Raw genomic sequence first — 72,089 nt, 5'->3', positions numbered from 1 at the left:
TGGATAGCTCTGACTGGACAACATCTCATGAAAGACCAATATCAGCTCAGTGCCAAATCGATATGTCAGTCTAATTTTGTATGCCAAAACATGAATATTTGAATGTCTTGCAAGCAAACACTTCCAGTCCATATTTGCAGCTCCCACATGTCTTACTATGTGTCAGAGATAGGGAAGATTGTTCACTAAGGTCAGGAGTCACTCCACTCTTTAATTTGGCAAATACGGCGGATACATTTTAATTTGTTGCTTTAATCAGTTGAATCAACTGGAATGACCCTAAGACTGATTGCCAGCACCTTTCTGCAGACTTCAGTTTTTTTCTTGGCATATTGTTCAGGCCATGACTTTATGGAAATCGCAACCAAGTGGCAACACTTAATATTCAGGCATGGATTTCCAGTGTTTTAAGTTCTACTGGGGTGAATTAGCTGCTAAAATCCTGGAAAAGTTTTTATTTATTTGATATTTTATGTGGATTTGGAAGGATGTTATGATAACAAACCATTAAGTTTTTAATTTCATACACTACATGTAGCCTAGATTCTACATTTCTTTAAAAAAAACAAAGCCACCACAGAAGAACCCATAAATAGTTATGAATAATAATGAGTTTAGGTGTTTTGCATCCAGCAAATATTTTTTGAAATACTCACTTTATTTTGTGCCTGCTTTAAAAATTGAAAAGTGCTGTTAAAGAGCATGTCTGTGCATATTGCTAAGGGAGTTTTCAAATAGCATTAACACACTTAGCATTCACAGCTACACAAGTATACCACAAACTGTCCTTATGAAGCTGGTTAGATACGTACAGTCCATATTAACCAACCTCTCTGTGGCACAGACATACTCTGGGGTGAAACTACTCTGTGTCCTCTCCAAGGGGGAAGGTTTAAAAAACATTTAATTAGGCCTTTGGCATGGCTTCACGTTTAGCCTGGAGGTGTTGGAGGAGGTTTTACAGACTTCATCCCTTTTAGAGCCTCACAGATTAAACATTCATGAGAGCAATCAGCAGACCCTATGTGTCCTTTCCTGCTGTACAACTTCATCTGTAGTTTGTATAGCGTCATGTTCGTGTAGGTTTATGTTTATGTTGTTGAACGGTGCAATTATGTGGTATGCACACTTTATTTTTACTGCCACTCTCCTGTACTGATGCAATAGTGAACTGTTTGTGAAACATAGTATATTGAAGTGTCATTTAAGTATGCATCATTTCATTCAAAGTGTGTATGTGAGTAATACCCTTCTGTTTGGTGGTGCCGGCCTAGAGAGGTATAGGATGGAAGGATGGTGCAGGAAGGCGGAGGAGGTTTGGGGAAGAAGGGTGGAATGGTGTGTGCGTGTGTTTGTGTGTGTGTGTGTGTGGGGGGGGCAACAGATGGTGCACGCGCTCGCGAGGGACATCGGCTGCCACGGGTGGGGAGGTGGAGTGGGGGCAGATAAATGGGGGTGGGAGGGGGTACTTTTCCCCAAAGTGCCAGCAGGGATGACGAGGAGGGGGACAAACTGCATGAGTGTGTGTTTGCGTGTTTGTATGAGCGTGCCTGCGTCTCCATGTGTCAAGGAAGAGCCATATTCAGACTTGAGTTTCTCATCGAGTGAGGTGAGAAGCCTTTGCCCCAGTGCTTCAAGCCCACTCAGTGTGTCTGTAGACTCCCAGCATCGCAGAACAGACTGATGACTCCCCACGCACCAGTACACAGCTAGTTCACAGGCATTAAGACTGTACGAGGATGATGCTGAAATTACTCGTAACCCAGTTGTTGTGGTGAACTACCCCCCCTCCCTCCCCACACACTCTTGTCTCCTCTCTTCTGCAACACCTATACATGCATAGACAGCGCACATGCTCACACACATGCACATAAATGCACACACCAACCCCCAATTAAAGTGGCTGCCTGTAAACACACCAGCTTCAGTGGTATATATAGTGCTGCCTATTGAACAGATGTTGTGGAATTTAAGATGCAAAAGCACCCCTCCACCACCCCCTATCCAACACACACACACCCACACACACTCACACACACACACACACACATATATGCACACGCACACACAAACCCTCACTCTCTCCCTTCCCCCCCAGCTGGCCCTGCCATGAACGTGCCATGTGGCGCTCCATTCCCCCTGGCACTTTGACTCTGGCTGTGCCAACTCTGCCGCGTCTGGCCGCCGCCAACTGGAAAGACCAAGAACACAGCAGACTCAAAGTGGACTGTTTCTTTGTGTGTCTGGAAGTGTAAGTGTGTGTACCTGAAGATCACAACACTGACAAACTTGAGCCGTCAGTCTTTGTAACTGTTATTTATGTAGAAGAGAAGAGAGGATAACATTTTATTTTCCAGCGTGAAAAAGGACTAAAATGTCCAGTATGGTAAAGCAGAAGATGGGAATATGTGTGCGTGTACCTTCTGTATACTGTATAAGTGTACAGTGTATGCAGTATGACTGTCAGTCCGTACATGCCGTGTGAATCCACTTGGGAATGGCGGTGGAATTCCTGTTACCATGGAGATGTCCAAGCTCATCTGTAATAAAAATTTCAACTTGAGAGAGATTAATTCAGGGGAAAGTGTTGATTTATTCATCCTGGTGGATACTGATGCACTCCCTCATTTGCTCTGATGTTCGACTGTGATGGCTACCCATTCAATGCTGGTTTTCCTTTTTCAACCCATGTCACTGTTGAAATGTGGCTGCCGGGGCTACCGCTGTGCTTTTCTGTCATCCTCACAGGATAAATTAAAAGGATAGGTCTAGTGATATTTTCTGTTTTTCTTATAGTCAACAAATCCCACGAAAAGAATAAACCCAACAATCAATTGATCCAACTAACAAGTACTGTCTGTGTATCCAATGCCTGATACAGCTTGTTCTTCTGGGCCATAGAGCAACATTGTTGTCCAAAAAAAACACATCACTGAACCACACATTGCACTGGATGACATGTTCCTTCAGAAAATGGGCACTGTAATTCATTTTGAGTCAATCCTACATGCACCATCCTGCTGCCATAACAACAAGTCCTCCAAATTAAAACAAAAAAACTACGTCATTTATCCATGCCCTCTAGAACGACAAATAGAAGTGTTTTCTGATCTGACACTTCTACCGACAGGACAGCAACATTTGTTTGGTGCATACCAAAACTGTTACAAATCACTGTTGATGACTAAATCTTTTTAATGATGTGACAATGCTATTGATTAGGTTTGTTTAGATTTAGGGAAATATGGTTTGGGTTGAAATAAGTATTTTGTTAAATATATTAAATGATATGTTACTGGTTGTATAAGGAAAATTAAATTGTATTAAGAAAATGAATATCAGTCCATGTATCATTATGAGATTTCTTTTAGAACTCGCAAATATCAATATCAGTATCAGCCTTTAAAGTACTGTATGGGTCAGACCATAAACACCCACCCCGAACCCCTCACTACACAGCCTTTATCACTCTGTAACAACGTCACCTGACTCCTTTGCTCCCGTCACAATTACAACGGCTGCTAGAGGGCACTGTCACTGTAACGTAAACTCTGTTGTTCTGGGGCACATGCTGAAACAACTGCTGCAGTTCTTCTTCTTTTGCAATAATTACTCCACAGGTGAAAATAGTCTGCTAAAAATACACAATTTACTCCAGTTTATGTAAAGTTTGCTAAAAACTATTATGCCTAGCTGTTTTAAGCAATTACTGTGACTTTAAAAAAAAATTGAAGAATATATTTGTGACCCATTTTTAAAGCTGTAGGCTATGTCTCCAGTGGGAATGAATGTGGCTTATGACATGTGACACTCACATCAATTCACCTTGATACATCAGTCACAACTAAGGTGGTCCTGTGCTAGTATTTATGTTCTCATACACATCGTTGCATTCATGTGTGCATATGCATGAGCATGTGTTCCATCTCTATGCAACCCTCAAGTCTCTCTTCAATTCAATGGATGACCCCCCCCCCCTCTCTCCTTCCCTCCATGTGGTGATGGGAAGTGAGAGCGCCTCTCTTCATTCCTCTTCTCATAATCTCTTTTAATCTGAGAAAGCAGGCGTATGTCAATACCTCGTCTCAAGGCTGCCACCGGGACACACACTCCATCATGTTTACTCTTCTCAGCATCCAAAGAGGGATCGAGGGAGACGGATTGGCAAGGCAAAAAGAGGAAGAGAGAGAGAGAGAGAGGCCGGGCATAAGGTGGAGAGAGAAAAGAGGAGAGAGTGGAGGAAGTGGACACTAACCCATGGGAAAGGCAGTGACATACAGTATAGGTTTGACTTGTAATAAACAGCATGAGAGAATTATGTAAATAACAATACCATCTAATTACCAGAACATGATTGCCAGTTGATAGTCAGTTGCTAATTTACATAATACCGTACAGCTTGAATTATCAAGCTTTGGCAAACTTACATAATCAGGACAAACGTAATTATTAACAGCCAACACCTCAGAATGCCCTATATATACACACACACAGGATTATGTAATCAAAACCATTATAGAGAAAAGTATCAGTTGTTTCATGCTAAGGCAAAACATACAACACTTCTCTATCTGTTTCTGAGAAGGAGCAGAACATAAGATATACAAAGGTGACATGGTAGCACAGTAAAACCCCATAAATATAGATTTGAATAAAAAGATGTGCTTTTTTTCTTTAACAATGTAAAAGGATGTAGTCATTGTGCTATAACAGACAGAGCTCTTCAGGTTTTACAGACAAGTTTAGAATAGATACCACAATATCTAAGGGTCTGATGTCTTTAAAGTCAGTGCCGCACAAGGACATACAGCAAATCATTTACGTTTAAGTTGGGAAATGAGCCTTGCCGTTTTCTGTGCACAATTTTGTTGACACAAATATTTTACAAAAGTCAATTGCTTTCTTGGTTTTAATGGCTTTTAGTGGTGAATTTAGTGATGATTTTATGATGTGATGCTGTTGCGCTCTCATAACAATTAGCTCAAACAGTTGACTAAAGCTTTTAGAAATCGGCTAAATAAATCAAGTTGTAACATGACTTTGTCACAACAAGAAATACCAAAACTGATGTTACTGTAATGGAAAAAACATTGTACATCTAATGAAAATATAGCTGAAATATACATTACTGTATATGTGCTGCAAAATGTAAATCTGTAAAGAAGACAGATATGTGTACGTGATTTATCTCCAAATATAATGCTCGTGATATGTACAGTTAAATAAATACAGGACCAGATCTAAAACCATATAAAAACACTTTTTGAATTGCTACCATTCTCTGCCACTTTGGTATCAAATACTTCACATGTGTTACAGTAAATATGCACAAATACACACATGGTCAAATGCACACTTAGAGGTCAGACCCACACAAAGTCGAAACCTGTGGGTGGCTGCTAAGTCAAGGCCAGCGACTAAAGAGATGCATGTGTGTATGTGTGTGTGTGTGTGTGTGTGTGTGTGTGTGTGTGTGTGTGTGTGTGTGTGTGTGTGTGTGTGTTGTGAGCATCTGCATGTGTGAGGGACACTGTGGTAGTCTCTGTATGTGTGCGTGAGAGTGTTTAAATTCAGTGACAGCTGTTCATTAGTCCATTACAACCCCACACTGCTGATTCCTCTAAGCAGCAGACACCAGCAGAAAGAGATGATGGTACGAACTCTACGGGAAGGACAAGACACATTTCATAGCTGCAGAAAAACAGTCAAGTTATTTTTTGTTCATCTTTATTCTACAGATTTTAATTTTTTCTTCAGATATTTATAAAAAAAGTGAAAATGTTTCATTATATGCAATCTAGTGGCAATTAAAATAATTGAAAGCTATTACTGACATTATTATCCTTCTTCTATTCTTCTCACTATTACTTATTGTTTGCTGTGCAGTATGCACATCTGTCGGCTGTCGGTTGTATGTGAGTGGGACATTATGGAAATGTAGCCAGCATCTATTTCACTGAATTTTAAATGAAATCTTTACACCTGGTAGATACTTGTCTTACTGTACTTACAGTACAGGCCTGAGTTTTTTTTTTGATAGTTGCACTTCAATGTTTTCATATATGGGAATGTTTTACCTACATCAAGGAAAACAGTTGAAATAATTTTTTTTGGTGACCAAGCAGCAAGAGAATATTAGTGTTGATGTGACACAGAAATGAATAAGAGAAATACTATTTAGAAAGACAGCTTTTATCCTGTCTTTATTTTTTATTTTTTTACTTTTACCTCCATCAAATTCCTATGAGAAAACTATTCAGGGAGTCAGCGCAATGCCAGTGAACATAGTACTTCTACTGGATGTTAAAGACATCTTACTCCTTACGTGTAAATAACAGCGACTGTGAGACATTTATTGATTGATTGATTGATTTTATTTGCCCATTTCATTATAAAATACGATACAACTATGCACCATACATTAAAAACAAAACAAAGTCAGGATAACACAATAAAGCCCTGAGGCTTATTTCCATTGTGGTCCCTTGCACATATATATTATTATATTATATATTATTCTTGTTTAACAGCCAGTAATATGTTTAATTAATTTTGTAAGTCACATTGTTAAAATTGTGGCTATTTAACTTTAAATAAAATGCTTCATGTAGCTCCAGACTATTACAGTAAGCTATTCTGATATTAATAGTTATGTTATTTACAATATGACCTCTTGGACATCACTCCGTTATGCGTGAGATGCAGGAGCAGCTCGGGAAGTCAGGGCACTTTGCTGCTGTTAGATGGATTCAGAGAAAATTATATTCATTTACTTTCCCAGATTTTCTCAGCTGGGAGGCGATTTAAACCCACAATCACCAGATTGCCTCTCTAATCTTAACAGCTATCACCTCTGTGCTTCACCTTTGAGAATGAACCCGCCCATACGAGTATCCATATGTCCTGATAACACCACACTTGGCAGTGAGCCTAGAAATGCATAGGCTACATAATACACCTAACAAAAACAGTATTTGGGCGACTACTTCACACTGTTTCATCAGCAGAAAGGTTGACGACAGCATCACAGAGCCATCCATGCTCAAAAATCATGTCCACGTTTTGTTCTCAGTTAACATCAGTCCCAGTTAAAAATACCTAATAAAAAAAAAAATCAAACGAGCCATCTAGATGTTTTTCCTGACCTCTAACTTGACCTGCATTCGCATCTGGCAAGAAGTCTCTACCACATAATGCTGTAAAAAATAAAATAAAACATATTCAACAATCTGGACTGCAGTGTATCTTCAATCAAGACTTACTCGAAGATGGCAGACAGAGAGACACACAATTGCAGAGGTGGGAACTGTTCTGTGTCTCGGGAGAACCAAATTGCATGGGCTCTGTGTGTGTGTGTGTGTGTGTGTGTGTGTGTGTGTGTGTGTGTGTGTGTGTGTGTGTGTGTGTGTGTGTGTGTGTGTGTGTGTGTGTGTGTGTGTGTGTGTGTGTGTGTGGGTGACCAGCGATGAAGGAGCCAGGCGAGGGTGTGATGTACTTTAAGAAGTTGAACGTGTTATATAGAAGTGACCATGTGCCATGAGTGAGAAAAACTGGAGAGAAGAAAATAAAGAGAACAGAAAGGTGAGGGAAAAAAGTGATATGCTGGGATTGTGAAAGTGCTGTGTGAGGAAATAAATAACTGATCAGTGTGTGATGAAAGAAAAGAGGGAGTTAATGTAAGTTTTAGTGTGGGATGAAGCTGGGATGGGGAAAGGGGAGAAGAAGGGGGAACAAAAAGAAGCAAACATGCCATGCAGAGAAGGAGAGGAGACAGAGGGAAAGAGGGGAAAAAGGAGCAGAGGAGCGAGGGCAATGAGCTGGATTGAATACCATCTGACAGGTCCAGCTGGGAGTTTGCCCACCCCGCAGCACCGCAAAACCCCTCAATATGGAGGCCAATTACTGCTGCCCGCGTGACCATGGCATGGCAGCATCAGAGACGAAACCCTCCTCCTCGCCTCTCCTTTCCCTTTTCCTCTGCCTCCCCCCTCTTCCTCCCCTCCTCATTTCCTCACACTCCCCAAAAAAATAAATAAAAAACACTCCCACCATCTGTGCAGAGTGACAACAACCTCTATACCCTACCATGCACAACACAGACTGTACACTCCACACACACACCTGGGGCGAACCCACACATCAAACATGACAAATCCTCACTCATGGGCTCTGTGCTTTACTCGACAGCAAGTCTGTGGGTAGTTTGGTTTAGATGTGTGTGTGTGTGTGTGTGTGTGTGTGTGTGTGTGTGTGTGTGTGTGTGTGTGTGTGTGTGTGTGTGTGTGTGTGTGTGTGTGTGTGTGTGTGTGTGTGTGTGTGTGTGTGTGTGTGTCCAAAATAAACAGTCAGGTCTGACTTTCATACCTTCTGCATGTTTTTTTTCTCCCTTGTAACACACAAAGACAGTTAGCCACAAGCAGGGATGGACATTCAGTGCACACTGTACACACACACAACCATTGTTCCACAGATGCAGTGGAATTTCATCCTATGCCAGCCTCATCGCTCTACACAGAGCTGGGGCGTGGCGCTCAGGCTGGCAGGGTGGTAATGATGGTGGGAGGGTACAGGGTGGGTGAGCATGATGCAGTGGCACCCGATGCCCATTGCGGTGGAGGTGACTCCCAAATTTAGCCCTGTGTGCACTCAGACATGCTCGTCTAAGTGGTGGTTTTTGTTTTTGTTGCCCTCTCTTCAACTGGTGTGTGGAATAAAAGGGGAGTGGATGACACATAAAACATGTTGCATATAGATCATAGAGCTTTCTCCTGTCACACACACACACACAAACACATACACACACACACACACACACACACACTGCACGGACTGTGTCACTCATCTTTTAATATTAAAATTGTTGTTTTGAGGTTTATTTCCGGTTCCCACCTCTGCCACTGCCCTCTCCAGCACAACAGGACGCTCTATGTTATGATTATGACACTGCTTAGACCTGTAAAATATTTTTCGAGATTAATCCCAAAATAATTAATCCTGTAAATGTTAACCTAATCTGATAAATGGGAGTAAAACTCTCCAGATGGAGATTTATGAGTAGGCCTGGGCCTACTTTGTGTTGTGTTTCCAGTGCTGCGATTTTAGCGGATCATTTGATCATTTTTAAAGCAGTTAAATGGAGCTCTGTACGGGATTATTTAATTACAGTAATTGCATGGTATTTTATAAACATTCATTCGAACAATTACGTTTGAATAGGATCCCGATTAATTGATTTTATGGACTTTAGTTACGTCAGTTAAGCCCAATTTGTCATAGATAGTATAACCATTACATTATGATGATATCCGCCCACTTGGCAGTTGTGCATCTACTATTAAGCTCGGAGAAATATGAATAAACATAGGATACACCATAATAAGGAATTAATGAAATAATCCGTTTAGCCTGAGATCCATACAGATATTCAGTGGTTAACAAGGGTTAATTCACGCCAATTCAAGTCGTTTCGTAGTCGTTTCTGTAATAATAATAATAATAATAATAATAATAAATAGCTACCATAATAACAATAGTGGAAATAGGCCTAATAACCATATGCGTTTTTTATTGAATTAATCCCACTTAAAGTTTTGGGTAAAATTGAATTGTCTAAATGAGGCTGGACCCACAGGTGAGTTTTACGGGTTAAAAGTCATACGCAGTTTAAAAGTCCGTTGCAGAAGCGACTGTCAGGATTTTTAAAACACATTAGAGATATCCGATTAGTTTCTTAGTTTTTGCGTGACCGGTAAAAAAAAAAAAGGTCTCTTTTTGTCCGGGGCGGCGCGTGGACAAGTCAGCCTCCTTTAACGGCGAGAATAATGAACAGATGCTGAGTGAATTAGGAAAGAAATACTGGGTCCCTCCCACAAGGGCCACTTTGGCAGGGGCCGCCTGGCTGCCACGTGGCGCAGCTGGCACCGAGGTTGGTGATGGTGGGCTTTACTGGTCTCTGGCTTTACTGGTGCTCAGACATTTAGCGACTTGGCACCGCGATCCGCCATCAAATCCTCTGCCAGCCGCCGCCCCTCCTCACTAAAAAAAACTATCTGAGAGGTTAGAGCAGAAAGTAAAATCAGAAAGCTGTCTCTCACCTTGTCCTCCGAGGCCTGCCCTTCACACGGGGCAGGAAACTAAAGTGGACTAATCATGAAACAGAGGGATGCTGAGAAGAAACTACGGTAGTTTCAGTATTAAAAGTATTATATGGTGATATGGTTCTATCCGATACAAAACATGATTACATATTCAAATGTCTGCACTCACTCGTAGAAGTGTCTGAGGATTTGTCGTTTTGTATTTATTGAGTGATTTATGATTTCATAACATGCCCATCTAAGAAAGGAAATCTAAACAGTTCATTTTCAAGACTTGAATTTTACCATACCAAAGTGTCTACATACTGTATGATACCTGCGGCCTCCATGACCAAAATGATAAATGTCAACTACCTTTAAAAGAAATGGATAACGGATAAGAATGGCATAACCCTAGTAAATACATTCTTAATCTTAAGTCTCTAAAGTATTAATGTTCCTCAAATTGGACAACAGTAGGCTATATTCAATACACTAGTTTTTGTAATGGAAAACTCCCTGATTTCATTTTCTCTTTTTATTTTCCCATGTATAAACTCGGCTAATTTCTATAAACAAAATCAAACTGTTAATGGATATCCTGTTAATGTTAGAGAAAAGCAAACCTGTTATATTTGAGAACAGAAAAACGTAAGCTGCAATATATATACAATCTCTTAAAAATATAAAAAAGCATCCTTTTGCTTGTTGGTCCTTGATCAGATTTGCAGCCTTTCCAATTATTACATCAGGCTTTCAAATTAGTTTATTTATTTTGTCTATTTATTTATTATTGGTGGTGGCAGTAACCATTTTGACTGTGTATATAATCTGTGGTGTGTGTGTGTGTGTGTGTGTGTGTGTGTCCATTATGCCCTCACTGGGCTTCTTCATTTCAAACCAACGGGCCATTGATTCACCTGATTTTGCACCTGCCCAAGTCTTTCCTTGATCTGGTGAGTCAGATGGGCCATTTAGACAACAAGGAAATCAAATTAAAAATGATTATAATAAATGGATATTTTGAGTATAACTCATTGCCGTGTAGAATCTGCTTACATATCTTCTGTTCCTTTTTTTTGGCCTGGGTCAGTGCTGGATGGGACAGTCTCCACCCTGCGGAGCCCGGTGCTGATTTCCCCTGGACGTCCGCAACAACATATGGGACCCAGGGCAGCGGTCCAAAGATGGAGCCTGCTCCCACTGCTGATTTGAGAAATCACCAATGATGTGACCTAGCCTACATACAACTCAAAGTGTCAACTATTTAAACATTGTTTAAAATACCAGCAATGTGCATCTATTGCAATTGTAAACAGCCTGTATTTAATATTTTCAGAACGGCCAGTGAAAATATAAGCTTTTGCAGTAAGGCTTTTTTTTTTATTTTGATTGGACAAAAAATGAAAGGTTTATCAAGCAGTTCATTATTTATTCATTTTTGGTTAGTGCTGATATTTTATTGAATTACTTGGAAATATGTGAGTTGTTAACAAGGTAATTTCCCTATTTACACTCACCTGGGGAGTCTGACAGGTGCTTGGTTTGAATCAAGCCATGCTGATGTGACCAGGCCCGCATGTGCTGAGCACTTACATCTTAAAATGCACTTTGTATGTGCATTATGTCAAGTGTTGGTACATTTTCTCTATTCCTCTGAGCGGCCGAGGCCTTTTGCTCACTTCCTAACTCATATATTATATTCCTGAATGTACTGAAGGCTTTGAGTCAAAGAACACACAAAATGGTAAAAAAAAGAAGAAATTCTATTTGCTTTTAATCGGGGTTCTAAGTCTCTGTTGGCTTCAAAGAGCTTATTGTAGTTTAAAATCATCTGATGTGTGGGTCAGTTGCTGTTTTGTTGAGTGTATCAGTGACTTGAAATGTTTTCTGTTAAAACAAGAAAAAGAAACTGCTTTGTGGCATCTCACTCATGGGTCTGGATTTTTTAAAATAACTTTACATGAACATAGTTTGTAGGTTGTTTTAATTATTTCCAAACTTCCCTGTTGCTAACCAACAGTTTTGCAGATCAGGTCTGATCTGAATAAGCACAGCATCTCAATCTCACTAATTCAATAATTATTAGCCCATGCTGATCTCTACAGAAATGTACCTTTAGCACATTTGAAAGGATAAGGTCCTTATGAATTGTAAGTCCAATTAAGGACACTTCCAAGTTCAAAGCTGCAGAATGTCCAAGCTGGAGTGTGAGAATAAAACAAAAAGTGGTCTAAAAAAATATGGTCTATTTCTTTGTCTCAGGCTTTTCAGAGTTATTACAATTTGTAGTGTGTATTCTGCTAATTCTATCAATTTCTTGTTTGATTTCTGTATAATAACTGTCAATCCAGTGTTCTCTTGGATGATTTCTGTACAGGCATTTTGTCAAATTTAACTTCAATTATTAGTCAATACACCATTTCAGATTCTTTTGGCTGTCAGTGTTCTCTGGCCCTGTTCTTCAGATATTTTAGATGCTACAGGCCAAGGCATTTATTTTTACCCAAATCAATAATTGTGTCTCCAATATTGTCATTCATGACAATATTTTGTATTTAACCCAGCCTATACATTCTTAATTTGTAAAGTTAAAATTAAGTTAAATCTCAGGATTTCACCTTTATGCACAGTAGACAGGGTATTATTTTGTATTGAATTCAAATAACTTTACCAGAAAACCAAGCTAAGCAAGATCACTTTTATCATATTAATGGCATCTATTAATGATATAGACTGCACAATCTTGACAGCTAAACCCTTCCAAAGGCGATTTAAATGTTTGATTTAAATAAACAAAAAGATAAGTAACTCAAATATTTTTTGACATTGCTGTTGAAACCAGTATCCATTTGGTTTTTGTCACTGATTTGCAGCTAAAGACTCTCAATAACATTATTTCGGACGAGTTTTTTATTTGTGTGGAAGCTTTTTTTGAACCTAAATTGTATTTTTAAACTAAGATTATTTCATGATTTCCAGAGCCACTTTCTGCCTACGTGTAAATAACCACACAGCCCGAGAGTTAAAACCCCCCTTACTGTATGTTGACAAGAAGAGTTGTTCGATCATATCAGACAGTTATAAAACATGTTTTTATTTTTGTTGTATGTGTCATAACATGTTTAGGCCTTTACATCTGTATGTCAATTGCACTCATTCTGCATACAGGATATTACTGGACACACTGATAGGATGTACAACAGTATAGGGGTGACATCAGTAGAATACAGAAGGTAATCAGAGGACTTTTTCTTCCATCTCTCATCCTTTCAGAAGCTTCTCTTGTTTCCCAAACAATATTACACTTTATAAGATTGTCATTATAAGATCAATGGGTCCGATTGTAAGGGCTCAGTTGTGGAAAAAAGCATTGAGATCCTCATACGGCGGCGCCCTGTCATGGTGCAAGTGCACGTCGTGGAAAGGTGGAATGTTTTCCGAGTGCGCGCCGCCACTGCGCGGCGCTCCCGAGGGCCCATAAGGTATGCTGTGGCTGGGCCGAGATGTGGTCAGTCCGGAGTAATGCATAGAGTAATGATAGTTCCTGTCTGCCTCAGAAGGCTCCTGCTGTCTTCCGGACAGTCCGCCATTCAGGCAGACGGGCGGGCTGTGCGGGGCCTCGTAGTCCGGGCTGCTATAATCAGGGGACGTCCCACCCGGCGGGTACACGGCCTCGTACCCAGGAGCGTAGGAATGGCTCCGCACGTTAAGCGCACTGCTTCCCGGCTGGTAATGAGGACTGGAGATGCGAGAACACCGGTAGGAGTAGGGATGGACGGAGAAAGGAGAGCTGGGCATGTGGAAGCGGGCTCCATCTGAACACGGTTCAGTCAGGAAGTTTCTGGTATTGAGCTGCAGACAGCCTGCCACCAGGTTGGTAGTTGGCTGGGACAGGCCTTTACACAACATCTGCACGTAAGCCACCACATCTGGCCGTTTCCCATTGCGTAAAATCTCCCCAAGGGCTAATATATAATTCTTGGCGAGCCTCAGAGTCTCTATCTTGGAGAGCTTTTGGGTTTTGGAGTAGCATGGCACCACTTTGCGCAGATTGTCCAGCGCAGAATTCAAGTCGTGCATGCGCGTGCGCTCCCGCGCATTTGCCTTCATTCGACGCACCTTGGAGCGCTCCACGCGCGCCGCTGTCATTTTGCGTTTCTTTGGGCCGCGTTTCTTGGGTTTGTCTCCACTGTTCTCACCGTCGCACTCCCCTTCCTCAGCCTCATCATCCTCATCATCGTCGCCGGCCATCTCAGACTCAGCTCGACTGCTGCCTTCCAGTGGCTCGTCCAAGTCGTCGTCGTCGTCGTCGTCCTCGAGGTGGCAAGGCTCGTGCTCTCCGTCCTTGTCCTTGCACTCGTCGTTCTCATTGTCCGCCACCCAGTCAGCTGCGAGCCTCTGGACGTCCGGCAGGACCTCGCTGAACAGACGGCTCAACATCGTGGCAAGCAACCTGCAAGAGACACAGTGGACACTTTATCAGGACTGTTTTTCTCCCTGCTGTTGTTTACGCACCCATAGACGCGCTGTCAAAGAAAGAGAAGCTGTCTCAGTGAGCTCCCACAAGGCCGTAGGGTGAATATGTCCCTTACCCAAGGCAAATAGACTATAGCTACTTAGCCTACTCAAATTAAACGGTCTGTGGTAGCCTATTTACCATCACGTTTATAATTTGTTTTCATGTTATCCTATGATTCCAGTTAATTATTATAAGGCTGAACTGGGGAAATTGGGCCTTAATACAAATCTCAGTTTTAAATGTTTGTTAATGATTTTAATGATCCCCATCGTTTTATTATAACAACGATTTGTAGAAAGAGGGAATAGTCTTTTAATTTGTATGTATTTTTTTTTAATCAAATGTGATTATTTTAATGGAAAAAAGCAACAGTCTGGGCCACCCCTCGGCCTCCACATGTGCCTCGGTCTGTGCCCTCCAGCAGTCCGGCACAGGGAGCGGGGCTGGCCTGCTGCAGCAGGTCCCCCAGGGACGCATCCTCCGTCCTATAAATTACCAATCTGGAGGAATTCCAGCACAGCCATGACTCACTGGACCACAGGGTCCCAAACATTTTTATGGCTCTGAATTAACAGGTTTTCATACAATCGGCTTTAAAATGACTTAATCCAAAAGAGCGCCACTTGAGAAGGTTTCTGTGATTAAAAAATACACATAATTCTGTACGAATTGTCGATTTCAGAAAGTGTAATAATAATAATAAAGATGTCTTTAGGATCAGACCCTCTGCAGGTTCCTGAAGCCCATTTATTTAGACCATGTAGGCCACACACAAAAAACCCGAGCGGGCGTTTTCCTTTGCTAAACTTTAGTCCGTATAGACTCGCAGTTACACGTCTGAAAGAAGGCGATGGAGTGCACTTTACATATTGATCTACTCCTTAATTAGAAAGGTTATATGTTAATCAAAGCTATTTAAAGGGCCACAAGGCGAGGTAATATGATATTTGATCATCATTCGTTTAAAAGCTTTGGATGTATTTCCCCTACTCAGGATTAATGGTATCACATTGACCAATCATTCAGGCTAAACAGACAAGTTATTTATAAAAGCAACATTTTATTTAAAAAAAAAAAGCTGTAACATCCCCAAATCGGATATTATATATCCAGTATTCTGAGCTCAGCTGTGCGTGTGGAGTCCGTCTTTTTTCTTCTAATCTTGTAAGCACAATGTAATTAATGCAAACCAATACCTTGTCAATTAGCCTGTGTATCTCTATGGAGAATTCTACCCCCACGGTGCTCTGACGCGCGTCGTGCAGACACACACACACACACACACACACACACACACACACACACACACACACACACACACACACACACACACACACCTAATGTTTTTATTCTACGATTTTCTAATGCAATTTAATAAAATACATTCTCCAGTGGCTCATAACGTAATCTATCTATCTCTAGAGATCAATGTGGATTTGTACATTTATGCAAACAAAATCTATCAAATTAAACGCAGTTGGGTGACTATTATTTATAAAACCGTTGATAAAGAGCCCGAAGAAGAGATTAAAAGCTCTTGTCGCATGCGAGAAAAAGATGCGAGAGATGTCAGAAAAAAAAGCAGTCCCTTAATTTGATACTCTGCCATTCCATCCCTCACAATACAACATGCACAAAGACGAAAACAAATCTTGATCCATATCTGATATGTCTCTTATTGATTTGAAATGTGCAACCTACCTCCGTGGTGGAGCTCAGTGACGGGGCAAAGCGGGTTTGTTTACACCATCTCTCTCCGGGTGGGCATCACATCCACACGCCCTGCACGGATGCTTCTGCAGGCGAGGCGCTGTGTTCTGCTCTCACACCTCTCTCTCCTCTCTTGCCGCCCTGCTCTGTCTGCTGCTGCTGCTGCTGCTGCTATCCCCAGCCCAAACGCGTGGAGGGATCCGTGTGGCACCTCAGAGGCAGGATTGGGTGGGTTACATACCAGCTCTGATGCCAGGCCCATATGGCTGGCACGTCATTGGCAAGAGCCATCACATGAGAGCCGGTGATTGACATGCGGCCGCATTCACAGAGACTGGCTTCCCCTGGGGGAGAGGGACTCGCCATCTGTCACTGAGCTGAAAGAGAAAATGGAATAAGAAGTGAATGGCACAAAAAAACCGCACTGGATTCAAATAGCTTCTGTTAGCCTCCATCTTTGGGAAAAAAACGGGGTTAATCATATATAGACGGTTTATGAAAACAATCCCCTTAGAGAAATAATTATAGCAATCCTATTATGATCCATTTTAGAATGATATCAGTAAAATAATTGTGGGTTGTTATAGGATTACTTATAGGCTACTGATTTTGTTGGATAGGGAAACCAAATAATCCACATGAGCCCTATGGGAAAATGTATTAAATATTTTAATTTTACAATTAGAATAATTAATAGGCCATAGGAACATTTAGATCCCCATATAAATGTTATAAGGCAAAGCCGAGTTTCCAACATAAGAGAGAAAACTGTCTTCACAAGGCCTGGAATAAATAAGGGACCCGCCATAAAGATCAGAGTCAGGGTGCAATTGCCTAAACGAGTCAATTGAACTGAGCCAAGCAGAGCGTCTTGGTTTGGGTTGCCAGGCCTGGCACAGGTGCTGGTGGGCGGGCTGGTGCCAAAGGTGGCAGAGGCACAGATTGCACAGAGAGGCCAGAAGATGGGGCAGGACAAGAGAGAGGGAGAAAATAAGAATGCTTTTTTATTTTTTTTAGAAAGGGTAGGCTTATCATCACCATAATGTTGGTGAAGTACAGTTTATTGGCTCCTGTCACATTTTCAGTGAAACAACCAAAGTATTTGAATGATTAGGTCAATGTATTTCTGGTTATGGTTGTCCAGATGAAGACTTAGAGCCAGGGTCACACACTCAACATGGTACCCCTGTGTTATTATCCTGAGGGACGCAAAAGTAAAGACATGTCATTGAATTTGACTAATTTATTAGTCCCAAAAAGCCCATCCTCTTTAGTCTTTTTTTCCAGGCTGTAATGAAATGTATTTCCAGAGAGGCATGTGTTCTTTTCTAAGTAACCATATAAAGGCAATACTAACAAAACAGTTGGCATTTTGTTTCATGTAGAACATTATGTCATTACTAAAATGATACATATAAAATTGACTAATGAGGAGCTAAAGATGCATATCTGTTTCCCCATAAAATAGTGATTTCATTATGATGATTCAGTTCTATAAATGCAAGGTTTTCATGTTTTATGTTACAAACCATCATGCAATTCCTTCCACAGAAAAGTGTGAATCCAATACTATACTGACCAAATTAATTGTGCTGTTTTTAACAACCATGAATGACAAACAAAACTGTTGTTTTAACTTTAGAAAGAGCTTCAACAATTAAAACCTAGATATGAGTCTGTTTTATTGTTTTGTTTTACTCAGATTGGCTTTGAATGGTTCATTTCAAGAGGAACATGTTGAGGTCAAGAGAAGTTTTGAGTTTAAAATCAAGTATAAAACTTCAACTTTGGGTCATAACCACTTGGCCTTGGGTTTCATAAGTAACCTTGAAATAATAAAATGTACTTTACGTTATCAATCAATTGTATGGTTAAGCTCACACAGGAGCAGGGTCTCGCAGTAGATGTGCTTTTCTGTAACTATGTGTGGGGGACATCTACTGGTGATAAAAGGTTAGTGCATGTCTGGGGAAAAAGTGATGTAATTCCCTTAGGTGAATAGGCCTTTATTGTATAGTAATGTGTCGCAGATATTATTTTGCTAATGATAAATTATAACTTTACGAGTGTATGTGTAAATATGAGATGTTGTCAACCTATTTCCTTTATTATTTTTTTTCCAACTTTTTTTTTATTTAAGTTAAACTTTTTACAACAGGTGACACATAGCACAGGTCATGGTGAACAAGGCATAGTGAAAACGGTGTCATTTCCCTACAAGTCACCTACCCAACCACAAACCAACCCAGGTCAGGTCCAAAACAGACAGGGACACACAACACGGACCCATGCACACTGACAAACACAGACCAGTAAGGGCACACAACATACAAACAATAAAAGTAAAAAAGATAGATAAATCAAAAGATATACAGGAAGAGAGAAGATAAAACAACAACAACAACCAAAAAAACGGAAAAAAAGAGGGGGGGGGCAGCTGGCATCAAGTGGAGCGGTCCAGAAGGAGCTCAGTCCTCCAAGTCAGGAGATAAGCTGAGGGAGTCAATGAGTTCTAGGAAAGGGTTCTATTGCCTGTATTTTGAGGAGCTTTTACAAAGAATAGGATATCGTTATTTGAAATGTTAGGTATCTCAGTTAAATACAAAACGTTATTCCAGCCTGTTTTTTTCAAAGTTGTCTGATATACTATTCTAAACTTTTGAAAACAAAAAGAAACATGTCTTAATTACATAATATCCTCCAGAATATTCAGATCCTCTGCTGTACTGTATTTTGATCATGAATGTTTGCAAAGTTCATATAGAAACCAGTCATTTCATATTCAATAATACCTTTTAAAATGTAATACCAGTGGTGGAAAGTACTTAAGTGTATTTACTCAAGTACTGTACTGTACAAATTTAAGGTACTGGTACTTTACTATTTTATGCTACTATTACTACTACACTGTAATAAATTTAATGTTAGTTTAACTTGGAAATGCAAGTTCCCTTGCTGCCTTGAAAATCGAAGTTCACTCAACTTGAAGACTGCCTTTGTTTCGACTTAGAAATTAAAGTTAATGAGGTTGATGTAACTACAGTGTTCTAGTTTTGTTAGTTATTCTTTTAGTTGATTTAACTTTGTATTACTTGGTTTAACTTCATACTTTAAGTTAAAACAAATAATTTATTTTCTTTAATAATGCAAGAAACCTTCCTTGCCTAGTATAACAGACATACTTTTCTGCTTTATTTCAACTCACAGTTTCAAGTTATTACAACATAACCACATTTATAGCAGACATAGCATGGGTGCTTAGGTGGGACCACCCCTGGGCCCTGTTCAAAATAGGGGCCTCTCTGCTGATCTTGTGTCACTTGGCATAAAGTGGCCAGTAGTGAAGTGATATGCTGCAGATTAATGGCTGAAGAAAGCCTATTACTGCTCAGTCTAACACCATACTACTCCAGCTCTTCTTATCAAACGTAACAGTCACTTAACTCATGGTTACAAATGTAAACCAGCAATAACAATGACAATTACCAGGCAACAAAACACTACATTCTAAACACACGTTTAATAAACAGAATTCATAAAGTTACATTTGTATTTCGAACAAACTGCTAAATTTTCAGCAAATTTTAACACAACTCTATTTACCGCCTTGCATCATGGGAATTGGCCAGCCAATGAACCAATTGCAGTCCTGACTGCAGTACGCAGATCGGGGTTGGGCTAAATATGGGCGGAGCTAAACGTTTGACTTTTGAAAAGAACTTTCCATTTCAATTTGAGAAGAGTGAAATTCACAAGTTTTTGACAGGTACTCCTTCTGCCGGGCACCAGTGCTTTCTTGTTTGCCACAACACGTGTTATATTTTAGTAGAAATTTGAATAGGCTACATCACTTATCGGCGGTGTATAATTAATTTATTGTGTCCATGCTTTCACTTTGCCATGGAAGAAGACAGGTTATTTTAAACTCGAAAGGCAGCTCTTTTTTGTTGCAACACACACACACGCTTTTTTTTCAACTGATAACTTAACTTACATACCCAAGTTCAATCAACACATACATTTTTTTAATTAGTCAACCCAATAAATAAATGCAAGTTTAACTTTCAACAACTCATAAAGTTGAGTTCAAAATCCACAACTTGTATAAGCTCGTTCAGTTAAAAATAAGAAATATGTGGACATAACTAAATGGATCTGTAATATTTTACAGTGTACTAATAATTCTACTTTACATTATGGAGGCTAATATTGCACTTTTTACTCAATTTATTTGAGAATTTTAGTTACTAGTTACTTTTGCAGATTTAGATTATTTATACAAAATATAAATCAACTAATACATTCTGATGCATTTTTATGGATGAATCTACCCAGCAGTATAGAAAGTACTTCAGCTCCAACTTTACCAGCTGTAACATTAAAGTGGTGATAATCCCAATATATATTAGCCTAAATATTATTCTGAAATTGGCCATTGTGCACAATGAACACTTTTACTCTTAGTACATGTTGATACAAATACTTTTGTACTTTGACCACGGTAACATTTCTGAATACTTCTTCCACCACTGTTCAACAGCAGTAAATCATAAGGGACTGTTGTAAGTAGGTTGGAGCCTCCTAGTGGTGTAATGAAAGAAGACACTGTGGCAGACAGCAATGCTCACCACATTACTGAGTCACACTGATAGATTACACTTTACAGTTATCTTTTGTGGTTATGTAATCCTGTATATTATTTCTCTGCAGATCTGAACAGTTTAATGCTGTCTGAGTGATTGATAGTAACATGGAATGCTGTGTATTTAAGTATAGGAAAACCTCTTCTTTCATTCACTCTTCATATCACACCTTGTTTTAAGTGAGGCGCATAGTGTTGTAAATGCTCATAAACAGACCATATGTTTGTTTATATTTCAAGGACACCAGTTGGACTGAGAATGAATTGAGCCACAGATGGGCTGTGTGGATTTTTTTTTTTTACATTTCCCAGGTGGAAGTTTTATTTTTCATCTAAGACCTTCCACAGCAAGTCTGAGTTTGCTGTCAGCAGCAACTCTCCCCGGAGCTGGCAGAGATCCAGAGCCTTTCTCAAGTTCCCTTTAGTACAGGGTGAACCTGTGGGTGGCTTAAAAGATGGGACACCCTGGTCACAGGATAGTAAGCTGCTTCTCCAATCTAACTGCATGAGATCTCAGAGGAAGTATGTCACGAGGACAATAGTCTTTTTCTTGCTTGCCTGTTATTCCATGTTTCTCTTCCTTTCACCTCTCCATCCTTGTGTTACTTCATCCTCTTAATTCAATTCTAGGGGCTTTATTGGAAACAAATGTTTACATTTCCAAAGCAAGTGCGAAATAAAAAACAAAAATGTACATACAATAAGTAAAGATCTACCAGATTAAAGTTTAAACCGAGCTCTGTAACATTGCAGCATTGGAATCACATATATAAATGAAATCAGGTAAATTTGAACTAATATATACATACAGGCCTATATACAGTGTGGACATTGCAGTTAAAAAAATATAAATAAATAAGTGAGAACGGTGACACTGCAACATTTCCAAGCTATTTCGAGGTATCTGTTCTGTATGTAGCCTATTCTCCCTCCTCTCTCATCTTTAAATGCCCAATGAATTTACAACACTATGAAGCATGTACTTGTGTGTAAATGGTCAGGAACTGTCTGCTGTTATTGACATTAGCCTACATGAAAAGCAGACATCATTTGATAGTCAAAGCAAGCCTGTTAACCTCCCTGCGGCAAACATAAGGTTTCCCTTTCTCTCTTTTTGTTATTCATTAGCATAGGAATGTGTACTCTCTTACCTCAACTGTCTCTACTTAAACTTACTCTTAATAACTCAGTCACCAACACATACAGACACACTGGCCTACACTTACTGACTGCCAACACTCCAAACTGTGAAGAGAAGCTGTTGCCATGGCAATGATTTTTTTTCAACTGACTACATGTAATATAGCCTTGGAGAAAGAGCAGTTAATATTTTTAGTATAGGCCTACCTTGAGAACACACAAATACTGTGTTTAAAGATCAGCAATGGTAGCAGTTTCTTATCTTTTATAACTGAATAAAGTAGGTATGTATTTTACATTGCAGACCCTTGTGGAGGCTATACTATTTAAAAAATGAAAAAGAGAGGCTACATTCAACAACAAAAAATCATTATTTATATCCTCATATTTCAAAGAAGAGGTTTTGAACCTGGCATTGAAGGCATCTCGACAGTTTTTAGAAACGTCTTATTTTCAGCTTATCTCAAGGGAAATTAATTTGGGCCACTTTTGAATTGCAGTTGCTGTGAGTCTTTCCGACGGCAACTGAAAGCATCACAAAGCCTGAGCACGTTCTGCTGCACGCGCTACACTCCTCTCCTGTTCTCATCACACACAAAATAGGTCCGTGCAGACACGTCGGGAGCGAGAGACTTACTGACAGTGTGTGTGTGTGTGTGTGTGTGTGTGTGTGTGTGTGTGTGTGTGTGTGTGTGTGTGTGTGAGGGAGGGAGGGAGACAGACAGAAAGAGGCGCAAGAGAGGAGGAAGCAACAGTCTATGGGAGGAAGCAGGCAACGCTGTTAAACGCAACTCAAGAGTCCAAAGAGACCAGAGGACTGTTGGGACTTCAGTTGCAGTTTTGTCATTTGGGGAGTCATACAGAGTTTACACAGGAAGTTCAATCGAAACGGGACTTCTTCGTTGGACATCTTTGGCTGTGGAGGTGACCGGCTGGATGCCATGGACCCGCTGCTGCCCACAGACACGGAGGAAGACAAGGATGCGAGGAGGAAGATACAGTTCTCCGTGCCTTCCTCCGTGCCCACCCAGCTGGACCCGCGACAGGTGGAGATGGTAAGAGCCAGGGCGTGTGGTGATGATTGTGTGTGTGTGTGTGTGTGTGTGTGTGTGTGTGTGTGTGTGTGTGTGTGTGTGTGTGTGTGTGTGTGTGTGTGTGTGTGTGTGTGTGTGTGTGTGTGTGTGTGTGTGCGTGGAAGAATGAGGTCAAACTTGGGTCATATACCAAAACCTATTTCAGTGCTTTGTGTCATTGTTGTGCAGCCTAAAACATCTTATCACATACACACTACTTTTAGAATGTTATGGTCAAGCTACCTGGCAAAAATAGATAAAAGTAATGACACAAATTTGAGACATGCCTGCTTCTAACTTTCATCCTGGATTTTAAAAATACAAAAGTGAGTGTCACCCTCCTCTGTATAGCATCTGAAGCATCAGGCCTGGCCACTGACAGACAGTTACATAACCAGTCTAGCACAACTTTGCAGAACTCTGTATTCTGACATTGGGTGTTACTCTGTCTGGGCAGCACTGAGATTAATGTGAGCTGTGCAGATTTGGAGCCCTTAAAAGTGATGAGGAATCTCTGCCCTTCAAAAGGAGCGGAGGAGGCGGAAGAGGAGGAGCAGGAAGTGAGGGGGATAAAGCACCGTTAGTTATATTAAAAATGAGATTATGTGTCTGAGCAATAATGCCCCTACCACATCTGTGAAACAAAATATAGAAGGTCACATTGTTAGTCATATTTTACGAGGAGGTGGTAAGTGCAATAAATGCTGAACGATTCCAAAGCAAATGCAGGTGAAACATGCTGACATCAGAAGCTATGTTGGTGAAATAATGTAATAATGTTAGCCTGTGCAGTATGGATGCAGACTAGCATTTAGTCCTGCAATTACAGCCCATAAAGGACATTTGTGTAACACTGAGATAACTTTTGGATACAATTCCCCCAGCAAATAAAAGATTTGTCCATTTCTTACGCTTTTGAGTCAGAAGCCGTTCTTGCCTTATTGACAGATAGCCCCAAGGGAAATATTATTAGATACCAGGTGCAATATCCTCATTTCCTCCCAAATTTGAGATTTCATGGGGCATCTGCTTGGAGAGCTCGTTTCAGGCTGGAATGCAAAAATAAACTAATAAATCAATAATAGCTGGCACTCAAATATTTCTCACACATCTGTTGTTTACAGCTCAACTTGCAGTCTCTCTGGCTTTGGACTACTTTCTGTACCCCTTCATTTCTTCATTTGCTTTTTTTAAGCAACCCAAATGTGTCACATCTGAACACTATTTGGGTTAAACCAACTGTTACTAATGTGTTGATTTATAAATCCAATGGAAATTTGTCATCGTACTGAAACAAACTAAACGGGAAGGTTTTACATTACAAGTGTTGCTCATTACTTCCATAGTCTTCGATTATTAAGACCTTTTTCTACATACATTTCAACCCGTAAATGCTCATTGATGGCATAATTTGAGCTGAATCAGCTCTTTCCTTATAAGACGCTCTGGCAATTTGGCGTCTCAGGAAGATTACTGCAAATCTTCTGGCACGGATATAATGGGAATAAAAGCAATAAAGCAAAAGTGGTAAAGCACGCAAAAGGTTCTTACGTCATTAAACGTCTTAGGATACATCTTCTTATCGTCACCAAAGCGACCCTAACTCTCCTTATAGGATCACCTGTTGCTTAAAATGCTAGTGGAGAAAAATCTGCTGCCGATTTGAGGATTTTCGTCAATGCTTAACATACCACAAATCCAGCTGAGGGGATGATTCAGCTGCAAATTTTGATAATGCATGATTTAGGCTGCCTGCAGTTCGTTGTTTCTCTTTCTTATTTCCCCACTCACCATTGCAGTGCAGGCTGCCACCCTAACTGCCTAATGGTCTTTTCATGTGGGAAGAGACCATAGACTGTATAATATTAGTGGACAACGCATCTGGTTCGGCGAAGTGCTGCAAATGCGGAAGTGCCTTAAACCTGCATTCTATCTGAATTCCAGCAGGGGGCGACATGCGCGGTTGCAAATGGAGGTCGGTTTCTGTAGAAGTCTATGAGAAAGTGACCCACTTCTCACTTGATTTATTACCTTCATAATGAGTTTATGGTCTCAATCGCTAGTTTTAAGTCTTCATTTTTTAAATTATGGTCTCGTTGATTTTAAAATCGGCGATAACGCAGGGGATGTTTTAGGGCGTGGCTATGATGTGATTGCCAGTGAAAGTGTGTAACGTAACGTGACTCCTCCCTCACTCCTCCCTCTCGTCTAAAATCGTCACAACCAGGATGGCTGCGCCCGTAACGGCAAACTCGACGACTCATAGCAGATCTCCACAAACCAATGGGTGACGTCACACATGCTCTGTCCATAATATTATACAGTCTATGAATGAGACTCAATTGTACTTGAGATGTGTCTGAATGCAGCCAACCACGACTCTCCTTGATAATTGACCCTAGCATGTTGCGGTTGCTTCTGGGAAATGGTTCTCATTTCAAAGGACTTTGACAGTAGCTGACCAGATGGCATTTCTTCACTTTTTTTCCAAACTACACTGGAGATTTAACTTTCACACATGCACATGCCACTTGCCGCCTGTCCTGTAATTTACCGTTTTGATTCTGAGGATTTGATTAATGAATAATCAAGCTTGACTGCTCAAGAGTCTACAAAGTTGCAAAGAAGGTCGTTTTCAAATCGATAGCCTTCTCATGCAGCCCTGTGAGGTTTGCTCAACGGTATCCTGTCCTTTTGTTGCCCTTATCAAAGGCTGACCCTGCTGCACATTCCCACTGATAGTGACTGAAACCACCCAGCAGAAGGCTATATGGGGTATATGTGAGGGTCAGCTGAGTTCTTGTGTGCAACATTTCCAAAAGACAGCCATAAAATTAGCATTGAAATAGCAAGCACTAGCATGGGAACAGAGACAGGTAGAGAGATACGTGGAAAGAGCTGGAAGTTATAAATAAAACAAAGTGTTGGGGACAAGAGTGAGGGAAAATAGAGAGATCTAACTGACAGAGGGCACGTAAGAAAGGGAAGAGAAAATAAACATCAGCCAAGGAAATTACTGATTAAAACCAAAGAGATTAGCTGTGGATGACTGAGGGCAAGGACAGCTAATGATAAGAACAAATGTTCACTGCAGCACAACCAAGAGCTCTAAAGTTCAGCAGGGTCTTTTCCACCTAACCAAGCATACTTCATTCTGCTCCTGTTAACACATTAGTCCTATTTACAAGGAGCCAGACCAGCTGAGAATGTCTGGCTAGCTGGAAACAGGAAATAACACATTTGCTTTCCATTGAATAGGACACCGTAACTCCAGCTAAATGTAGAAACTTGCAATGGGAAGTTTCCAATTCCCGGTGTAGAGTATATATGCAGCCCTTCTGCCTGTTTTTTTTTTTTTTTTAGAAATTCCTCACTGGATAACAAATCAAATTACAACAGTCTATCTCATTATGTTTTCTTGAACATCAAATCAAGCTCTACACAGGATTATTCACAGAATAAATTGAATGCATTGTATAAAATAAATACTGCAAGGGATTTATGTTTCACTGCATGGTCTTAATTGTTAAGTGGAAAGGTTGTTTCTCTATGAAGGGCTCTTCAGGACACTGTACCCACCCAGTGCTGCCATTGTGCATTATAAACTACCAGATTAATGCATTGAAGTTGAACATTATGTAACCACGAAGGTCATCCTACCTACCCAAAATAAGGTGTGGGATTAATGATTTACGATGCGGGCACCACATTGAAGTGACAGTGAGGTTGTAGCTGCTACATTTCTAACCTTTGCTGGATAGTTCTCAAAAACTGCAGAAAATTAGAACAGAAAATGCATTAACACATCAGATGTGCACAGTTGGAGTAGTGTTTCGTCCAGCTGTCCTCACTGTCACTGGCCACGGCATGGTGTTGTGTGACTGCTTGCACCAAAATGAATTACTTGATATGCCTAACTTTACATCAACGTTTTATTTACCAGATGTTCTTTGTTAAACAGCCTTTAACAACACAATGATGGTGTGTAAAACCTTGAATGATATTTCAGTGAATGCACATATACTCTGTGCTACTAACAGTATAAAACATTAGGGCTGTTTTTAAAGTCCAGTGTTTTACTGTTGTGGTGTAATTGGTAGCGATGGTGCAATGCTGTGTGGAGAGGAATCCGCCGACACAGTTTCTTGATTATAACACTGTAAAGATGTATGGAATGCTGTGTGAACTAGCCAGACCTTCCTCTGCAGCGCTGTGGAGGAAGGTCAGGCTAGTTCACACAGCATTCCGGGATGGGAGAAAAACGTGCTCTGGTTTATTGGCATTTCTTTAAACCAATCACAATTGTCTTGAGCGGCGCTAAAATCAGCAAAATAGGCTTGGGAAGGAACTTGTTTTGGTGGAACATGTGCTTGTTCAAAAGTTGTTGAAGTTGTTTTAGTCGTGCAACAGAAAACTGGATTTACCCTGCAGAGATCTGAGGAGCAGTTAACCATAGCCCTCATAAATCGACTGGAGTTTAGAATGCCAACACAAAGAAGGCAGAAGGTGAGGGACATCCGGACGAAAAATCCGGCACCGGAGCAATCCTTTAAATGAATCGTCGTCGATATAGACTAAAACGCACCACACTGCCAATTTTGTGGTGGAAGACCACTGAAACAGGTCTATGTTAATAGATGTTTTTGTACACAGTTAGCTATTTGAGTAGACTGTTGCAAAATCAAATACCTAAAACAAGTTTCTGTGATCCCTTAACTTGTGAAAATAGCTTGTAAAGCCATCTACATCATATATTTTGTGAGCCATCATCCTAAACCAAACTCAATGATTGAAACATTATTAGGGCAGTAATAATATCTGTGTAACAAATCGTGATGACAGGTTCAATACATGTATAAAAAGAAAACTAACTCAACTCTGAACAAAACAAATCCCCAATAGTAGCTTATTTCTACAATGCTGGAGGTTACTGCTCCCTCGGCTATATGATAGAGTTATATCATCACATTTAGCCTGTTCAAGCAAAACAGTGCCCTAAATAAACACAAAACCAGGGAATTGAATATATACCAGCTAGCTGTATGCGCTGAGAAATGTGAAACAAATCAGTTACAAATCAAAGCAGTGCAGTGCAGCGTCACTGAGATGGCACAGGTATTACTGTAATAGGCATTTCAGACATGCAGGGCGACAACCTAATGAAAATACCATGTTCCCTGTAGGTGCTCGACCTTCTGGCAACCATGTTAACAAAACACTCAGAAAAGGTCACTGTGTCTGAAAAGGCTCTCAGACAGGGGCTTACCTTTGACTGCACATGTTTTTTTTTTTCCTGAGAGATGTGTTTGTGTGTGTGTGTGTGTGTGTGTGTGTGTGTGTGTGTGTGTGTGTGTGTGTGTGTGTGTGTGTGTGTGTGTTTGTGTGTGTGTGTGTCTATATGTGTTTGTTAGAGTACTGCATTTGAATTTTTATGTTGACACATTTTAAACATCTAATTGGATGCCTTGTAATTCATATTTAAATGTGTTCCCCCACAACGGGCAGCGTATTTAATTCCAGTGTCTGAATAATGAATATGTATGATTTCAGCACGCAGAATGAGGCAGATGCAGGAAGTTAGTGCGTTACTCCAGAGTCAACCAAAGCTGCCCACACATGTTATGCCTACACTCTCAGCTGGGATTGGCTTGGCAGCCCATTGTATCTCACAACAATCTTATTACCATAACACGTTACAAAATAGAAAGAGAGTGATGCAGCTATTGTATATTTCATAACACTTAGTTATTGTTAGCCAGAAGGAGGTGTTTTATTATTGTTTATCATTGTACTATGAATAATCAAGAGTTGGCGTCGCTTGGACTTAAATCACAACAATAGGTGAAAATAAAATGTTCAGAAAATAACTGAAGTATTGGCAACAAAATGAGTAAGTACTAGTAACTAAGTACTTAGTATGCAGAATGTCTCCTGAAGTGTTATATTATTGATGCATTAACATATAAGGAGTACTTTAATGTTGTAGCTGGTCAAGGTGGAGCTATTTGTAAGTATTGTATGTGCTTCTGTGTAGTTTAATCAGTAACAATGCATTCTATTCTATAAACTGATAATAATTTCTGCATTCAAAATCTCAATCTGAAAAGTTATGATTAACAATAGCTGTAAAATAAATGTAGTGCCCCTAATATGGAATAGAAGTAGCATAAAAATGAAAATACTTATAAAGTACATCAAAATGTGTTTAGGTGCAATTAAAAAAACATTCAGATTGAATTCCTGAATTTTGAATCACTGAATTTTATATTCCATATTATTGTAAAGTTGTGTTATGTAACTGTCTTCTCATATCAGACTGAAACTAATGACATTTTAAAGTTACATTTCATTTCAGTTGCATAACTGCTGGGTTATCACTCACTCTGCAGCTGGAGAGCATTATATATTTTGACACCTGCTTGATGTTAAATTTACTTAAATAGTAACTGAAAATTGCTTTAGTTGGAAAGAAAAAAACACTCTCCACCAATAAGTGATGTTGAATGACATAAAACCTAAAAAAACAGAACACCTATATTTAAACTGTGAACCACCCACCGCCAATCAGTGAAAGTAAGAGGGCTATTATTATTTGGATATATGATGCAAGATTGTTCAAGGCAGTTTAAGTAGAACTGGACATGCATTTGATGGTGAAATAACACACTGGACAGAATAATTGAAAAACCTAAATGATTACGACCAAGTGATGGGAACATGCAGTGTAATACTGCGCACATTTAAATAATCCAGGCAGCCGCCATCTATAACAAGATGTAATCCACATTCAGGAACAATCTGGACAACAATCTTTTAAATGTTGTTACGCAATGATATGCATTTTCTCATTGCATTGTTGTCACAGAAAAAAATCCTCTGGAGACATTACGTAACATCAAGAACCACAAGGCTACATAAAAGACTGTTGGTATCAGTCTGACCTTGTTCCTATGGATGGGGCTGTCTGTGTTAGGGATTTGCTTAGCACACACATATGCAAATATACACAAATTCACACAGCATGGTTTGATAGACTCTCTCTTTCCTAAGATTCGACGTCGGAGGCCAACACCAGCCACACTCTTCAGATTGACAGAACCACCATCACCAGAGGAAGACATCGGCCCTCACCAGGTAGACCAGATGGTTTGCACTATTTAGGACTTAAAATCCACCAGGCTAAAGTCACTCACCATTTTACATCAAATTTCAATGATTTTAAAAGGAGGCAGAGACACTCATTTGTTCACTCTCAGTAGTCTTAATACACCAGAACACAATGTGAGTTTGTTTGTTGAGTAATGTGTGTTAGTGACTCTTTATTTTTTCAAGCTCTAAATTTATGTATGCAAATTGAATGCAGCACTCTCAGGTTTGTTTTGTGGAGGTTGTAGAAAGGCATTCTGGAAAATATTGCATGTTTGCATTGGAGGCAGGAGTATATTAGGTGGGATGAGAGAGAGAGTGGGTGCACACCAAAAGTAAATTTGATCTGTATCTGTCAAGTGTGTGTGTGTGTGTGTGTGTGTGTGTGTACAAGGTAATAGAATTGAGGATCCAAATGCAGACAAACACATATACAAGGCAAGAAATTTAGGATGAAGGAAATATTACTAAAGGCAATGGTCCAGAACAGGCTGACACATTAGATGGCGGTCTGAAAAGTCAAACAAATCCAAGAAGACATGTCTAATGGGACAGGAAACAGGTTAATACATTGGAACATGTAACAAGAAAGCAGAAACAGGTTCAAATTGCTGGATGCAAAGGCAACACTGACAACATGATAAATTAGCAAAGGGAAAGGGCTGATAAGATAATGAGAGGTAGGTGTGTCAGCAGGTGGGGATGTACAGGTGGATGTGGGAGTCAGGTGAACAGGATTCGTGGGCAAGTACGAGAGCATGTAGTGGACAGGTGGAGAATGGCATGTCTGGGAAGTTCCTCATAAATGCATGGCCCTGGGGGAAGTGAGAAGTAGCTAGGGACAGGGACAAAGGGGAAGACAGAGCAAAATAAAAACAGCTGAGGCAGCCATGGTGACAGTATCACAATATCATAAATTACTGTGTGACAATCTGGTTGAGACTCCAAAACCACATTTTTCCTCTTTCCTTCAAAACAGTCAAATTAATTTGTTTTATTTCTTTTGTATTGCAGTTTCTCATCTTGAACGAATGTCTCATCTTTACTTCCTTTCTACTGTAATGTTAACAATTCAAAAAATAATGAAATAATAACAATTTACTGTAGTCCGAGATGTATCTGAGGCTACAGCACTGTGGGGTAGTGTTGGGTATTTTCAGGGCTGGACTGGCCATCTGGCATACCGGCATTTTCCCGGTGGGCCGACGCACTTTTGGGCCAAATCGCCGATATATAATAAATGTATTTATTTGTTTTGGCCGCACCGGCCCATATAGAACTCACAGTGGCCCATTGGTTAATTTTCTTTATTGGCACTGGCCTGACCCAATCAAATCCACTATGGCCACGCTCCCCGGCCCTGAGACACGAGCTAGTGGTTGTGACCCCCGGTCCATGCCAGAGACCAGCTGGTCCGTGCCAGAGACCAGCTGGTCCGTGCCAGAGACCAGCTGGTCCTGACCACACAGATCTCCATTATCAATAATAATAACAATAATAATCATAATATATCTGATATAGTGTATTGTATAGACAAAAGATTATGATCTCTGACATTTATCCAGCTAACAGTGCTGCCAAAACGACAGGAAAGGGGAGAAAATACTAAAGCCGCTTCACAGACCACAGGGACCGCAGGGGAGACCACTGAGGAGCTGGTCGCGACCAGTGTCTCTAGCGCCCCTAGTGGCAGTAACCACTGGTCCGTGCCGGAGACCATGGTCCCGGGACAGACCACAGAATCGGCTACAACCCCCTCTCCACTTATGTCCAAAGCGACAAAATATGAATCTTACAATAGTTAAAATTCACTGTAAACTGTTTTTAAAGTTGCTAAGCCAATATTAAGCAAAATAGTAATAATAACAATAATGGCAATACAATATCAATAATAAAAATAACATAAATATACAAATCATAACTCTAAGAATGAATTAATTATTTAAGTGTAAGATCAACAGATAAGTCTTGAAGGACCCAAAACTATCACATGAACGCAGAACACTAGGCAACTCATATCATAGAATGCACGCATATTTTAAGAGGACTGTCTGCAGGGAATATGTCTGACCAATCATGGTGGGTGTGGGCCGCCTGGGCCAAAAATGCCAGGGCCAATTTTTTTGTCCCAGTCCAGCCCTGGGTATTTTCCACTGAAATACGGCTAAAACATTTACTGTACATATATCCGATAATCTGTAAACCGTGATTTGGATGCTTTACTTCTGCAGTGGGTTCTGGGGGAAAATGGAGCCTTGAAAGCCAACCTGGTTCACACATCAACCTACCAGCCACCCTCACTGAAAGGTAAACGCACTGTTTTGAATATATTTAAATGTGTGTTTGAATTCACGTAACAAATGTCACAAAATAAAATAATTTGTGAGATCTAATTCTGCTGTAGCAACTGCCATGTGGTTTATATCTGTTTGGAATATGTTTATGTGTGTGTGTGTGTGTGTGTGTGTGTGTGTGTGTGTGTGTGTGTGTGTGTGTGTGTGTGTGTGTGTGTGTGTGTGTGCGTGCGTGCGTGCGTGCGTGTGTGTTATGTGAGATTAGGAGCAGAGACAGCTGTGAGCCTGTTCTGGATCATCCTGGATTATAGGATGGGCACACAGCTGCAACATGGTGTCACACATACACGGATACAACCAGAGTCACACAAATATAAACACACACAACAACATCATTATTTGACCCTTAAGATCAATGTCTACATTGTTTTACTGAAAGTGTATTGGTGTGATGAATTGCATTTTAACAACATGCCTACACATTTGTATATAAACACCATCTCTTCATTTCAGAAGTGAGAATATTAGGTATCACCCACATATTATCAACTTTAACTTCTCACCTTGCAGCAGTGTACTCGACTCCATGACATCACTGTTGGGTGTGGTTACAGGTGCAACAAAGCACACTTCTGACCACACCCAACCACATCCATCAGTGATATTTTCAGCAGAGTGGAATGGCCTGTTCGAAGTTCTACCAAGATTTAGTTTGGGTTTTGGGAGAAAATATTATTAGAAGGGTAAAACTAACTATAAAGTAAACAAGTGGCAGAGGTAATAACTAATACTATAGGTTCAGAGCCCATTATCACCACTCCTTTTTTATTATTTTTTATTGAACCACTGGCTCAATCCATTATAGCTCATGCTTTAATCATATGTACAGTATAACAATGATACATATGAACATCTCTCTATGCAGTAGAGCTGTCAGTCTTCCTCTATAATACCATTCAAATTTCATTTGTTATTTTTTTAATATTCAAATAATATTCAAATATTTAATGATCATATGCAGCCTGTTATAAATATGTACTACACTACTCAGGCGTATGCATTGTCAATGCCACTATAAGCATGTGGTTGTTGTTACAAGTTCTGTCCGCTAGAGCAGTGGTTCTCAAACTTTTTTCAATAATGAACCCCTTTTGAATTGTTTCTTTAAGCCAAGTACCCCCTGACCAGCGCTAATCATTTTCGGTAGAAAAAAAAGTCTATATAAAGAGGAACAGTACAGTGCTGTTAGCGATTGATTTACTAAACAACAGCCTGGTAACTGAAAAAAACATTTAAATGTTAATGAGAAAAAGAGACAAAAACTGTAAAAAAGACAAAAAACTTGGAAAAAGATGGTAAAAAGAAGGAAGGAAGGAAGGCTAGAATAGGTCAAAATAATATCAAAAACTTCCAAAAACAGTGACATAAGAAGAAAAAAGCAAGAAACTTGTAAAAAGTAGGACAGTAAAAGGAAGGAAGGCAAGATTAGGTCCAAAGAAGGAGACACAAATGTCACATTTTTGGTAGAAAAAAAAAATTCTACATAAAGAGGAACAATGTTCTGGACAACAGCCTTGTAACTATTAAACATTTTGTTAAATAGCTCACGTACCCCCTGCAGTCTTCCAAACTACCCCTAGGGGTACACGTACCCCCATTTGAGAAACACTGCACTAGAGGGACTTCCAACATCAGCTTGGCCTTGAAGGGGATCTACGTCATGCCCCATTGCATTTCTTTTTAAAGATTAAAGATGATTTTTTGGGGGGTATTTTCAGCCTTTATTTTTGACAGGACAGCTGAAGACATGAAAGCAACCTGTTTCTTGCAGATTGTCATGATACTGAGAATACAGCTGTTAGAAGGTAATCTTTGAAGTCGAAACTAACTCTGATAGCTGTAGGGCAGCTAACATAAACTTTAGCTGTCTCCATGAAGCTCCCAGCTAAGCTCCTATAACTCGCGAAGCAGTTAGGAAACCAGAACGAGCTAACTAGCATTTTGGCTTGGTGGATGTCAATTTTAAAGTCACGTTAAAACTAGTTCCCATCCTTCTTCCGATTTCCAGCCGCAGCCTGTCACTCACCCTTCATACCAACAGCTAGGACTGGGCGATATGGCCTAAAAATAAAATCCCCAATTTCTTTCCCAAAAAAATTATTTTTTCTCCCCCTACTTAAAATCAATCTGCTGCAGATTACAAAGAAATTGTTCAAAACAGGTTTTAACTTTATTTTGTTTTGACTCATACACACACACACATGGGGCTATATATTCAACAACAACAAAACGGATGCGTGAGATAAAGCTGTTTTCACACATACAGGTAATTCACTTCTAGTTCCTCGCTAAAAGTTCAAATCATTTTAACGTTATTGCGCAACCTTGCCCCTATTTTCACCTGTTGCTGAGTAACGTACATTAACATCCCATGGTCTCTTGAATAGTAAAAACAAACGTCGAAGAGGAGCTCCGTGCTACAGAGCGGCGATTGCTAGTTGTTTAAGCCGCTACAGACCTCCGTCACAGCTCGGTCATATCAGCAGCATTTAGTAGATGTGTTGAGCCGCAACAGAGTTCCTCAACACCGCCTCTGGTGCCCTGCATGGTGCTCCTTCAGGTCAGCGGTAGCTGGGACAGAATGAATGAACTGCCGGTCATTTCGGCGGAGATTACTGATAAGTAAGTAATGAAACGACTAGTTATTTTATATATATATATATTATAATTAATGTTAGTCCCTGTCGCTGCCATGTTGTTTGTGTATCTCTATGGCAAACGCACGGGGGGAGGGCTGAGCCCGTTCTGAGCCACAGGAGCCCAGAGGGGAGCGTCGGCGGATGTTAAGGAGAAAATCAATTTTCATTTAAACAAATCAACGTTAACTACACATTCGAGTTAATCGATAAAATCGATTTATCGCCCAGCCCTACCAACAGCCCTAATATGCAGATGACATTGTCCTATTTTCAAAGAACATATCATGGTCCTTTCCTGCACTTACTAAATTATCAGAAATTATATGGAACATTTTCTGGTTACAAAATCAATCATGCTAAATCTAATGCTCTTTATTTTACTCAGTCTGAAAGAGTGATGAAAGCTTGAAACACCACCAGAAACACTCAAAATGAATGATAATTTTTCCTGCTGGATGTGTAAATATGCAAGTGTTTGCTAAAAGGTTCGCCATATCAACTGAAAATGTGATGATATGTCAATGTTGTGTCGCCCCCAAGTCGGCAAAAAAAACAGTTATTGCAGATTTGAAACAAAAAGAATATCGAAACAAAACATAAATTATCTCTTCCATACATTCATCCATCCATCATCTGTCCATTAACTGATTTTTATGTGTAAAATCGGCGCAGTGCTCCCTTATTCTATATCCGGTTTTGTATTTTCAGCTGTCCAGAGGATGTACCAGGCCCACCTGGCCTCCCTAGACATGTCTTCTGTGGACAAAGAGGATCCCTCTTCTGGGGAGGAAGAGGAGGAACGTGAGAAGGAGAGCCAGCAGACAGCCTCAGCTACAGGTGGGTCAGACTGGATGGTCTTTCACATTATGCCATTTTTCTATCTTATACTGGCATTTGTGCCACACATAGACATTGCTTACACTTTAGAAATCCCTTTCTTGTCAGATCTAAGGGAAGAAAGCAAACCTCTCAGGGATCAGTGTGCTCCACCGGACAGTTTGACAGGAAGTGCTGATTTCAGCCGTCACCATGGAGACAAAGAGGAGGCCAAAGAAAGAGAGGATGTAAAAGGAGAATGACAAAAGAATAGGGCTCCGATGGAGACAGAGTGTAAGTGTGGAACAGTGTTGCATTGCACACATATGGGCCATGTGTGTGTGTGCCTGCATGGGTGTGTGTTTTTTGGGTCTGTGATTGTGTGAGTGTGTGCATGCGTGCGATAAAAGAGTTGAATGTGGAAAAGAGAGAGAGAGAGAGAGAGAAAGAGAGAGGAAAAAAGACAGACATTGAAGAAGGTCAGAATATTAATGAGCAGGTATATGGAAAAGTTTAACCTGAAATCACGTCTGGCCAGGGCTGAAATTCCAGTCAGCCAAGGACAATGCACAAGAAATATGAGAACTGCATTTTCTCAAGCAAATACCTGTTTTTTTTTAGGTTCAGGATTCAACAGCATTCTGGGACTTTGGGTAGTTTTTCCAGAAAACTATATCCATGTGTGAAAAATCTGATTTTGAATCACCTTCATTCACGTCATGTACAGGGCATGCCACATAATGATACTGGTCCTAAAACACACATCTCAAGAACAATTGGAAAAAGCAGATGATGCACACAGCTCAAGATAAGATAAAATAACATATAAACCAACTTATGCATATTTTACATTTAAGAACATTTAAGATTCTATTTTATCTGCAGTGTGATAGTCAAAGTGCAAGAAAGTTTTAGGAGTTAGTTAGAGGTTATTTTATGTTATGTCTCACACAGTTCGACCAGACATTGGCTATTGTATATGATACACAGATATGGTACACTATATTACATGATATACTACAGTGTGATAAGTATACAGTACACAGTTATATTGCAGAGTCAATCCCTATTGGAATTTAACCAAGGAACTGTAGGGCTGCTTCCAAAGTTAGAATACAACTTTTCAGTTTGCTATCCTCAACTTTGTAGACATTTGCGTCCAAGGTCAAGGAAATTAGAGTATGGCTTACAGATGTTTTTAGCGCAGTCACAGACACAGCAGACCAGATTAAATCATATCAGAATAATCCAACTAATCACGAAAATGCAGCACAGTTTTTACAGTTTCATATTATGAACAGGCTTTTTTGTAACACGGCGATTAGCAAGCATGATCTGTTTGTGACGGCAGAGATGATTTTTTTTTAAACAATATATATGATGAGTGTAATTATTGACTTGTATATAAATGTTTTGTTTTGTTTTGGTTGCTAATCAAACACTTACAATGGGTTGTTGTTGGTATTTGTGTGATTGTATGTCTGTAAAAGGAATCTGTAGGAATGTAAAATGCTCCAGTCATATTTCCTTTCTAAGAAAAGAAAGACAAAAGGCTTTATTTGGCATTTTAGTTAACACATGGAGTCAACATGTAATTTGGACATGTGACAAATGTGTTTGGATATTGCAAATGACAGAAGACATTGAGATTGATTAAATGAAGACCCTGAACACCTTTTTGCACTTTTATGATCTTTGTTCCTCAGATGTTTACAGACTATATATGTGTTCTTTACTACAGCTATTAGCCACAATTATTAGTGAAATCAGAAAACATTTACACATTTTTGGCTTGATATTTGAGGAGCAACTCAAGATGGCAGAGTAATGACACCTGGTGTTCAGTACTTCTAATTACACAATCATATTCTCAGATGCATATCTAAATTTTATCATTTGAAATAAAGCAATTTTTTAGCTGTACTATCAAATGTATACTGCTTCCACTAATCTCTGCCCCCATCTTTTTTAATATCAACAATAAGTCTGGATCAATATAATGCTGTTATGCAATATAAGTCTGATATAAGAAAACATGAAATACAAATTGTTTTAGCATCTTTATTTATATTTTCAGAAATTACAAAACGTAACACGCAACTAATCAAAAAATGGAAGTGTTACATTCTTGATGCTGTAGTTGCTGTGTTTGAACTGCAGGGGTAATGTTTAATTACATTTCTAACAAAGAAAAATTAACCGTCTCCTTATTCACCCTAAGAAAAGACATTCACTGGACCAAGGAAATTAAGTGAAAGATTTCATTTGTTTTTTTGTCTTTGCATTTGTTTCCATTAAGAGTCAGTTTGAAAACAATTTAAATGATTGAAGATCAGAATCAAAGCAACCTCTCATCCCCAAAAAACAAATATGTGTGAGTATTATTATTAGCATCACCAGTAGCCCATTTTCTCATTGTCTAATGTGCTAAACCTTGCATTTACCTCGGCCTAATCTACAATATTTTCATCTGGATACTTACTTTCTCACTTTCATATTTAATAGCCTTTATCTATCCTCTTTTCTCACACTTACTCCTTCATTGCCTTTACAAAAAACTCCCCATGCGTGTCATCAAACAACCCCCTCATGTCCTGAGGCAATGTGTAAACCTCCAGCCTGATCAGGGTGTAGCCGCTCTCCTTCAAACTAGCACAGACCTGGGCCTCATTCACTGGGTTCTGAGGGATCTTTAACCCAGGCTCCACAGAAAAGTAACTCATTCCCAGAGATCCGATGAGCAGGAGGTGGCCACCAGGCCGCAGGAGCCTCCCAATGTTGCCCAGGGCCCTGGTGAAGGCAGCCAGGTCAGGGCTGGCACTCTCCAGACAGAAGCAGGACACGAGACAGTCGGCCCCTGCTGAAGGAAGGGCATCAAGGGCCAGAGGCTGAGGGCAGTGCACGTCAATGGGGACAATGTCCATGATGACCTGACGTAGCTTGGCAGCCTTCTCGGTCCATGCTGAGGGCCTGTTAGAGACAATGAATAACCAAATTAGATAAAAAAGCTATTGTATATGCACACAGCATGTATCTGCACTAGTTATGTAATGCATACTGTGTGTTGACTTGGAAGCACACTGCATTGCATGATAGTGATTTAGGTGTTCATTAGCTGTGGGCATAGCTCTAGGGATGACATTGAAGGTCTGTTGGTCACTCGGTCCACCACTTTGGTCCTGATTGAAATATCTTAGCAACTTTTGCATGATTTGCCATGGAATTTTTTCACTTTTGCTGTGAAATATTTCTACATCTACTGGATGAATTGGTCCAACATTTGGTACAGACATTCGTGGTTCCCATATCATGTATCCTTCTGACTTCCTACTCTGACTTTTCATCTACAGTAGCACCAGGTCAAACATCTAAATGTGTCCATAACTTACTACTTTATGACCAAATTACAAAACTAATGATGTCATCAGCCTCAACTGTACTTTGCACTTTTATTATTGTCACAGTAGGCACAGTACAAGGATGACTCATAGCTCAAGAAGAGGGCCAGAATAAAATGTGAGATCTTGTGACCCTTGAAAGAAGATGACGGAGTCATTTTTAGAATTGTGAAACCAATTATGAATGAAAATGGTGTTACCACAAGGATGGAGAAAGTAGAAAAAGGAACTCTAGAATGCTATGTATAAATCGATGTAAAGTGAAAAGAGTAGCATTCTTATTTTCTCTCTATAGAACAGCATACATTACAAATATAAACCATTTCCTGAAGATGATACTAGTTAAACATTGAGTCATTCGTAGTGAGTGATATTTCAAGATATCTCAAGTCTTTAAAACTGAGTTTATAGGGATCCGGTCGTACCGTCGTCCCTCCAGCTTGCAGACGTGCTGCAGGAATGGTGTCCAGTCCAGGCTGCAGCCTCCCTCGTCCTGGAGCCAGCGCCTCAGTTCCTGCCTGTTGACCTCCAGGAAATCTGTGAGGAGCACCTTGTTGAAAACCTCACAGCCACTCATCACCTGGTACAAGGTGGGACCCGAACCTATGTCCACCAGCAGCTCACCACTCACATCGCCTGGAAAGGTCAGAGAACGGAGAAGTAAGACTCTGAGAAAGAGCTAATTCAGAGTTCTTTACCAAAATGACTTGATTAATATGCAGTTTCTATTCTGATATCTCAACAGATTATTGTATGATCATAACTTCCGAATATTAATAAAATGAAAATGATTTTAGGGAAGAGTGCTTGGATTATAAAGAAAGATTGCAAAGAGGATGAGAAAGGACAGGCAAATGTTTTATGTGAAAACTTCAAAAGGTATCTGGTATTAGCATCTGTTAGGTCTAATCATACTTTGTTCTTTATTCTACTTCATCACCTTAATTCTTCAACAATTTCATTAAATTTAAATAAAAAATCCTTCAGACTGTTATAACTACGGATAGTGTCACATACTGCATTCTGGAATCACTTGTTGCACCATTTTGCTGACATTATATCAAATTTCTGAATGAAGAACTTAAATCAAAATCTAATTATTAGTGTTGAATTAAACATAAATATATTATTATTGCAACCAATTACCTATTTTGATAAACAACAGCAATGTAAGAGATTATCATCGTAATCTGGCAATATGATTAACTCAATTTAAAAGCTTTTTATTGAGCATAAACTGTTTTTGGAATGAAGTTTACATGACCCATCACCCCGTCTCCTTACCTTCAGTGAAAGCTCTATGCAGGCATGCCAGTTTCCACGGCATAATGCTGTCCTTTCTTTCCAAATCAGCCAGTGGTGGAGTGTAGTAATTCTGCAGATACGCTGCAGGATCAAATCCCTGGTAGCAGGATGCCACTCCATTCTCTGCTCCCTTTTCTTCCATCCTCCTGTTGTCTTTGTGACTCTACCTAACACCTCTGTTTAGTGGTCAGCCTTCAGGTGCACCGTCAACCGCCTTATATACCTGTGTATATCTGGGTGTGTCTGTGTCATTTTGTGTGTGTCTGTGCTTTGGGCTACTCTGAGTTTCATGGGCAAAGATAGCAATCCTGTTTTTGGGCCACGGTTGCATTCCAATAGCATTTGTTCTGTTCATGTTCCCTGCCCTGAGGCGCTGATACCATCAGATCAGGGGGGCTTCCTCCAACACTAGAACCACTAATGGACTCCTCACATGTCTTCCACCCACCACCAGTTTGAAAGACAAACAGGTTTGTCTCCATCTCCATGTTGCCATTTTACTTTAATGATATTGAGTGGCGGAGAGATGGGGAATTGTGAGTAGTAGCAATGGACAGGAAAAGTTTCTTATGTTGACAGGCGATAGTAGATGATTACAAAGTCAAAGATTATCGTACAGGGTGCAGAGAGAAGCCATATTTTGAGTATCAATACATTTTAAAATATAAATAGATTCACAATGTCCATCAAAAAGGAACTAAATGATAGTCAAGAGAAAGAATGAGCAAAGATAGATGTTGGAAAAATGTATTTACAATGACTTTCAAAGATACATAACAGCTACAAATGTATGCACTATACAGGATTTACCCTTTTATACTTTATCGACAGGAATTGATAGGTCAAACAGCAAACAACCACCCACGAATAGTCTATAAACAAAGCATCAGGCTGTCTTTCACATCAACAGTCTCACGACAGTTCGTGAAATGGTCACGTAATGTTTAATCTATTGATTCGTGTACACGGACACATTTATCTCGTTTTTTTTTCGTGACAGTCATCACGTTTTTTAAACTAATGCATTTCAATGGGAAGCATCTTTCGTGATCACAGCACGATTCTTCCTGTCAGTCGGGCGTGAAATGAACACGATCGCTGAAAATTCCATGACGGGGCGCGGGACAACAACGGGACGGTTGGGTTTAGTAAAAGAAGAATGGGATTAGGACGTGGTGTGTGGTTGTGCTAATTGTGTGTAGTGTTATGAAAAACCGGTTCTTGTTTTCAAAATAGTGTTTAAGCAATCGAAAAATACTGCAAGTGTAATATGCTGCTGTTTATACTGTTTAAACCTCTTGATTAAACAGATTATCTTCTTAAAAACAGAAAAATTTAAAGTCCCAGGTCTATCAGACGGCTTACAACTCACCACACCTGAACCAGGCGATCAACTTACAAGAAGAGAAAAGTTGACATTTAATTGCCTCCTGGCCTGCAGCCTATCTACGTGGGAAAGAAATGAATGTTTAACAGTGTTTGACAGTGGAGTGATCCATTTCCAACATGTGGAGGTAAATCAATGCTTTTCTTTTCCCCTTGCTCTTATCTAGGAAAATTATGGAAAAATATGATCAATGACCCAACAGTCAGATGTTTCTCACAATCTCACAACGCTTGATTTGCTCTATTAACCCTGTGTTTTACATTTTAAAAAATTATGTTTGTGCTGTACTATTTTTTTCTTCTTCTAGTATATAGTAATAATACTTAGTGTTTCAAGTTTCTGGTATAACATTAATTCAGCTTAAAGTTAAATAAAGTTAAATTAACACATCTTTAAAAGGGTTTGAACAAGACCTGAACATTAAAACCTTCACGAAGGTATAGGATGTATTGCACAAAAAACTCCCCAGACACGTCATCAACCCCCACCCTCATGTCCTGAGGCAATGTGTAAACCTCCAGCCTGATCAGGGTGTAACCACTCTCCTTCAAACTAGCACAGACCTGGGCCTCATTTAATGGGACCACAGGGATCTTTACCCCAGGCCCCCCAAAATAGTAACTCTCTCCCAGAGCTCCGATGAGCAGGAGGTGACCACCAGGCCGCAGGAGCCTCCCAATGTGGCCCAGGGCCCTGGTGAAGGCAGCCAGGTCAGGGCTGACACTCTCCAGACAGAAGCAGGACACGAGACAGTCGGCCCCTGCTGAAGGAAGGGCATCAAGGGCCAGAGGCTGAGGGCAGTGCACGTCAATGGGGACAATGTCCATGATGACCCGACGTAGCTTGGCAGCCTTCTCGGTCCATGCTGAGGGCCTGTTAGAGACAATGAATAACCAAATTAGATAAAACAGCTATTGTAAATGCACACAGCATGTATCTGCACTAGTTATGTAATTCATCTGCGTGTTGACTCGGAAGCACACTGCATTGCATGATAGTGATTTAGGTGTTCATTAGCTGTGGGCATAGCTCTAGGGATGACATTGAAGGTCTGTTGGTCACTCGGTCCACCACTTTAGTCCTGATTGAAATATCTTAGCAACTTTTGCATGATTTGCCATGGAATTTTGTACAGATATGCATGGTCCCCAGAGGATGAATCATAAGAGCTGTATGATCCCCTGACCTCTCATCCAGTGCCACCAGCAGTTAAAAGCTTTCACTTTTGCTGTGAAATATTTCTACATCTACTGGATGAATTGGTCCAACATTTGGTATAGATATTCATGGTTACCAAATCATGTATCCTACTGACTTCCTACTCAGACATGTTTCATCTACAGTAGCACCAGGTCAAACATGTAAATAAATATTTACAAAACTAATGATATTGTCATCAACATCAGCCGTACTTTTCACTTTTATTATTGTCACAGTAGGCACAGTACAAGGATGACTCATAGCTCAAAAAGAGGGCCAGAATAAAATGTGAGATCTTGTGACCCTTGAAAGAAGATGACGGAGTCATTTTTAGAATTGTGAAACCAATTATGAATGAAAATGGTGTTACCACAAGGAGGGAGAAAGTAGAAAAAGGAACTCTAGAATGCTATGTATAAATCGATGTCAAGTGAAAAGAGTAGCATTCTTATTTTCTCTCTATAGAACAGCATACATTACAAATATAAACCATTTCCTGAAGATGATACTAGTTAAACATTGAGTCATTCGTAGTGAGTGATATTTCAAGATATCTCAAGTCTTTAAAACTGAGTTTATAGGGATCCGGTCGTACCGTCGTCCCTCCAGCTTGCAGACGTGCTGCAGGAATGGTGTCCAGTCCAGGCTGCAGCCTCCCTCGTCCTGGAGCCAGCGCCTCAGTTCCTGCCTATTGACCTCCAGGAAATCTGTGAGGAGCACCTTGTTGAAAACCTCACAGCCACTCATCACCTGGTACAATGTGGGACCCAAACCTATGTCCACCAGCAGCTCACCACTCACATCGCCTGGAAAGGTAAGAGACTAGGTAAGAGAAAGTAAGACTCTGAGAAAGAGCTAATTCAGAGTTCTTTACCAAAATGCCTTGATTAATATGCAGCTTCTATTCAGATAGCTCAACAAAGTTATTGTAATAGCTTCCGAATATTAATAAAATGAAAATGATTTTAGGGAAGAGTGCTTGGATTATAAAGAAAGATTGCAAAGAGTAAGAGAAAGGACAGACAAATGTTTTATGTGAAAACTTCAAAAGGTATCTGGTATTTACAGAGCCCCCCTGGTCCCACTTTGTAAAAAAAAATTAATTATAACTATCTCGTGGCCACGAGATAATTCTTCTTCATATTTTATAGCCTATATTTATACTTTTTACATGTATATATGTCACAAAGTGGAGCCAGGCAGCCAGAGTTTTCTTATGTTGTATATAGTGTGGTGTTTTGGTTTGCCTGGCACAGAACGGAAGACTCCTCCCAGCGCACCTGAGGCAGATCTCATCAGGAGAGATGCTGGAGGAACACGGAACGCGCTCCAACACACCGGGAGCGCAGATAGACGGGCCGGACAGCGGAGCCGGAGCCGGAGGACAGCTGTGGATGTTTGGCGGATCGGTGCGTTGGCGCCGGGAAAAGCAGAGTGGACGTTGCGTGCTGCTGGCCCTCTTCCCCCCTCCCTCAAACAGAAAAGGGTAAAGACTGTAGTCCCTTTCTCTATAGACTGGTTGAAATCAGATTTTCTATTTTTGCCCAAATCGCACTCGCACAACGCCAATGCGCCGATCCTCAAAACATCCACAGCTGTCCTCCGGCTCCGGCTCCGCTGTCCTGCCCATCTATCTGTGCTCCGTCCTGCACTCCTGTAGCGTCCCCAACGTTTCTTTTTCGCTCTCTATACGCTCCTCTTTCTTCCTTGTGTCTCAGCCATTCATTATCAAAATCTATTTTAATAAACACCAGCAACATAAGAGATTATCTTCATAATCAGGCAATATGTTTAACTCAATTTAAAAGCTTTTTATTGAATACCTGTTTTTGGAATGAAGTTTAGCCTACATGACCCATCACCCCGTCTCCTTACCTTCAGTGAATGCTCTATGCAGGCATGCCAGGGCACAATGCTGTCCTTTCTTTCAAAATCAGCCCGTGGTGGAGTGTAGTTATACTGCAGATACGCTGCAGGATCAAATCCCTGGTAGCAGGCTGCCATGGCCGCCACTCCATTCTCTGCTCCCTTTTCTTCCATCCTCCTGTTGTCTTTGTGACTCTACCTAACACCTCTGTTTAGTGGTCAGCCTTCAGGTGCTTATATACCTGTGTATATCTGGGTGTGTCTGTGTCATTTTGTGTGCGTCTGTGCTTTGGGCTACTCTGAGTTTCATGGGGGCTTCCTCCAACACTAGAACCACTAATGGACTCCTCACATAGCTTTCAGGTCTTCCACCCACCTCTCAGATGCCCGCCATATCTCCACAATCATTCTAAAGGGCCTTTTACACGCAAACAATAGACCAGTTTTGTCTCAGGAAGCCATGTTTGAAAGACACAAAGAGGTTTGTCTCCATCTCCATGTCGCTATTTTACTTTAATGATGTTGAGTGGCGGAGAGATGTGAGTAGTAGCAAGGGAAAGGAAAAGTTTCTTATGTTGACAGGCGATAGATGATTACAAAGTCGGAGGTTGTCGTACAGGGCACAGAGAGAAGCCGTATTGTTAGTGTCAATAGAGTAGAATGTGTACAGTTGAGACTGTTAAACGTAACTGATATCATCACAAATGTTATTCTGTGCCCTAAAAACTGCCATATTTCATGGTATTGTGTCATGCAAGGTCATTGCAAAATCTAGAGATACAGTTACGAGGAGGTAAAACAGGTACAGTTGATACACCCTTTTTAAGATGTGTGCAGTCACCTAGTTCATTTAAAGAGCATATGCAGATGGTGTGTGTGTGTGTGTGTGTGTGTGTGTGTGTGTGTGTGTGTGTGTGTGTGTGTGTGTGTGTTTGTGGCGGTGTGTGTTGTGTAGCCTGTATGTGGACTTTTTGTTTATGTTTATGTTATACCTGTTGCAGGATGCCCCGCTACAGAGCTAGGACAACGAATAGGGGAGTGCCAGGATACCTATTAGAGACGGCCTCAAAAGTGGTAGAGGAGGGCATAACAATTAGGAAGGTAGCTGAGAAGTTCAGGATTCCTGTTCCTTCACTAGCCCGATATGTGAAAAAAAGGCGAGAGCTTGCTGATGAGGTCCCAGGCCTGCTGCCCTCAGTAGGGTACAAGGGCTGCAATGCAGTTCTTACTAATGACCAGGAGCTCAGCCTGGTGTCTTATATCAGGACAGCAGCAGCCTTGTATTATGGGCTACCCCCCAGAGAAGTAGGAATACACTCAAAACCAACAATAGGGAGAGACCAGGTTAGGCACAATGACAAATAAACCAGTATTACAAATCCATAACAGATGTTTTGCTGCACATACATTTTCTGTAGGCTGGATGTATTTTTCAACAGCCTTTAACTTCAAATCATTAAATAATTAAATTATACATGTAATATCTTATAAAAGTACAACTGCATTATAAACTAATTTTGTTTTTCTTTATCGTTGTAGCTTCAGAAGTGGCTTTTGAATTGGCCGATTTTTACAGATTGCCTTTTCCACTGCAGTGGACTAAAAATGGCATGGCAAGTGCAAGTTGGTTTACCAACTTTATGCGGAGGCACACTATTCTCTCAGTGGCTGGATGATGGAGAAGGATGTTGTTGTCTTCTTGCAGCATTTTGTACACTACACCCGGTCAACAGAGGAGAGCAAAGTCTTGCTGCTGTTGGATAATCACAGTTCCCATATCTCAATAGAAGCTATAAACTTCTGTAGGGCCAATGGTGTGGTTATGCTTGCACAAGTCTGTCTACGGTCCATTAAAGAGGCTCTTCAAAGAGACAGTGTCTGTTCGGTGTGTTTGGTGGTGTCGTCCGTCCAAGGAGCTGTCGGCCTTCATTTTGGCCGACCTGACTTGTTGCGTTGGAGGGCGGGCAGTCAAACTCAATGACAAATCTGATTGGTGGAGTGCTAACCCGGAACTGACGAGCGGAATGAGCGTGACTAAGCCTCTCAAATTCTGACGAAACTTAAGGCGGACCCCTGGCTAAATGACACCACAATGGCCCTTAGACAACACTGCAGACAAGCCAAACAAAGGTGGAAGAAGGACAATTTACATGTATCACTGGGTTTATTAAGGGACAGTCTAGTCGCATACCAGAAGGCTGTGAAGGTGGCGAAAATGCACCATCTCTCTTCTGTCATAGCTAGCAGTTGCCATGAACCAAGAGTGTTATTTAACACTATAAAATCTGTCGTGAATCCATGCACCTCTGCTTCGACAGAGGTTTCAACCAGTACCTGTGAGAAGTTTCTCTGTTTATCGACAAAGTACATCTGTCAGGCAATACGCCAATGTTAATTTTAATGTGTTTGTACCTGCTGCTCCTGTGTACTCTGCTGTGTCTGAGGAATTTAAGCCAGTTTCTCTGACGTTGCTTACTGAGGTAGTGCAACACATGAAACCTACCAACTTTCATTTTTTCATTTATTTATTTCAGGACAATGCACATTTAATGAACATGTACAGCAGTACACGTAAAAGTGCCAGATTGTAGCCCAAAGGCTAATTTCCATCTGTAGTCCCATTTGGCAGATATAAATTACAATAACAGGACATAAGATAAACACTATTAACATTTGCTATATAAAACAGGATGAAACAGGACAAATTATTAGTAAATGTTAAAACAGAGACACAACATACATATGCTTCACTAAGCTAATACGGTACAGCATACAAGAGTAGGGGTGACCCATACTTGGTTAGTTCGAAGACAAAATATATACAGTAATAACATTTGTTCTATGAAGCAAGGAAAAAAAATGAGAGAAAAGCAAACAAGACAATTTATTAATAAGTGTTAAGACGAAGACGCAATTCATATATATATATATATAAAAGTAAGTGGGTAAATTGTCTGGAATCTGGCAATATAATAGCCATTATGGTGGGATACACTGGCTAAGAAATTTACAAAAATGTCTGTGCTGACATAAATAGTTTTCATGAGAATACATTATAATTTTGGCCCAAAGTTGGATACCATGTAGAAATTTTTTGCAATTTCAAAACCGGATTACCCGGGAACCGCTTGTTGTACTGATGCATGTGTTGAGTGAAGAGTTTGTGAGATATTTCACAGAGAGTAATGGATGTGCAGAGATTTATGAAGAATGCAAATATGGACTTCCGGTTTGAGAGTTAAGATGGAGTAGACGCACTAAGTGAGAGCTCCGGTAAAATACAGTTTTACAACATCCCGCCCTCTAACTTTTACAACGGGTTCAGTTTATCCTTTACTTATTTATCATTTCTTTAGGAAAGTTTAGCCAACTCCCTAAATGGCTTCAAAGGGTACAAAGTCGAGCAAAAAGGAGGATGCTAACGTTAGCTTGGAGGCTATAACTACGCTACTCGAGCAGCACCGAGAGGCACTGGCCACCGAGTTCAAAACTTCGTTTGGTCAGCTCGACTCAAAGTTAGACCAAATTAAACTTACAGTGGAGGACCATGATCAACGCGTCTCGTCCCTGGAACTTTCTGCAGAGGACCTGTGTCAGCGTGTCGTAGACCTTGAGAACATTTGTTCTACTTTACGGAGTGATAACACCAAGCTAATGGCCAAGGTGGCTGACCTGGAGAGCCGAAGCCGGCGACAAAACATACGCATCCTCGGTTTACCAGAATCCACTGAAAGCGGGCGCCCAACTGAGTTTTTCTCTGATTTACTGCGGGAGGTTTTCGGGAGCGAGACGTTGCCAGCCCCTCCAGAAGTCGACAGAGCCCATCGCTCCCTAAACGCTAAGCCGGTACCCGGCCAGAGACCGCGGCCAGTTATTCTCCGCCTGCATCGATACCAGACGAAGTATCTCCTCATCAGGGAGTCTCGGCGGAGAGGGAAGCTCGAGTTTCGCGGCAAACCAATTCAGATCGTGGAGGATTACAGCCCTGAAGTTCAGAGCCAGCGAGCAGAGTATAGGGACGTCATGGCAGAGCTTTACAGACTGGGACTAAAGCCTGCGCTACTTTGAGTCCATGAAAAGCGCTATATAAATTCAATTTATTATTATTATTATTATTATACCCAGCACGACTCCGCCTCACGTTGTCCGGTGGAGCACGAAAGTGGATAAACTCAGCCGAGGTGGCGCAAAAATATATCGACATCCTCCCCAGGTCACCTAAACCCTTATAAAGACCCTGTCAGAGGACTTTTAACCCATTGGATGGGAGGTAACATCGTATAGCCCTACTTAATGGCAACGCGTCCGTTAAGGTCTATGTAATTGCCTTTTTACTAGGATATCGGTAGGAAATGGCTACACTCAAGTATATGTGCACTTTGAATTAGAAACTATTATTTTTTGTGTGTGGGCCACTACTACATTATCTAATCTTGGACCTGTATGGGTGTTGTTGCGTATTATATTTTTCAAAGAGTGTTAACCCATGTGAGTTTTCCGTTTCGTAGACTGATTGTTCAGGGCTTACACAGTTATTACAAAGTTGATATTCAGTCCTTATAGCCATATTCCTTGGAGTCTATTTGGATAAGTCAATATATTACTATAGAGGTGCTTAAGTTTACTTTCAGTACATAGCTGGAGAAACCGTTTAGCTTTAGGCAGGAAGGTTCGATTTGTAAAATGTTTGTATAAGAGCTTGCTGCTTTTTCCTTTTTTAGCAGCTTTCTTGGGTAGGGAGGGGGGGTTTGTCACTGCCAGTAACACTTTAGCAATATATTTAAGCACATTATTTTACACTAGCCACTTTCAACATGCACAGACCTGTTTCGGCCTGCCATCTGGTTCATTGTATCTACAGTACAACTTAACTTTTGTATTTATTGTGCATGGATAGACACCTTAATCTAGTGAGCTGGAATGTCAAAGGTCTTAATCATCCTGTTAAGAGAAAGAAAGGCCTTTTCTCATCTCAAACAACTCAAAACAGAAATAGCCTTTATGCAAGAAACTCATATTCGTAGCGTGGACAGTGGCCGTCTCTTGTCGGGTTGGGTGGGGCAGGGGTTCCACTCTTCCTTTCAGGCTAAAGCCAGAGGTGTTTCAATCCTTATCAGCCAGAACATTTCCTTTGTGCCATATAATGTGCTATCTGACAAGTTTGGTCGGTATATAATTGTGGCTGGAAAATTGTATACCCTAGTGGTATTTGTCAATGTATATGCCCCTAATGTTGAAGATGTAGGTTTTTTTGAGCGGTTATTTTCATTACTTCCAGATCTAAACACATACTCGATTATACTTGGCGGTGATTTTAATTGTTGGTTGGACCCCCATTTAGACCGATCCTCTACCAACCCCAGTGCAGTGAGTAAATCAGCTTGTTTTATCCGAACCTTTCTCTCCAATTACGGTGTATGTGATGTGTGGCGCTATTTACACCCACAAGATAAGGAATTCTCTTTTTTCTCACATGTTTACCATACGTATACTAGAATCGACTATCTCTTCCTCGATAACCAACTTGTACCCCTGGTGCATTCCTGTGAATATCAGAGTATTGTCATTTCTGACCATGCCCCTATTTCTCTGGCCTTGTCCCTTCCTAATCTCCCTCGGAAGAGTAGGCAGTGGCGTTTCAATTCAACTTTGCTCTCTGATGATAAGTTTGTGGAGTTTGTCCAGGGAGAGATAGCCTTTTTTCTTTCCATTAATATATCCCCTGAAACTTCTAGCTTGATGGTATGGGATGCCCTAAAGGCTTACCTCAGGGGGCAGATTATATCTTACACAGCTCGACTGAAGCGGCAATCCAATAAAGAGCGTTTAGATTTAGCTCATCAATTGGGTGAGATTGAAAAGAAATATGCGCACACTCAAAATCCAGCTCTTTATAAAAGGCGAGTGGAACTCAAAACCAAATTCGACCTACTCGCTACTCACTCAATTGAACGCATACTTCTAAAAAAGAGCGAGGCAGAATATTTCACAAATCCGCACATGTGATGGCCGGATAACTTCAGACCTTTTGCAAATTAATGATGCTTTCAAAGATTTTTATTCACAGCTTTATACTTCAGAATCTCAACCGGATCATAAGGTAATGCTTGACTTTCTGAGCAGTCTCAATATTCCCAAAATCTCAACAGATTTAAAGGGAAGATTAGAAGAACCGATATCACAGGCAGAAATAGCTTCAGCCATTTCTTCAATGCAATCAGGCAAGTGTCCGGGCCCTGACGGCTTCCCGGCTGAGTTTTTTAAAACATTTTCTACAATTCTTTCCCCACAGTTTTGTTCCGTTCTATCCGAAACCTACGGAAAAGGCTCTCTCCCTCCCTCCTTTGCCGAAGCCTGTATCACTCTTATTGCCAAGAAAGGTAAAGATCCAACCAAATGCGCCTCCGACAGACCCGTCTCCCTCCTAAATACAGATGCTAAAATTTTTAGCTAAGGTTCTAGCTCGGAGACTAGAGATTGTCCTCCCTACTGTTATATCTGAGGACCAAACCGGCCTTGTTAAGAACAGGCATTCTTTCTTTAACGTGCGTCGATTATTAGATATCATCTACTCTGCTTCTGAGGAGGTCCCAGAGTGTGTCATGTCAATTGATGCAGAAAAAGCATTTGACTGCGTCGAGTGGGTCTATCTATGGGCGGTCCTTGCCGAATTTGGTTTTGGAATGAACTTTATCTCATGGATCAGGTTGCTATACTCTCATCCCAAAGCCTCAGTTCGTACTAATTCTCAGTTGTCCAAGCCATTCGACCTACATCGTGGAACCCGCCAGGGGTGCCCTCTGAGTCCCTTGCTTTTTGATTTAATCATCGAACCCCTCGCTATAGCCTTTCGTGGCTGTGAGGACATAGCTGGTGTTTGGAGGGGGGCACACAGCAAAAGGTCTCTCTATATGCAGATGAACTTTTGCTTTTTGTCTCAAACCCAGACACCTCTATGCAGTTTGCTCTGTCGCTGTTCAATCATTTTAGTCAATTTTCGGGTTATAAGATAAATCTTGGAAAAAGTGAACTGTTTGCCATCAACTATGAAGCACATGCCTCATTTACTAACTGCCTGCCATTTAAAATAGAAAAAAACAAGTTCTCATACTTGGGCATTTTGGTTACGAAGAGATTTAAGGATCTCTTCAAAGAGAACTTTATCAGTCTGTTAAACCAGGTCAAACAAATGCTAGCACAGTGGTCGCCTCTGTCAATGTCTCTTGTCGGCCGGATAAACTCACTCAATTAAAATGGTTATTCTACCAAAATGTATGTACCTCTTTCAGGCCTTACCGGTGTTCAACCCAAGGTCCTTTATTGACCAGCTTGACTCAGTTATTTCCTCATATATATGGAGAGGTAAGCGACCTCGTCTGAATAAGTCCCACCTTCAAAAAGCCAAAGCTGCGGGTGGCCTGGCTCTTCCTAACTTTCGCTTTTATTACTGGGCTGCTAATCTGCGCTGCCTTGCATTTTGGTCCTTTTTTCACGGTCAGCCCAATTGCCCCGACTGGGTAACCATGGAGTTACATACAGATGAGAATATATCCATACCTGCACTACTTGGGTCCCCACTTCCATTCCCCTCAATCACATTTTTTAGGAATCCGGTGGTTAAACAGTCTTTAAAGATATGGGTTCAACTAAGGAAATGTTTTGGGTTGCATAACCTCTCTCTACTGAGCCCGAACCATCTTTTCAAACCATCAACGCAGGATCCGGTCTTTAAAGACTGGCATAGGAAGGGTTTGGCTCGCTTCAAGGACCTGTTTATAGATAACACTTTAGCATCATTCGAACAGCTAAGCGACAAATTCAGTCTTCCAAAGTCAGATTTTTTCAGATATTTGCAAACAAGACATTTTGTGTTGTCTAAGATGTCCAGCTCTTCTATATCAGCAACCACTTCCCTTGTTGATATGGTTCTTTCTTTAAACCCATCTCAAAAGCGACTTGTCTCTGCCTTGTATGGCAGGATGCGGTATGGCACGCCCCTGTGGACAAGATCAAGGCGGCATGGGAAAAAGACCTGGGCCTCTCATTGTCGGAAGATACATGGAGTTCCGTTCTTAAACTGGTTAATTCCACCTCTCTATGCGCTCGCCACTGCCTTATTCAATTCAAAGTGGTCCATAGGGCTCATATCAAAAACAGCCAAACTATCTATTATGTACCCTGACGTTAGCCCACTTTGTGTCAAATGTAAAATGTCTGAAGCCTCTCTTATCCATATGTATTGGTCATGTCCCGGCCTTAACAAGTTCTGGAAGGGGGTCTTCCAAACATTATCTCAGGTGTTTAAAATCGTATTAGAACCAAACCCTCTAATTGCTCTTTTTGGGGTCATCAAAGAAGAGGTCAGATTATCTGCAGATACACGACGTACTATATCTTTTGCCTCTCTTCTGGCCCGACGAGCAATTCTGTTAAGGTGGAGGGAATCTGCCCCACCCACTCATACACAATAGCTGACAGACATTATGTCCTGCCTAAAGCTTGAAAAAATCAGGTTCTCGCTTCAGCATTCAAATGCAAGGTTTCAGAAAGCATGGGGACCTTTTTTGAACTCATTCCAGGCTTTATAAACATTTATTAATCAAGCACAGTTTAATGGAATTACAGCGTCACTGGGACAGGTGGATACTGACATTTGCTTACTGGCAGTGATTTGGGAGGGATTACTTTGAGTATTTTGGTCTTTCTTTTGATGTTGTTGGTTTGACTTGTATGGCATACACTGTTTTTTGTTTGTTCCTTACATACAACCTGTCCTTGACGGGTCGACAGCTTTGTACGTTGCTGCACTGGAAACTAAATAAAAAAAAGATGTTGATTTTAAAAAAAGAATGCAGATTAACACTTTTGCATGCACTATATCCCTGTCACATTCTCATTAGGGGCTGAGTCCCCCTAAAGGTCTGATCCTAGAATTGCCCCTGCTGCTACTTCATACTTGTACTCCACTACACCTCAGAGGGAAATGTTGTAATGTTTACTGCACAACATTTATCTGACAGCTTTTGCTTTATTGCTTCACGCTAGGCTTGTTCCTGCAACAGCTCATTGAGTATTGGATACAATTAAAGCCCCCCTGGTCCCATTTGTCAAAAAAATTAATTATAACTATCTCGTGGCCTCAAGATACTATCTCGTGGCCTCAAGATACTAGGCTCCTTCGAGATGAACTGCGCCTCGCCTGTAAAGTACACGAGAGCAGACGGCAGCAGCCGGGGGCGGGGACAAAAATCCGCTCTCAAGTCGGACAATTTTCCAGCTGATTCCAGCAGCCTTCAGGCTGAACTGGAAGTGACAGAAACAGTGGTGGTCCGATTCCAATTTAATAAAATGTTATCAGACCCATATATCAGCTCCTACACAGTCTCCAGTTGTTTTTATTATGACGGAGTAGCTGTCAGAATGCTCTACATGCGATCTGTTGCTGATTTTAATTAACAACACACTGTAGATGATCCGTAATCTGAACAGATTTAGTCTCTCTGACTTTTAAACACAACTATCAGCCACACAACATGTGTTCTGTACAGAATAAGCTTTTAAATCAGACAAATCACAGTTAAAATCCCTCCGATCGATTGAAAATCAATAAAAAGTTTATATAAAACGTCATCATGTTGAGTCGATTCTGAACCAATCAGCTGTTCGATCAGTTGAGAGGCCAGCGTTTCCCAGCATGCACTGGGTCCGCCTGCATCCGCCTGGCTCTTGCAGTTGGTGAAAAGCAACTGCGCTGCCTGCGTCTCAGAACTGCGGCCGCCTTGGTCTCGTGAGATTATCGTTGCCCACGTGTCAGCAAGTCGGACACAAATCTAACCGGCATGCATTGGGCGGCAATCGCCGGTGATCGATTCTGCGCAGATCTGGTTCATCTCGAACGAGCCTAATATCTCGTGGCCTCAAGATAGTAACTCGTGGCCTCAAGATAGTAAAGTGTCTGACACATGGACACATGGTTATTGTTATTAAACTGGACCCTGTAGTGTAGTGCAATACTTCACATTCTGTGCAATATTCTCTGTTTAAATATTATATAATATATACTCGTGGCCACGAGATAGTTGTAATTAATTTTTTTTGACAAAGTGGGACCAGGGGGGCTCCGAGATCACTGCAGTCGGCAACGGTGAAACAAGCTACAATGTAAGTTAATAGGACAATTGTCCTGCTTGTATTTACGTTCATTAAAGTGCTCGTTTTGCCACTGACAGGCTCAGAGTAATATTCTAAGTGTCTGACAACATTATGGAAAGGATTTCTAAGGAGGTCGACCTTTATGTCAAAGAGTAAGATCCTTTTTTAAAACATAAAAAGTCCGCGAAATTGCGTTCGCTAAACCCACCAGACTCCATGTACATTTTTTTTAACATCGTAAAATGGGCATTGTAGAACATCTCTGAGCTCTGAGCAGCCCTTGCTCTGGCTGTCTTGAGCCTGCGTGTCTAGGGTGCGCGACTATACGTTTTGGTCAATGTTTTTCTTTCATTCCAATTTCGGGTCCATCAGTGTCTGTGAAAACCGGGGACATTTCCGGGGACAGCTCCAGCCTGGGACAAGTCACCCTACACAAACACACACACACACACGCACACGCAGGTGCGCGCACACACACACACACACACACACACACACACAGCTGAGACCTGCAATATATCACACTTTTGAGCTTTCCTGACAAAAATGCACACACATATGTGTGCATGCACACACACACACACACGCGTGCATGCAGACACAAACACACACAAGCACACACACACACACACACACACACACACACACAAAAAAAAATACAAACATACAGACACAACTTCAAACTACAGCTTTGTAAACTTGTGAATTGTGAATACAATTGCATCAGTTAATTTTGACCTGGGGATATCCTGGCTAATAATTGTCACATACCAGCCATAAATCCAAAACAAGTAATGATTTCTCCTCATTTTACTCAGAAATTAGGTATAATTTCATGTAAATGAGGTCTGTTGACCATGAATGGAAAAAATAAGTATAAAATTATTTGTTATGAGTTAGAATGAAGTTGGATAAAAGTGGTAACAGAATTGAGTGATAAAGTATAATTGTCTATGCTTTATAACCCTTGTGTTGTCTTTAGCCCTTGTGTTATCTTTAAAGCGCCCATATTATGCTCATTTTCAGGTTCATAATTGTATTTTAAGGTTGTACCAGTATAGGTTTACATGGTTTAAATTTCAAAAAACACCATATTTTTGTTGTACTGCACAGCTCTCTCTCACTGCTGCAGATCCTCTTTTCACCTGGTCTCTGTTTTAGCTACAGAGTGAGACCTCTTTTCTTCTTCTTCTTCTTCTGTACTATCTTTGATTGCACCTGCACATGCGCAGTAGCTCAGATGTAGATCATGTCAGCTAGCTAGCTCCATAGACAGTAAAAGAGATGTTGTTTCTCCAACTTCGGTCAGTTACAAGCAAGGGGGTAAGCTTCGCTTCAGAACTCAAACCTCCTATGGCGCCATTTTGATGCTACAAAGCGATCACCTCCCGTTAGCATTCCATTGACTGCCATTCATTTTGACGTCACTTTGACAGCGAATAACTTTACATCTGAAGTGTTTAAAGACTCTATTTGTCCATTGTTTATTTCTAAAGAAACACGACAGTGTATAAAAGGCTCCATTACCTTGTACCTCACGTTATGGCTCTGTAGCAGACGTTTTTGTAAAAATAGGCTAACGATTTTGTCATGACCACGCGACTTACTGTCGCATAGTAGAGGAATTACCGTATAGTACAGGATAAGCTCGCAGGCAGTTTCAACTTACGTTAGCTGTTTAGGTTTAATTACTAATGTTAACTATCATTTTAGTTAGCAATAATTAGCCTGTGCTTATGTTATCTCCTTACATTCTCCGTCTCTGCAAGATTCGGAATGATTGAGACTTCTCTTGGCACAGCCACCAGAAGACTTCCAACCTTCAGACAGGTTGCTCAAGTCACATTTACGTCGTCTCTCTCAGTTGGAGGCTGCGCAGTAACGCTCAGCGCTCACCGGAAAAGTGCTTCTAATATCCTTCACTGGTCTCCGTCCAGAGCAACGGGCTCTGTTGGTCCATTTTATATATGTCAGTGGTTACAAGGCAGGATTAGCTGGGAGACTTCTAAACGAGGGCGCACATGTAAGTAGTTCTTTTGTAGATTATGGTGAACTTGTGTGTGTTGTAGCCGTGCTTTGCTATTGAGAACGAGGTAGAATGCTAGCATGCTAACGGTTGCGGTTAGCCAGCTCGTTTCAGCTTGTGACGTGGAAAGCTCTGTAGATTTTGAACAGCTCACCCGGAAACTGAAGGCAGGACACATTCAGAAACCGTATCTCACTCAAAAGAGCATGGATGGATTTTTTTCAAAGTTTGTATGCGTGTGGAAGCACCAGAGACACAAAATAACACCCCAAATCCCAGAAAAAGTGATTTTGTTTCCATAATATGGGCACTTTAAAGTAGTGATTACAAGCTCATTAGAATAGACACTGTCTTCTGACAGGGGAGCCTCAGTAATCCTATGATATGTTTCGACATTGGTTTCTGTCACGCACGTGTGTGTGTGTGTGTGTGTTTGTTTGTGTGTGTGTGTGTGTGTGTGTGTGTCACATCAGAGAGAGAGAGAGAGAGAGAGAGAGAGAGATTATCTATTGATTGATGGAATAGCTGGCAGTACTGTATAACGCATCTTGAGCAAAGCCATTGGCTGCATCCTTTGGTTTTATTCAGAATACATGCAAGTAACAACTGCATGTTTTTCACTTCACCTTTTCACATTTTAATAGCAAAGTTCTTGTTGTTTATTTTCAGGCTGGAGCCAATTTACGAGAAGGGTGCAACTCCCAATACACTTTTGTTTGCAGAGTAAAGTTGAAGCTGAAATGGAACATGTTAGAGGCAATTTCCCCTGCAGGGGAACACTCAGTGCCCATATAAGTGTTGCTCCTCCAAGAGACCTCAGGCAAAACTGTAACTACAGTCTGCACACACTGTGGACATACAGCACTTTGTTTAAATGCTAACACACTGCTGGCAAAACGGTTAATCACCTAAACCTAAGAATTGTTGAGTTTTCGTTAGCTTAGAATGAGCCCTTCATATCTACATTGGGAGCGGGTCCTCTTCACAGAGCCAGCCATGTTGCACCGCTAGGGCTGTCCCAAACGATTATTTTTTAAACGATTAATCTAGCGATTATTTTTTTTGATTAGTCGATTAATCTAACAATTATCTTTTTGATTAATCTAATGATTCATTTTTCGATTAGCGGTTATTTTCCCATTGCTCAATTATTAATAATTTACACAAAACAAATTTCAATAAGGTTAAAATCTCTATTTATTAAAATTGTTTAACACTGAACTGTTCAAGTAAAATGAATTTTTAGTGCAACCTGAAGCCAGATGTAGGCTATCAATCCAACCACAAAATAAAATAACTTTCTCGAGGAATACAAAAATAAAAAATAAAGTAAATGGAGCAAGTGCAAAAAGAGTAGCCTGTATTTGCTTGTTTTAACATTAAGTAAAATAATGAATAGGCTCTTGTTTAACATCCAAACTCATCTCTGGTTAAGATCTGTAGGGAGGAGAAGTTGGCACATCTGGGTGATGGCGTCGGATATGCGTTAGCATGTTAGATGTATTTCCACTCACATACCCAACAACTGCTGAACAACGCCGACACACAGTCCTCGTCTTATCCACCACTCTCTCGCCTGTAACCTACTACTGGAACTGACCCGAAGACTCAAGATTTCATGGCGGGGACGGCATGAGATGAGAGGGCATAACACGGGAGGCTCCAGGCTGCAGCCATACAGTCTCAAAGTTTTCCCAAACTTGCGATCTCTAACTCTTGTGGGTCGCCACCACTCGCCATACTCGTCCTTTTGTGCTGCTATCTCTGACTCACTCACTGGACAGTCGACCTGACAAAAAACTGCATGTAGCCGGAGGAGCTCGGCTAGCTTCAGAGCTAAGGCAGGGCTACAGATTAGGTGTCTCTAGAACCCGTGTATCTAACAGTAGTTCTGCATTACATTCGTTCTGCATTACATTAATTAATTTGCACGCAAGTTTATTTATTTATTTTATTAAGTGACGCATCAACGCAAATTATTTGTCGATGCATTTACGTAATCAATGACGTAGACTACGCCGACGAATCGTCCCAGCCCTATGCACCACCATGTGTAATTATTTCTTTTACTGCATATATGCATTTTGGAGACAAATTAAGGTTCAAGTTTACAGAAGATAAACTGTAAGAGATTTAGGAATTTAGATAGTATTTTACCTATCCAGGCAAAAAAGATTTGAACGTTAAAGCAGATGGAGAGTGACCACAATATACAGCAAATGACAGTCGTTGCAACACATTCTCACACCCAACTCGTAAAATAAGGACGTTCGGTCAGGAGCCTTTCTCGTCATTGATACTGATATTCTATGGGATTGGATGTCTGATCACAAATGTAACTGTTGTGCTTTTGAAAATATAACTGTCATGATAAAAAATGTATCTAAAATCTGTAATGATTATATCCCAATGTGACAGTTAAAAAAAGTAATTTCACATTAAGAAAAATCAACATAACATAATTGTAAGTCATAATATCACATTCAAATTACATTATAACAAGAATCTAGTTTTATTACAAACATAAACATCATAATTAGCCTAATTAAGCCGAAAACAAAAATACAGTTGTATAATATAATAATTTGTATTTGTTGAATTATTGAATATTTTTATCAAGACTAAAAGGTGTAGCCAAGGAACCTTGGCAAATTTGCCATTTTCACCAAGGTCGTCCTCTCACTCGTCTCTAACACACCGCTCTTTGCTGTCGTGGTCCCACAGCATTCTTTCTTCTGGATATGAGCTGGGCATGCCACATAATGATACTGGTCCTAAAACACACATCTCAAGAACAATTGGAAAGAGCGGATGATGCACACAGATAAGATAAAATAACATATAAACCATCTTATGCATAATTTACAAACATGTAAGATTCTATTTTATCGGTATGGTCAAAGTGCAAAAAAGTTTTAGGGCCGTTATAAGGTTATTTTATATAATGTCTCACACAGTTCAACCAGACATTGGCTATTATATGTGATACACAGATATGGTACATTCTATTACATGATATACTGCAGTGTGATAAGTATACAGTACACTAGAGGTGTTGAAATTAATCAAATAATCGATACATCGGGATGCGGACATTGACGATGCTGCATCGTGTAGGATTCCCTTAGGGTACAGATTTGATCATTGGCAAATTATCAAATATGTTTAATCAATATTAATAAAGTTATGAATATGGTTATTAATACCTTTATCAAATCGACAAACAATCAAAATGGGGCACCACCCTACTAGTCAGGGACCAATAATCAAACTGTGGAACAGTCTCATTTCTGTGTAAATCCTTTCAAAAGGAAATAAAGGAAGGGGTGAATCCAAGCACGGACCTGATCGACCAGCAATTATTACAACAAGTACACAAACAATCACAAGCAACTGCTAATTAAGTATAGTAAGATTTATTAACTTCACAATTATCAGTAGCTAAACAATAATCCTTCAATAATAAACTCATATACCTTTTTATAATATCACAACCAAAAAACAAAGCAAAAACAAAGCAGCATGTGTCATGGACACGTCTGTGTCTGTGTGTGTGTGTGTGTGTGTGAGAGAGAGTGAGTGACAAAGGAGGGGGCGGTGTCGGAGTGTAGTTCTAAACAACAACTCCAAAGATGGCTACTCCTGTGAGCTGCACAAAACTATTTAGCCCCAAGAGGGCGGTAGTGGTGCTGCGTGCGCGGAGAGGGCTGAAGAAGCCGGGGCGTTGGGCAACGGGCACGCTATCGATCTGGTAGCTAGTCCCTGTTTTAGCTCTGTACGAACGTAGGGAGATCCCACGTGTGAAGCTACAGCGTTAGCTTGGTAATTGCGCGGCTAGCCTGTGTCGTGTGTGTGTGCGTGTGTGTGTGTTAGTAAAGGATGAAAGAGAAGGAGAGTAAAGAAAAGAGGCACTTCTGATCTTAAGATATTGATAATGACCTAGTTCCCCTCAGCCACTGTCCTACGGACTGAGACTTTTGGTTTTGCTGAGGGAAACGTCACTATAACCACTCCAGTAGCTTCCAGCTGATTTTCGCGATTCTATCGCAGACAGTAACTAAATTCCATGAAAGGAATGAATTAGCAGGTAGCGATTACAGTTATACCCAGCTACTTAACACAACATAAATCAACGACTATAATGATCAATTTATACATTCACAGAACAGATTAATAACCAGATATGGCCCATACATGATTACAATCAGATCACATTAATGGCAACAGCGGTAGCTAACCCTTTGCTCATTAGTAACAAAACAAAACGCACTAGTTCTATTATCTGCCCAGAACTGTGTAAAAGCCTCCTTACTGTGCGTTGTCTGTCAATTAAGTCTCTTGGCCAGAGCTTAACAATCCGTTTCGTCCGGAGCAAAAGAACAAAAAACGGATTCCAGGTCGACCAAACAAGAAAAAGAACAGTCCTTTTCTTAAATCCAGGCTGATTAAGCCCGCTGCAGATGAAGGAATACTTCGACAAAGTATTTCCTCGGATCCCCTTTGTATATCAGGCCAATATACTTTGTACCAGCTCGAAACTCGGCCAGCGAGGTGATGCTAGTTTGCTAGCTAGCTAGCTAACCCGGGCTAGAGTGCTTCCTATGGCAACGTGAGTCACGGTGGAAAAGCGAAGAAAACACACGCCCAACAGCTTTTATCCTCCCTCCGCCTCCTAGTGGCGGGTGGTGCATTCAAGGACCGACGACCAATGAGAAAACTGCAACCTGGTCATAGGTGTGAAGCAGTTCTTTGTCTCACCACCAGTCTGCCTTGTCCCACACGTGTTAAATGCACTTTCTCCATGTTGCGAAGTGGCGGCTTGTATGAGTTTCGTGAGACTGGTTTTGGAATTTACATGTAGGCCAAGATCCTTTGTCTTGCAGTCAACTCAAGTTGAGCAAAAACGCTGTTTAACCAACTCTTGGTCCCCAACAATCGATTCAGTGGCCCTAATCAATTATAACGCAATGACGTCGCTCATTAATTTTCCGGCCGCGGCATAAACATTCAAATGAAAAATAACATTCTCAGTAGCCTAGCTTACCTGTTTGACAGACAGACGCATACATGCAAAACGGCTGAGCGGAGACATGGGACAGTGGAGAGGATTGCAAATCGGAAGAGGAAAGAAAACACTGAGAAACATCGAGAGACACTAGAATAGTTAGCTTGGAAACAATCTAAGTGGAATAACGAAGCTGAAGAGGTGTAGCTACACTACGGCACTTTTCCTGTCTAACAGCAGTGGTTTAGAACAAACGTTGTGCTAGTGTGCCTGGCTAAAGTTGGAGCTAACGGACTAGCTAAAGTTGGAGCTAACGGCGGAGAGTTGCTGGTTCGGGGGATGCTGATTTTGGTGTGATTTGTGTGTTTTTTTTGTTTTTTTTGTTATTCAATCTAACGGCTAAATGTTATTTATACATTTAAGTTACTGTTCAGTAAATAGTACCTTTTTTGTTAAAGAGTTGTCTGGGGTCAGTTATTCCAATACAGCTCAATAGATTTGCTGGCTAAAAGTAGGGTGGTATATGACTAATCCAAAATAGGTAAACTTTCGTAGTAGCTACCTTAAAGAAATGAACCCAAACACTTCATCATTCCAGTCTGAAGTTACGTATTGCAGCTTGGGCATTGCACTTGACAGTGCAAGTTTGTCAAGTCAAATATCCTATATGGCTTTAATAGAAAAACGTATTTTGAAGCATTGTGATGCATCGAGATATCGAATCCAATCCAATCGCTGACCTGATAATCGGGAGATCAGTGAAGATTCACACCTCTACAGTACACAGTTATATTGCAGAGCCAATCCCTATTGGAATTTAACCCAGGAACTGTAGGGCTGCTTCCAAAGTTAGAATACAACTTTTCAGTTTGCTCTCCTCAACTTTGTAGACATTTGCGTCCAAGGTCAAGGAAATCAGAGTATGGCTTACAGATGTTTTGAGCGCAGTCACAGCCACAGCAGACCAGATTAAATCATATCAGAATAATCCAACTAATCATGAAAATGCAGCACAGTTTTTACAGTTTCATATTATTAACAGGCTTTTTTGTAACACGGCGATTAGCAAGCATGATCTGTTTGTGACGGCAGAGATGATCGTTGGGGACTGAAAGAAGACCTTTTTTTTTTTTTAAATATAAAATAAACAATATATATGATGAGTATAATTATTGACTTGTATATAAATGTTTTGTTTTGTTTTGTTTGCTAATTAAACACTTATACGTATGTCTGTAAAAGGAATCTGTAGGAATGTAAAATGCTCCAGTCATATTTCCTTTCTAAGAAAAGAGAGACAAAAAGCTTTATTTGGCATTTTAGTTAACACATGGAGTCAACATGTAATTTGGACATGTGACAAATGTGTTTGGATATTGCAAATGACAGAAGACATTGAGATTGATTAAATGAAGACCCTGAACACCTTTTTGCACTTTTATGATCTTTGTTCCTCAGATGTTTACAGACTATATATGTGTTCTTTACCACGGCTATTAGCAACAAGTATTAGCGAAATCAGAAAACATTTACACATTTTTGGCTTTATATTTGAGGAGCAACTCAATATGGCAGAGTAATGACACCTGGTGTTCAGTACTTCTAATTACACAATCATATTCTCAGATGCATATCTAAATTTGATCATTTAAAATGAAGCAATCTTTTAGCTGTACTATCAAATGTATACTGCTTCCACTAATCTCTGCCCCCATCTTTTTTAATATCAACAATGAGTTTGGATCAATATAATGCTGTTATGCAATATAAGTCTGAGATAAGAAAACATGAAATACAAATTGTTTTAGCATCTTTATTCATATTATCAGAAATTACAAAACATAACACTAAACTCATCAGCCTCTTAATATCAAAATATGCTGTTTATAAACAGCTTGAAAAATTGTATGTTATGATGCTTAACAAAAAATGGAAGTGTTACATTCTTGATGCTGTACTTGCTGTGTTTGAACTGCAGGGGGAAATGTTTAGTTACATTTCTAACAGAAAGAAAAAGGAACCGTCTCTTTATTCACCCTCAGAAAAGAAATTCACTGGACCAAGGAAATGAAGTGAAATATTTCATTTATGTTTTTTTGTCTTTGCTTTTTTTTGCATTAAGAGTCAGTTTGAAAACAATTTAAATGATTGAAGATCAGAATCAAAGCAACCTCTCATCCCCAAAAAACAAATATGTGTGAGTATTATTATTAGCATCACCAGTAGCCCATTTTCTCATTGTCTAATGTGCTAAACCTTGCATTTACATTGGCCTAATCTATAATATTTTTTATCTGGATACTTACTTTCTCACTTTCATATTTAATAGCCTTTACCTATCCTCTTTTCTCACACTTACTCCTTCATCGCCTTTACAAAAAACACCCCAGACACGTCATCAACCCCCACCCTCATGTCCTGAGGCAATGTGTAAACCTCCAGCCTGATCAGGGTGTAACCACTCTCCTTCAAACTAGCACAGACCTGGGCCTCATTTAGTGGGACCACAGGGATCTTTACCCCAGGCCCCCCAAAATAGTAACTCTCTCCCAGAGCTCCGATGAGCAGGAGGTGACCACCAGGCCGCAGGAGCCTCCCAATGTGGCCCAGGGCCCTGGTGAAGGCAGCCAGGTCAGGGCTGACACTCTCCAGACAGAAGCAGGACACGAGACAGTCGGCCCCTGCTGAAGGAAGGGCATCAAGGGCCAGAGGCTGAGGGCAGTGCACGTCAATGGTGACAATGTCCATGATGACCTGACGTAGCTTGGCAGCCTTCTCGGTCCATGCTGAGGGCCTGTTAGAGACAACGAATCACCAAATTAGATAAAAAAGCTATTGTAAATGCACACAGCATGTATCTGCACTAGTTATGTAATTCATACTGTGTGTTCACTCGGAAGCACACTGCATTGCATGATAGTGATTTAGGTGTTCATTAGATATGGGCATAGCTCTAGGGATGACATTGAAGGTCCGTTGGTCACTCGGTCCACCACTTTTGTCCTGATTGAAATATCTTAGCAACTTTTGCATGATTTGCCATGGAATTTTTTCACTTTTGCTGTGAAATATTTCTACATCTACTGGATGAATTGGTCCAACATTTGGTACAGACATTCGTGGTTCCCATATCATGTATCCTTCTGACTTCCTACTCTGACTTTTCATCTACAGTAGCACCAGGTCAAACATCTAAATGTGTTCATAACTTACTGCTTTATGACCAAATACTTAACTAATACAAAACTAATGATATTGTCATCAACCTCAGCTGTACTTTTCACTTTTATTATTGTCACAGTAGGCACAGTACAAGGATGACTCATAGCTCAAAAAGAGGGCCAGAATAAAATGTGAGATCTTGTGACCCTTGAAAGAAGATGACGGAGTCATTTTTAGAATTGTGAAACCAATTATGAATGAAAATGGTGTCACCACAAGGATGGAGAAAGTAGAAAAAGGAACTCTAGAATGCTATGTATAAATCAATGTCAAGTGAAAAGAGTAGCATTCTTATTTTCTCTCTATAGAACAGCATACATTACAAATATAAACCATTTCCTGAAGATGATACTAGTTAAACATTGAGTCATTCGTAGTGAGTGATATTTCAAGATATCTCAAGTCTTTAAAACTGAGTTTATAGGGATCCGGTCATACCGTCGTCCCTCCAGCTTGCAGACGTGCTGCAGGAATGGTGTCCAGTCCAGGCTGCAGCCTCCCTCGTCCTGGAGCCAGCGCCTCAGTTCCTGCCTGTTGACCTCCAGGAAATCTGTGAGGAGCACCTTGTTGAAAACCTCACAGCCACTCATCACCTGGTACAAGGTGGGACCCGAACCTATGTCCACCAGCAGCTCACCACTCACATCGCCTGGAAAAGTCAGAGAACGGAGAAGTAAGACTCTGAGAAAGAGCTAATTCAGAGTTCTTTACCAAAATGCCTTGATTAATATGCAGCTTCTATTCAGATATCTCAACAGATTATTGTATGATCATAGCTTCCGAATATTAATAAAATGAAAATGATTTTAGGGAAGAGTGCTTGGATTATAAAGAAAGATTGCAAAAAGGAAGAGAAAGGACAGGCAAATGTTTTATGTGAAAACTCTTCAACAATTTTATTAAAGGTCCCATGGCATGAAAATTTCACTTTATGAGGTTTTTTAACATTAATATGCGTTCCCCCAGCCTGCCTATTGTCCCCCAGTGGCTAGAAATGGGAATAGGTGTAAACCGAGCCCTGGGTATCCTGCTCTGCCTTTGAGAAAATGAAAGCTCAGATGGGCCAATCTGGAATCTTGCTCCTTATGAGGTCATAAGGAGCAAGGTTACCTCCCCTTTTTCTGCTTTGCCCGCCCAGAGAATTTGGCCCACCCATGAGAGAGAGAGACATCATGGCTTTCAAACGAGCAAAGTGGCAGTTGGTCAAGGCCACACCCCCACCCTCCACCTTGTCCCCCCCCTCTCTCCTCCTCAATAGCTACAGACACAGAAATGGCACATCCTAAGGAATGCTCATTGTGGGACTGACTCTAGTGGCTGTAATTCTGCACCAAGGCTGAATTTTGGGAAAGAGACTTCAGATACAGTATAAGGGGACCACTAAGGCCTATATAAAAGCATCCAAAGAGCACCATGTCATGGGACCTTTAAAGTTAAAAAAATAAATAAAAAATCCTTCAGATGGTTATAACTACGGACAGTGTCACATACTGTATTCTGAAATCACTTGTTGCACCATTTTGCTGAGATTATATCAAATTTCTGAATGAAGAACTTAAATCCAGATCACATTTATGATGGCACCACATTCAAAATGAATACATTTATTTGACATTGTATACAGTTGTCCCTTTAATTCAGCCTGACATGTTTGGTATGTTTGGAAATCATGAGTTCTAGAAAAACAAAGATATTTGGGTTTGAACAGTCTTTGGACACACCTTAAATCTATATAATTAATAGAATAAAGGTATACACTGACTTTTGCGTGTTTTCAGAAAAAAGAGAAAGAAAGTGTTTGTCTCCAATAATGCCCAACATATGAAACATTTGCCTCTGACAGAAATCAAATTATTAGTGTTGAATTAAACATACATATATTATTATTGCAACCAATGACCTATTTTAATAAACACCAGCAACATAAGAGATTATCATGTTTAACTCAAGTTTACATGACCCATCACCCCGTCTCCTTACCTTCAGTGAAAGCCTTATGCAGGCATGCCAGTTTCCAGGGCACAATGCTGTCCTTTCTTTCAAAATCAGCCCGTGGTGGAGTGTAGTTATACTGCAGATACGCTGCAGGATCAAATCCCTGGTAGCAGGCTGCCATGGCCGCCACTCCATTCTCTGCTCCCTTTTCTTCCATCCTCCTGTTGTCTTTGTGACTCTACCTAACACCTCTGTTTAGTGGTCAGCCTTCAGGTGCTTATATACCTGTGTATATATGGGTGTGTCTGTGTCATTTTGTGTGTGTCTGTGCTTTGGGCTACTCTGAGTTTCATGGGCAGAGATAGCAATCCTGTTTTTGGGCCAGTGTTGCACTCCGATAGCATTTGTTCTGTTCATGTTCCCTGCCCTGAGGCGCTGATACCATCAGATCAGGGGGGCTTCCTCCAACACTAGAACCACTAATGGACTCCTCACATGGCTTTCAGGTCTTCCACCCACCTCTCAGATGCCCGCCATATCTCCACAATCATTCTAAAGGGCCTTTTACACGCAAACAATAGACCAGTTTTGTCTCAGGAAGCCCTGTTTGAAAGACACAAAGAGGTTTGTCTCCATCTCCATGTCGCCATTTTACTTTAATGATATTGAGTGGCGGAGAGATGGGGAATTGTGAGTAGTAGCAATGGACAGGAAAAGTTTCTTATGTTGACAGGCGATAGTAGATGATTACAAAGTCAAAGGTTGTTGTACAGGGCGCAGAGAGAAGCCGTATTTTTAGTACATTTTAAAATATAAATGGATTCACGAAGTCCATCAAAAAGGAACAAGATGATAGTCAAGAGAAAGAATGAGCAAAGATAGATGTAGGTAAAAAGCTAATTTGAAAGCTTTAAAACAGACACAGAGTTGCAGCACTTTTTATTTTTTTTTATTTTAAAGGACCAGTGTGTAGGATTTATATAATAATTATGTTTTCATTTGTGTACAATCACCTGAAACTAAGAATTGTTGGGTTTTCTTTGGCTTTGAATGAGCCCTTCAAATCTACGTAAAGAGTGGGTCCTCTTTCACAGAGCCAGTCATGTTGCATCGCCATGCGTAATTATTTCTTAGAGTTACTGCATAAATGCATTTTGAAGACAAATTAAAGCGTAACTCTCGCCAAAATGCAACCTAGGATCTTTTTGTGAATGTACCTGAGTCAAACTTTAGTTTAAAAGCATATTTAGGACAGAATCGCCACTTTTAAGATTTACCTTTTTTCGGAAACAATAAGAGCTATGGTGAGTTGTTCAAAACCTTTCTTTTTAGTAAAATCTGGGTACACAAACAATGTTGTCAATGCTTTCTTTAAGGTGTAGATCCCCTGGTGATACTTTGAGCAAAGTTTCATGTTGTGCCGAGCCTTCTTAGTGTTTTAAAAATAGCTATTTTGAGGCTAGCATAAAAGTGCCCTAGCACTCCCATTCAAAGGCCATTTGACCGAAAAACGAAAATACGTTAAATCTTAAAAGTGGCGATTCCGTCCTAAATATGCTTTTAAACAAAAGTTTGACTCGGGTACATTCACAAAAAGACCCTAGGTTGCATTTTGGCGAGAGTTACTCTTTAAGGTTCAGGTTTACAGAAGACTAACTGTAAGAGATTTAGGAATTTAAATAGTATTTTACCTGTCCACGCAAAGAAAATTTAAACATTAAAGCAGATGGAGAGTGACCACAATATACAGCAACTGATAGTCATTGATACTGATATTCTATGGGATTGGATGTCTGATCACAAATGTAACTGTTGTCGTGCTTTTCCTCAGAATGAGGAAGATTAAATACATTTTCAATGGGGTGCCTGGCTAGCTCACCTGGTAGAGCGTGCGTCAGTATACAGAGATTTACTCCTTGACACAGCAGCCAAGGCTTCAACTCCAACCTGTGGCCCTTTGCTGCATGTCATTCACCCTCTCTCTCAGTACATTTTCAAGGACTTATTGTTGATTTAAATCATAGAACCTTGTAAAAATAATAAAGACTTCTGCTGTTGGTCCACTGTTGGTTTACAGATGCAGTGTTTTATTTGCTCTCCTACATGGAGTGTTAGTGCCTTAGTGCATTAGTGCTCACATGAGATATATTTTCAGTTTTAGCAGACTAAGAATGTCAACAAACTAACTCATCTCACTTCACTTTAGATTTTCAGTATTGTGGTTATTTTGTGCCAGGGAATAGGACAAAGACTTATTTATTGCGCCATTAAAATAGCTTACTAAATTTTAAAACCACTAGCCACAGCAGCCAGCTGACTAAACAGGGAGCCTCATCCCCTGATTCAATAAATTTTCTGTCTATTCCCAGCGTGTCCCAAAGCAGCAGCTGAACCAATGTGGAACATGGCCATGTAGTAATCAAACGTATTCTTCCCAGGAGTCTCTTAACACCTCGCTCATCCCTGGCAGCTGAACCAGAATACATACACACACATACGCGCACACGCTGACTCTCTTACCCAAAAATATTGTGTTGAATAGTGTCCAATGGAGACGAGATATTTTGGATGTGGAATTCTGCCAGGTGATCTGGTTAAAAATAGGATATTTGGAGATTACAATTAGAGTCAGACTAGAGTCAAAAAGGGGTCGAGAGTTTTCTTTTCCAGGAGAATGTGAATGCAGAGCATATTAAATTCCCTTTAGCAAGACTTCTGAGTGTGCAAACAGTCAGCGTTTATGCTCTTTGGACAGAAAAGGGATTGTAAAAGCTGCTGAATGTTCCCATTTGCAAATACAACTCAAGGAAGAAATTAAAGCTTATTTAGGAACACAGACATAATATAATAATATATTTTATTAGAATACATTAATCAGCTCTTAAAAGAAATCCTCAAATGTATTAATTTATGTTTAGATTATTAGAAAAGTGAATAATTAAAATCTACATGAAATACATGAACATTCTATTTTAACCTCAGTCTTCTCTTAGTGTCCAAATGTCTATACCATATCTATTTCCACACAAATATAATGAAAATACAACTATCATGATTAAAAAAAACTTAGAACCTGAAAGGACCAACAACATAACCCTTTGTGAGCATTGATCTAAAATCTGTAATGATTATATCCCAATGTGACAGTTAAAAAAGGCATTTCACATGAAGAAAAATCAACCATATTATTTTTAAGTCATAATATTAGCCAAGAAAACAAATTACATTATAACAATAATCTAGTTTTATTACAAACATAAACATTAGCCTGATTAAGCTGGAAAGAAAAATACAATTGTATAATATAATAATTAGCATTTGTTGAATTATTGAATATTTTTATCAAGAGCAAAAGGTGTAGCCAAGGAACCTTGGCAAATTTGCCATTTTCACCAAGGTCTTCCTCTCACTCGTCTCTAACACACCGCTCTTTGCTGTCGTGGTCCCACAGCATTCTTTCTTCTGGATATGAGCTGGGCCTCGTTGCACCTTCGGCCCCATGGCAGAGGGGATGGACATAGGCTGATGGGGTCGTCTGGTTGATTGTGTTTTGGGATGTGGGTAATTCTTGCTGATGGCCCCCGAGAGGAATCGCTGGAGGAGCATCCTGGCCTCCCAGTGTTTTTCTGAGCGCTCTCCCTCCATCGCTGTCGGCCTGTAAGACGGTCAGAAGCCAAACTCACATACAAACTGTATTTCTTTCTCATTAAGTGTCATCACTAACGTGATTGCCCCTATCACTGCATGTACCCTTGCTTCATTTTAAAATAATGTTCAGTTAAGTGTGTGAATCTGTTGATTGGGAGGAGATTGTCCCTAACCTGTGGTGATGCTGCGGTACGAGGGTGAGGCTGTGCCAGTGAGCCATGTAGCTCTGTCCTGTCTGCCAGTCCTCCTCCAGGACGCTACACTCCAGCTCAGCTCTACCTTCACCACCCACACTGCACATCCCTGCTGCTGCCTGCTCCAACCAAACCAACCACCAATCCTGTCTGGATCGGATCAGTCTGGATAAAAGAGGTCAGACAATTCTCAGATTAAATCTACAGAGAGGAGCTCACAAAGTGTGTATTGCCTCTAAATTGAGGACACAGCATTTGGAGTTCTTATCACATTCAGACGTACCTTGGCCACACATTATTTTCATGACTGACAAGCATGACGAACTGAAAAATATGGAGCTGTAGCTAAAAGGTGATATATGTACCATTACTGTCCAGTTAATTTGGATGAATTGTTGCAACGTTAGTTTTTCAGGACACTATCGTGCTCATAAATAAACAAGTCCATGCAATTTCCTTTTATCCTTTTTATCATATTTTTGCCACAATCGTCTCCTTTTAGACAGTTTTCATGCTGTGTTCTTGTGTTTTGTGCTGTAAGAAAATCTTACTTTCTAAAGAAATCCAACACATGTTCTGTGACATTTGGTCCATTTGCATACAATATGAAATCTAGTTTAGAGGCTACAAATC

General features: G+C 40.4%; 4 protein-coding genes and 1 pseudogene across 5 annotated transcripts; 1 reads left to right on the top strand and 4 right to left on the bottom strand.

The window, feature by feature from the left end:
* Positions 1-13,149: 13,149 nt before the first annotated feature.
* Positions 13,150-16,701, bottom strand: LOC120550612 (neurogenic differentiation factor 2-like). Its single transcript, XM_039787218.1, has 2 exons — positions 16,300-16,701; positions 13,150-14,532 (listed from the first exon to the last, which is right to left on the bottom strand). Exon 2 carries the CDS (start codon positions 14,517-14,519, stop codon positions 13,431-13,433), a length of 1,089 nt encoding a protein of 362 aa, XP_039643152.1. The 5' UTR covers positions 14,520-14,532; positions 16,300-16,701; the 3' UTR covers positions 13,150-13,430.
* Positions 16,702-22,683: 5,982 nt separating this feature from the next.
* LOC120551675 (protein phosphatase 1 regulatory subunit 1B-like) lies at positions 22,684-38,041 on the top strand. 2 transcript variants are annotated; one of them, XM_039789165.1, is made up of 5 exons: positions 22,700-23,145; positions 30,214-30,297; positions 32,541-32,616; positions 36,011-36,139; positions 36,248-38,041. In XM_039789165.1, the coding sequence occupies exons 1-5, from the start codon at positions 23,032-23,034 to the stop codon at positions 36,379-36,381; spliced, it is 537 nt and encodes a 178-aa protein (XP_039645099.1). In that variant the 5' UTR covers positions 22,700-23,031; the 3' UTR covers positions 36,382-38,041. The 2 variants fall into 2 exon arrangements, with proteins under 2 accessions (XP_039645100.1, XP_039645099.1); XM_039789166.1 differs by lacking the exons at positions 36,011-36,139; positions 36,248-38,041 and adding an exon at positions 32,869-33,556 and having other exon boundaries at positions 22,684-23,145.
* Positions 38,042-38,649: 608 nt separating this feature from the next.
* On the bottom strand, positions 38,650-40,963 carry LOC120551674 (phenylethanolamine N-methyltransferase-like). Its single transcript, XM_039789164.1, has 3 exons — positions 40,801-40,963; positions 39,942-40,152; positions 38,650-39,088 (listed from the first exon to the last, which is right to left on the bottom strand). The coding sequence occupies exons 1-3, from the start codon at positions 40,961-40,963 to the stop codon at positions 38,650-38,652; spliced, it is 813 nt and encodes a 270-aa protein (XP_039645098.1).
* A 1,637-nt stretch (positions 40,964-42,600) lies between these two features.
* Positions 42,601-45,448, bottom strand: LOC120551605 (annotated as a pseudogene).
* Positions 45,449-64,812: 19,364 nt separating this feature from the next.
* Positions 64,813-67,831, bottom strand: LOC120550694 (phenylethanolamine N-methyltransferase-like). Its single transcript, XM_039787377.1, has 3 exons — positions 67,660-67,831; positions 66,118-66,328; positions 64,813-65,251 (listed from the first exon to the last, which is right to left on the bottom strand). Exons 1-3 carry the CDS (start codon positions 67,829-67,831, stop codon positions 64,813-64,815), a joined length of 822 nt encoding a protein of 273 aa, XP_039643311.1.
* Between the last annotated feature and the right edge of the window lie 4,258 nt (positions 67,832-72,089).

The sequence above is a fragment of the Perca fluviatilis genome, chromosome 21, assembly GCF_010015445.1.
Source record: "Perca fluviatilis chromosome 21, GENO_Pfluv_1.0, whole genome shotgun sequence".
Classification (NCBI taxonomy): Eukaryota; Metazoa; Chordata; class Actinopteri; order Perciformes; family Percidae; genus Perca; species Perca fluviatilis.
Note: the sequence above shows the minus strand (reverse complement) of the source record. Positions and strands in the feature narration are given on the sequence as shown.

Coding starts and splice junctions, on each gene's coding strand:
- LOC120550694 (XM_039787377.1), bottom strand. CDS start 67,831: ATGGAAGAAAAGGGAGCAGAGAATGGAGTGGCGGCCATGGCAGCCTGC. Junction 66,329..67,659: donor GCATAAGGCTTTCACTGAAG/GTAAGGAGACGG, acceptor TGACTTTTCCAG/GCGATGTGAGTGGTGAGCTG. Junction 65,252..66,117: donor TGCAAGCTGGAGGGACGACG/GTATGACCGGAT, acceptor TGTCTCTAACAG/GCCCTCAGCATGGACCGAGA.
- LOC120551675 (XM_039789165.1), top strand. CDS start 23,032: ATGGACCCGCTGCTGCCCACAGACACGGAGGAAGACAAGGATGCGAGG. Junction 30,298..32,540: donor AAGACATCGGCCCTCACCAG/GTAGACCAGATG, acceptor TTACTTCTGCAG/TGGGTTCTGGGGGAAAATGG. Junction 36,140..36,247: donor GCAGACAGCCTCAGCTACAG/GTGGGTCAGACT, acceptor CTTTCTTGTCAG/ATCTAAGGGAAGAAAGCAAA.
- LOC120551674 (XM_039789164.1), bottom strand. CDS start 40,963: ATGGAAGAAAAGGGAGCAGAGAATGGAGTGGCATCCTGCTACCAGGGA. Junction 40,153..40,800: donor GCATAGAGCTTTCACTGAAG/GTAAGGAGACGG, acceptor TGACCTTTCCAG/GCGATGTGAGTGGTGAGCTG. Junction 39,089..39,941: donor TGCAAGCTGGAGGGACGACG/GTACGACCGGAT, acceptor TGTCTCTAACAG/GCCCTCAGCATGGACCGAGA.
- LOC120550612 (XM_039787218.1), bottom strand. CDS start 14,519: ATGTTGAGCCGTCTGTTCAGCGAGGTCCTGCCGGACGTCCAGAGGCTC.